The 59,939-nt window shown below is 46.8% G+C and overlaps 1 protein-coding gene across 1 annotated transcript; it reads left to right on the top strand.

Annotated features, from left to right (window-relative positions):
• Positions 1-8,820: 8,820 nt before the first annotated feature.
• On the top strand, positions 8,821-33,532 carry LOC140425764 (uncharacterized). Its single transcript, XM_072510203.1, has 4 exons — positions 8,821-9,503; positions 12,657-12,711; positions 18,990-19,190; positions 32,749-33,532. The coding sequence occupies exons 1-4, from the start codon at positions 9,450-9,452 to the stop codon at positions 33,117-33,119; spliced, it is 681 nt and encodes a 226-aa protein (XP_072366304.1). The 5' UTR covers positions 8,821-9,449; the 3' UTR covers positions 33,120-33,532.
• Positions 33,533-59,939: the final 26,407 nt, after the last annotated feature.

The following is a 59,939-nucleotide window of genomic DNA, read 5'->3' as shown; positions in this document are numbered from 1 at the left end:
TGCCACCTCCACTGCCCCCAAATTTTGAGGGCCGCCACCACCACCGGTCCTGTGGTATACCTCCTTGGAGGGAGCGGCAGCGGCGCCGTTGCCAGCGCCCCCAGATTCGTACCCACACAGGACGCCGTCTCCACCCTCTTCCATGCAGCCCCCTCCCCCTCCATCACCCACTTGCGCACCATCGTCGCATTGGCGGCCCAGTAGTACCCACAGAGGTTGGGCAGCGCCAGCCCCTCCCTATCTCTACTCCACTCCAGAAACACCCTTCTCACCCTCGGAGTCCCTCGCGCCCACACGAACCCCATTATACTCCTCTTAACTCGCCTGAAAAAAGCCTTCGGGATAAACACGGGGAGGCACTGGAACAGGAACAAAAACCTTGGGAGCACCGTCATTTTGATTGACTGCACCCTACCCAAGGACAGCGGCAACGCGTCCCACCTCTTGAACTCCTCCTCCATTTGCTCCATCAGCCTTGTAAAGTTAAGCCTATGAAGGGCCCCCCAGCTCCTGGCCACCTGGACCCCCAAATATCTGAAGTTCATCTCCGCCCTTTTTAGTGGGAGCTCGCCAATCCCCCTCTCCTGGTCCCCTAGTTGAACTACGAACAGCTCGCTCTTCCCCATATTGAGCTTGTACCCCGAAAAGTCCCCGAATTCCCTAAGGATCCTCATTACCTCTGGCATTCCTCCCACCGGGTCCGCCACATACAGCAGCAGGTCGTCCGCATAAAGCGACACCCTATGCTCCTCCCCACCCCTCACTAACCCCCTCCAGTTCCTCAACTCTCTCAGTGCCATAGCCAGGGGTTCAATCGCCAGTGCGAAGAGCAGGGGGGACAGGGGAGACCCCTGTCTCGTCCCTCGGTGCAACCGAAAGTACTCGGACCTCCTCCTATTTGTGGCCACACTCGCCATCGGGACCTCATACAACAACCTAACCCACCTGACAAACCCCTCCCCAAACCTGAATCTCTTCAGCATCTCCCACAGGTACCCCCGCTCTACCCTATCGAAGACTTTCTCAGCGTCCATTGCCACCACTATCTCCGCCTCCCCCTCCCTCGCCGGCATCATGATAACGTTCAAAAGCCTCCGCACATTCGCGTTCAACTGTCTCCCCTTCACAAACCCCGTCTGGTCTTCATGGATGATCTGTGGCACACAATCCTCAAGGCTAAGACCTTTGCCAGCACCTTGGCATCTACATTTAGCAAGGAAATCGGTCTGTAAGACCCACATTGCAGGGGATCCTTGTCCCGCTTCAGGATCAAGGAGATCAGTGCCCAGGACATCGTCGGGGGTAAAGCCCCCCCCTCCCTTGCCTCATTAAAGGTCCTAACTAACAGCGGGCCCAACAGGTCCATATATTTTTTATAGAACTCGACCGAGAAACCGTCCAGCCCCGGTGCCTTCCCTGCCTGCATACTTCCTATCCCTTTGATCAGCTCCTCCAGCCCAACCGGGGCCCCCAGTCCCGCCACCAGTCCCTCTTCCACCTTTAGAAACCTCAATTGGTCCAGGAAGCGGCCCATCCTTCCCTCCTCCCGCGGGGGCTCGGATCGGTACAATTCCTCGTAGAAGTCCCTGAAGACCCCATTGATGCCAACCCCACTCCGTACCACGCTCCCTCCCCTGTCCTTAACTCCCCCGATCTCCCTAGCTGCGTCCCCCTTCCGAAGCTGATGCACCAGCATCCGGCTTGCCTTTTTGGTTGGGGTCCTGTTTGTGGACGGGAAGTTCACGAGCTTGGGTGAGCTGGAGGAGAAGTACGGGCTCCCCCCCGGGGAACACCTTCAAGTACTTACAGGTAAGGGCGATTGCCAGACGGTAGGTGGTGGAATTCCCGCGGCTACTGCCACACACAGTACAGGACAGGGTGCTCTCGGGGGGGTGGGTGGGAGTGGGGAAGATCTCGGAAACTTACCAGGTGATGCAGGAGGAGGAGGCCTTGGTGGTGGAGTTGAAAGGTAAGTGGGCGGAGGAGTTGGGAGAGGAGATCGAAGAGGGGACGTGGGCAGATGCCCTAGGGAGGGTGAATTCTTCCTCTTCGTGCGCGAGGCTCAGCCTCATACAGTTTAATGTGCTGCACAGGGCACACATGACCGGGACAAGGATGAGCCGGTTCTTTTGGGGTGAGGACAGGTGTGTTAGGTGCTCAGGGAGCCCAGCAAATCACACCCATATGTTCTGGGCATGCCCAGCGCTGGAGGAATTTTGGAAGGGCGTAGCGAGGACGGTGTCGAGGGTGGTAGGATCCAGGGTCAGACCGGGCTGGGGGCTCGCTAGATTTGGGGTGGCAGAGGAGCCGGGAGTACAGGAGGCGAAAGAGGCCGGAATTCTGGCCTTTGCGTCCCTGGTAGCCCGGCGAAGGATTCTCCTTCAGTGGAAAGATACGAGGCCCCCAAGCGTGGAATCCTGGATCAGCGATATGGCACGGTTCATTAAATTGGAGAGGGTGAAATTCACCTTGAGAGGGTCGGTACAAGGGTTCTTTAGGCGGTGGCAACCGTTCTTAGACTTTCTGGCAGAACGATAGACATTGGTCAATGGCAGCAGCAGCTCGCGGGTGGGGCGGGGGGGGGGGGGGGGGTTACTTTATTTTTGTTTCTGTTATTAACACTGGAGGGTCTGAGGGGGTGTATACACCTGTTGTGTTAAGTCGGGGTGTTAATGTTAATTTATTATTTAGGTACGGGGGGGAGGGGTTTGGGGGGTTGCTTTTTTAGATTGTGTTTTGTACTTAACCCTGTTGGGTTCTTTTTTCTTTCTCATTTTGTTATTGATATTTTATGAAAACCTTTAATAAAAAAATTTTTTTTTTTTTAAAAAGTAATGGAGAATTGGCTTTGGGTGACTCACCAAACACCAGGGGCTGGATTCTCCATTTGAGAAACTAAGTGTTGACGCTGGGTGAGTGACTTCCACGAAAACTAAATTGGCACCGGTTCCGGAGTAATTCATGATCTGTTAATGGACTAGCACTGGTGCCATGTGGAACTCGATTGATTCCGTTGAAAAATGGTATCTGATTCGTTGGGATTGGGATTGCCACTCCGCTCTCCACACACACTCATCCCAGCCAACAAGATGGCAACACGGCGAGCGGCACCCCGGTTCATGGACACAGAGCTTGAGACTCTGCTGGATGCCATGGCGAAGAGGCAGGCCACCCTGTTCCTTGGGGTGGAAAGGAGGCTGCCACCCACTGCCATACACTGGGCCTCGACTCAGATGGCAGAGGCTATGAGCGCTGTGGGCTCCACTGCCAGGATCGTACTGCAATGCTGGAAAAAGCTGCACGACCTCCCCAGAGTGACCAGCGTGAGTTACCAGCACAGTACCCCTGGCACCAACACCTGTCCCACACACCCGTAACTTCCCCCCTTCTTGAGGATGACTGAACCCCACCCGCCGGCAGTGTGCGAGATCCTCACCATGCACCACATGGAAAAACCCACACCTCCCGTCATGGTCGGGTGCCCTGTTCACAAAGGCCACCAGCTGCCCACCCTCTGTGCTGCACGCGTTTGACTGCCTAACACTGTGCACTTTCTGTCTTCCCCTCCTTCACCCCAGGCGAAGGCAGCACATAACCGCAGAGCAGGAGAAGAGATGGGAGGAGGAGGGCATGGACCTGCAGCCCTTTATCGTTGCGGACCTGGTCGGTGGGCCTGGAGAGAGGGCAGTCGCCAAGGCGGAGGTTGACATCGAGCAAGCAAGTGAGCCTCTGCTGAGTTATGGTGTCCCCATAGTGATTGTGCTACCTTGCCAGCCTTGGTCAAGCCAATCAACGTATGTTGACGTTGATGGAAGCAAGGGAGTTGGCAGTCAATGCTCAGTCCCACATTTCTCTAGTCAGGACAGTTAACATTGGCTGGCTTGGTGGATTGGTGGTCTAGGCTTTAGTCTCCTCCAGGCAGGCATACAGGTTAGCATCAGAGAATGTAGATGGTATGGAACGTAATGTCTAAAATTCCCCAACTTTTGCGCTGACTTAACCAATTGCACCCAAATTACTAATGTAAATGAGTGGAAACTCTATCTCAATACTTTTTATATAGGTGCAGCCGTGGTGCTTTTCAGATTAAGAAACTTCTGACTAATGTGCCAAGCTAACAACTTCCAGTGTCAGTGGACTGATAACCATCAGGAAGTGTTGCTAATGTACAAACTCCAATGACTTTTAATTGAAATGATGTGGAGATGCCGGCGTTGGACTGGGGTGGGCACAGTAAGAAGTCTTACAACACCAGGTTAAAGTCTACAGGTTTATTTGGAATCACTAGCTTTCGGAGCGTAGCTCCTTCATCAGGTGAGTGATGCTTCAGGTGAGTGACGCATCAGGTGAGTGACGTTTCCAGAGCGTAGCTCCTTCATCAGGTGAGTGACGCATCAGGTGAGTGATGCTTTCGGAGCGTAGCTCCTTCATCAGGAGAGTGACCTCAGTCACCTGATGAAGGAACTCCGCTCTGAAAGCTAGTGGTTCCAAATAAACCTGTTGGACTTTAACCTGGAGTTTTAGTTGAAAAGTATTGATACAATAAGACCATTGAGGATTCATTCCGTTGTCGATATATCAGCTGTGAAATGTAATTTACAGCAATTCATAAAGAGCTAGTCACTAAACAGCATTAATGAGCATGAATGTTAGATGACTCCTGTTCTTCCCTGAGACACAAATGTTAATTTCACCTCTGCCCTGGCTGAGATCTGCTAACTCAGTAAAAATCAGGGATAAATCTGAAACCTTTCTGCTCTGTAATATTTAGTACCATACAAAACATACAGGTACACACGAAGCATGAATTTTCTGTATAAACATTAGTTGAATTAAGGCATTTTGTGGAAATCCAGTTTGCTCATAATTCCAAATCTATTTGGTCATCTTAACTTTCATATTTTAAAAACCAGCAAAAGTGTCACCATTTACTTTAGAAGTAAGTTCAAATATTACAGGAGTAGGTGAGATGCAGGGGTATTGTTCAAAATAATATTTTGAATGTTGTTTTTTAAGTTGACACATTAACTCACCAATACAACACCAGGTTAAAGTCCAACAGGTTTATTTGGAATCTCTAGCTTTGGAGGGTAGCTTCTTCATCAGGCGAGTGACCTCACGAACCCGAGGAAAGAGCTACGCTCCAAAAGCTAGAGATTCCAAATAGACATGTTGGACTTTAACCTGGTGTTTTAATTGAAGATGAGGTTCAATGCTAAGGGCACCTATTCAGAAAATTCACACTACTGTTCATCCTTTCTCCTTGTTTTTTTATTAGGCAGGCCAATAAAGAGTGGTGCGGTGGCACAGTGATTAGCACTGCTTCCTCATAGTGCCAGGGACCGGGTGACTGTCTGTGTGGAGTTTGCGCATTCTCCTCGTGCCTACATGGGTTTCCCCCAGTTGCCCCAGTCTTCTCCCACAGTCCAAAGATGTGCAGGTTAGGTGGATTGGCCATGATAAATTGCCCCTTAGTGTTCAACACTTAGATGGGGTTACAGGGATAGGGTGGGGGAGTGAGCCTAGGAAGGGTGCTCTTTCAGAGAGTTGGTGCAGAGTCAATGGGCTGTATGAACTCCTTCTGCACTGTAGGGATTCAATGATTTGTATATTTTCTCTATTTTTGGTCTTTAGTTGTATCTATTGCAAGGATCTTCAAAAATCTAATCATAAAAGCTATAATACATCACAATACTACAATTGTCCAATTATTCTTGTCAGACAATTTTGATGACTCATTCAGCAAAAGTTCAAATTTCATATTTTGCTTTCACATTCTGCCAACAGTTTCTGGTAAAATTGCTAAAGTACACTGCAGTGCTAAAAATACATAGTTAAAATTGCTACGCAGGGCAGATATTCAGAAATTGGGTCCAGAAATGGGATCAAAGTTGTGGCTGGCAATTTAGGGGTTAAATTTAGGGGGGAAAAACTACTCGTATGGAGTCAGAGAGATACACCCTCAACTGGTCTGAGTTACATTGTCTCAGTCAGACTTAAACTCATTAGTGGGAATAAACAGGATGTCCATTTAAGGGTGAGTCACTTGAGTTAGGTGGGTTAGGTGGATTGGCTATGATAAATTGCCCTCAGTGACCAAAATGATTAGGAGGGGTTATTGGGTTACGGGGTTAGGGTGGAAGTGAGGGCTTAAGTGGGTCGGTACAGACTCGATGGGCCGAATGGCCTCCTTCTGCACTGTACGTTCTATGTTCATTGTCCTTTTGGGACACTTCTGTCTGACCAGCCATTAGCCCATTACAGAGTCTGTTGACCTCTTTGTCTGTCAATGGGAGGTTAGTTGCATATCAATAGCATGGCTCTGTTCTTTTGTATAAACAGGAGTGGGAAATCAAACAGCCAAAATAACGCTGATGGGTTCAAGTCTGGGCACCCCAGGAGAGAACCTTTGTTTGAGCGGCTGGGTGGAGCTTAGAGAGAGAGAGAGAGAGAGAGAGAGAGAGAATCCTGTTTTGAACTGTTCACGGAGAAGGATTTGAAAAGCCACCAAGAGAGGTCACGAAAAAAAATGTTTTCAAATGACAGGCTTTCGAAAAGAATTCTAAAGGAACTTGGCTAACAGCAAAAAATTGCTTCTTGATTACTAGTATCATCTTTGCCTGCCTATATAAGTGGAATGAGAGCTGTATGTTCATTTGAAGTGATGTTTAATGGGAACTCGTATGTTAAGGTTAAGAAAAACCTACCTGTAATCTGTTATCGTTAGGGTTGACGTTTAAAAGTTTAAATGTTGTTTATCTTTTGTTTTAATAAAGTGTGTTTATAAAATAACCAAGCCCTATTTCTTATGATATAATTCCTGGAATTAATCAATTTTTCTGCACAGCCGTAAAAACTTTAAAACATTATGGTCCTGGTCTAGTCTCTTAACCACTGTTGAGAGCTGACCAGGCGTCCATAACAAATTCAAATATTTGCAAGTATAACAATGGCTACTGAAGATCAAAGTAATTCATTATATGTGAAGTGCTATGAAATGTTTGAGAAGCATGATTCAGGCCTATATAAATGTAAGAGTTGAAATGAATTATTTTGGAATGCCTTGCTTTTCACTTGAATGTTTCTTCTTCTCGCCCATACTAGGCCTCTAAGTTGGAACAGAACCAGCACAGTAAGCTGCAGCAAATGTTTCTCTATCTCTCCCTCCCTTCACACAGATCTGTTTTCTTCAATAACTCATTGGACACATACAATACATCTGTCTCAACTTTCAAAACAAGAGGTATGGATTATGAAAACATGCTGTACATTAAACACATTTATTATAATTATTTAAAAACTGGTAACCTTTTTATTTTTAATAGATGAGGTATAGATCATTTAATACCCTTGATAAATGTCTTCACTAACTTGGGATTCTGGCTCCATCCATTTCAGTAACTGTTCCAACTACCACCAGGGTGAACTTATATATATATTTTTCAGAAAGTTTGCAATTAAAGTCAAATTTAATACTTTTAAGGACCAGAAATAAAGACCAGCTGGGTAAATTCACCCACTATTTCCCAAATACGAAACAGTAAAAAATATGTTTTGTGCTCATCAAGATGGAAACATATCTATTTGGAGGGGTCATCAAGTATACTAACGCATTGGCCTGGATTTTACAGTTTAAATAACATTGAGACTAACTGTGCTCATATTTAATAAACAGTAAATATGAATGCAACTTTCAGCATCAAGAAGTGATCGGCTTGTTCCACCAGAAGGGTTATACTGGTGTCCCACTCAGAAACTTTACATTCAATTAGCTGAAGGGCATTAAGTAATATACATACTACCAGATACTCACTAAACATGCCGGTGAAGGTTAGTAAGTAAAAACAGATTATTGCGGATGCAGGAATCTGAAACAAAAACATAAAATACTGGACAATTTCAGCAGGTCTGACAGCATCTGTGCAGAGAGATGGGAGCTAATGTTCCGAATCTGAATGACTCTTTGTCAAAGCTGATAAAGGTTTTATAACAGTTAGGGTTGCCCATTCAAGTGTAAGTGGGTTTTTCCTGTCTTAAGATTTATCAAACATCCTTTTTTGGCACTGAAAATTTATCTTTTAAAGTATGGAATCACGTTTCTTCAGATTTTAATTATTGTTGCAGTTTTAAAAATGTTTTTGTTTGCTTTCTGCCTCCTGTATCACATTCACTTCCATCATTCCATCATTCTTTTCTGATCTTCATTTTGCTTTTGACATTGAATTAAATATAATTGCCTGGACTTTGTGTTTTAAATAATGTAGCTATGAGAGCGAATTGTTATGAAGTTAATTTTACAGCAACTTCTGGCATTTACACATGCACAGGTAAACATAGAATCAGGAAACTGCTGGCTGAGTTGCCATGCTACAAGTTTCCCTAATATCTTGTCAAGGAACTCAGTATTCACAGAATCACAGAATTGTTACGGTGCAGAAGGAAGTCATTTGGCCCATCATGTCTGCACCCGCTCTCCAAACCAGCATCATGACTCATTGCCATTCCCCAGCGTTTTCCCAGCCCCCCTGCACATTGTTTCCATTCAAATAATCTAATGCCCTCTTGAATGCCTGAATTGAAGCTGCCTCCACTACACTTCCAGGCAGTGCATTCCAGACCCAAACCACTGGCTGTGTGAAAAAGTGTTTTTCTCATATCTCACACAATTGCATTAAAACGTGTTTTCTTTAATTTACTTTTTCTTTCAGCCTATTATTTTTCTCAACCTTACCTCTCCCCACCCACCCCTTTATTTTGTTTTTCTGTACACTATTTTACATTGAACTACCTCAATCTAACTTTTACTTTTGCGTGACTCTGCGTGACTCGGTATGCATTTTTCTACCTGGAGACGAGCCGTTGTTTGCCCAGTTCGGACAGGTCCTATAATCCGTGCAAAGTGCTGTTTCGACCCTTTAATTGTCTCAAATGGAAGCGTAAATGTCCAGAGAGTCTGTGAGATGTTCGCCACTGACCGCAAAATTTGGGCATCATTGTACAAATTGTCTAATCAGCTGACGGGCAGACAATTCTTAATACTGGCAAACTCCCCCGCTCCCACCATCCCCCATTTATTTATTTTTGGTGCCCTCCTACAGCTAATGTTTTTAACCGCCCACCCCTGTTTTTGCTAACTCCAGGCTATTGTTATTCTGCACACTCCCATCTAAAGTGCAGCTGATACAACAAAGAGGGGGGATTGTCCCTGCTCAATGCTCGGGGCTGACCGACCTGCTCCCCTTCACCGCTTGTCTCAGGAAGTAACTCGACAGATTTGACAAGTCAGACCGCTGGGGCCGGAGAGAAATCTAGACAAACCGGTGCTTATCGGTTGGATATGATTACTGTCCAGATTGGTCCCAGTACTTTGAGGCGGTGTTCCCTGTTTCCCGCATCTTTAAGGGACACTTGAGTGGCGCGCGCGCGCCGAGAGTTTCCAGTCTTCAGCAATGTCTCTCTGCTCCTGCTGCTGCCCTGCGGACGCCGATGTCATCCAAGGCGAGGTCAGTGTACACATTTGGGGAAACAAAAATTTCCATTCCAGTTTAATGGACAGCCGGGGGGACAGGACAATTAATAGTGAGGAGTCAGGGTTGCCTTTACCTTCATTGTACACAGACTGGCAGTCAGTCCTCACTCTCCACATCGCATTGAGGGAACTTTTAACTTCACATTTCACTTGTGTGCCAACATTTGACCTTAGAATTGATGCAAATCGCAGATTTTGGTGGAAGAATTTCCCTTCACTGGAGTATAACATTTGGTTCCCCCTCTATTTCTATTTGAAGGTTGTGTATACAGTTAAATTTAGCTTAAACATTGTTTATTAATACAGATTTAACTATTTACTATCTTAGATTGTCTCCAATTACAGGCTCTTTTTGGATGTCAGGCGAAATGTCAAACTTTGATTTGGTAGCTCCATCGACTGTACTCCACCTCGGCGACCTTCCTTTCCTCCCGGCCGCCAATCGTGTACAGATCCCTCTGCTTAGCTACAGTGAGGGGCTGGGTGGTGGTGGTGGAGGTGCGCGGGCGGGTGAAAGAAAACAACAGCGTTAGACAGTCCGGCTCATGCACCCCCGGGGGTGGGTAGCTGACGACCTCAGTGGCCCGGGCACCTGGCCATGGTGGCCGGTATGGGTACCGGTGCATGTGGTGCAGAGTGGTGGTTTACCCACCCTCTGGGTGGGGGGGATGTCGGGTTACGGGTGTGTGGGATGGGGGGTCGGTGCCAGGGGCACAGTGTTGCCTACTCACTGAGGAGGTTGTGCAGTTTTGTTTGGCACTGCTGGCCGGTCGGACGACGTTGCCCACGGCGCTCACAGTCTCTGCAACCTGCACCCAGGCACGGTGAATGGCGGCGGCTGACAGCCTCTTCCCGGGCCAGGGTACAGGGTCATCCTCTTCTCCCCCACCACATGAAGGAGGGTCTCCAGTTTGGTATCCGTTAAACTTGGGGCTGCTCTCCTTGTTGCCATCTTGTTGGCTGGGATGGTGTGTGTGGGGAGTGAAGTGTGTATACGCGGCTGCAGCTTGTCAGCCTCCTTAGTGTCAATCGCGAAACCGGCAAATCTGGCACCATTTCTCTTTAGAATCGATCGTGTTCCACATGGCTCGGTTGTTAGCCCCTTAACAGTCGTGGAATCGGTCCAGGTCTGGCGCCACTCTTTTGCTGTTGAGAAAGTCCACCACTTCGGCATTGGTGTCAATGCTTGGGGTGCGATTCTCTTGCCGCGTTGCGCTCAAGTGAGAGCACAACATGGCCAGAGAATCCCGGGAGAGGCTTCCAGCTGATCTCCCGACAGGCTCTGCACCTCGCTAGACTCACCGAAGTCCTGCGAGATGTTGGAGTTGGAACTCCGCCCAAAATGGGTGGGACAGAATGACGCTCACGGACGTAGGTTGTAAACCTATTTGCGACCTACCTGCCTGGGATCCACCAGCCTCCGTCAATTCTCCGGCCTCCACAGAGAGGCTGCAGATGGGTGCCGATTGGTGCTGGCCCACACAAACATGGACCAGGCGGAATGGCACCCGGGGGGAGAGTCCTGGGCCATTGGAGACCCTGTGGTGGTCAGGGTAAGTGCAGGGTGGCCTGGTCCTCCCCCTGGAACGTGGGCATCTTGGCAATGCCCAGCTGGCACCTTGGCACTGCCACCCTGGCACTGCCAAGGAGCCCAGGTGACACTGCCAAGCTGGCAGGAGAACTGCCTGGGTGCCAGAGTGGCAGTGCGAGGGTGTCTGAGTGCTAAGGGCTAGAGGCTAAGGGTGGTACATGCCCATGAATGAGGGTGGAGGGGGGGTTAAGGGTGGGAGAGTGCAGGGCAGGTAAGTAGGGGCCTCTGGGAGGGTGGGGGTCTTGGAACGGAGGGTCTGCTGTCAGGTGGCTTGGGGAGGGCGAGCTTGAAAAGGAAGGCTTCCAGGGACTCCATAACAGGGTGTCCTCACTTTGGGGGTTTAGGGTAGTGTCCTTGTGTGTGTGTGTGTGTGTGGGGGGGGGGGGGTCAAGCTCACTTCGAGATTGGGGCACCCTTTCAAAATGGCTGCCCGATTTCTGATCTCAGCTCCCCTTTGCTAAAATAATTTTAAGTGTGGGCTAAACCAGTGAGAAACTCCCCAAGGCCCACAAAAGTGACTAAGTGTCATTGAATAGCGGTGGGGAACTCACTGGCAGAGCCAGCGGGAAACTCCCTGAAAAACCCACCACAAATTAACTTAGAAATGTTTGGGGAGAATCGAGCTCTTAGTCTCAGAAACAGAGAAACCCGCCCCTGATTTAGTGGCCAAGAGTGGAGATTTGCACCTTTGTCAAAAAAAAACAGGGAGGCGTGTTTATCAGCATCACTCAGGTGGGGCCACATGTAGCCGGCAAACCTGGCTTCAGAGAGATATCAATCTCAAAGCGCAGTTACAGCCCACCCCCCAACCCCCGGGACCCCGGGCAGACAAGGGGAAGAGCCACAACCTTTGAAATCAGCCAGCCACCCTCCTCCCACCAACACTCAATGGTTGTGTCACCTCTCCCAAATCATGCAGAGGACAGGGTGATCCGTCCTCACCCCCGCTCCCATTCCCAACATTGGGGCAGCTCCCATTCTCAGAGTCTGCCTCCCCACCCCCGCCATGCAAGCACAGACACATTCTACCATCACCCTTGCCATTTAATGGGAACTTGCCCTATGGGGTTCCCAGGATGCCCTGTCCTTTACCTTGCCCTGCCAACCTGGCAGTGCTCCCTGCCAGTGCCAACCTGCCGATGCCAAGGCCATGTCCCTCACCACCCAGGGCTATATTCACCTCTGTGCCCTCGGTGTGGTCATCATGACTGATTTCCATTTTTAGAAACAAGCAGTGATTCCCGATGGTATTATCTCTCGCCAGTGGGGAAGATCTAGTGACACTGGAAGCAACAGCGTTAAGCCATTTGCTGATATATAAATCCGTTCAAATTCATGGTAATTAAGTGCATGCACAATTGTGTTGCTGTGGGGGCGGGGGGGAGATCTCAATGGTGATCTCACCACCCCAAATCTCGTTGTGGCCTCTCTGGAGAGCTAGTGGCCATACTGGAATTTGCGGCCATGGTGAACGGGCCCTGTAAATTGCAGTCAGTAAGTATAAATATGGTAAATATTTGCCTTTATTCTTTGCAGCGAGAGCCCATGATGATTCCACAGTCTGCACGACAATTGCGACGACCAACAGAAGGTTTGTTTTGTTAATGACACCTTATTTGTGTTGCTCGGCTTTCTTCTTTTCTCTTACCCTCCCCTCAGTTACTAAATAATGGGAGAGATTTTCACAGCCCCAGCGGCGTGTTTCTCGGTGCCGGGAGGCACCCACCACTGGACTCCGGCCGAATCTTCCGGTCCTGCCACTATCAATGGGATTTCCCATTAAATCCACCCTCTGCCGCTGAGAAATCTGTGGCGGGGATTCGCTGTCAGTGGGACTGGAAGATCCCGCTGGCAAGTATGGCTGGAAAATCCCCTTTCAATGTGTATTACTATTTAGTAAACCAGTCAACAGGCAGGTGTCACATTCTCATTCCTCACTTCTCAATATTATTCTTTTTTTCTTTCCTCCTAAATCCAAATAAATAATAATTAACTCGCTGAACATCCATGTTAGGCTTGCAGAATCTTTATTATTTTGGGTTTCTCAGCAATTTAGCTTAGAACCTTTAAATACAATGGCACGGATTTTGTGCTGAAGTAACGTTGATGCCATCAGTACGCACCATTATTCTGGAGTAATTTGCACAGCCACTTCCAGTGTCTGCACTCATACAATTAAACACACAATTGCAGAAGTTACTGCCTTAATTGCTCTGCACCATCACAAGGTTTTTACACAAGCACCTGGGGACTGATTTAGCTCAGTTGGTTGAACAGCTGGTTCATGACGCAGAGCAACACAAACAGCATGGGTTCAATTCCTGTACCTGCTGAGGTTATTCATGAACGCCTGCCTTCTCAACCTTGCTCCTCGCCTGAGGTGTGGTGATCACCACCAATCAGCTTTCAGGTTAAATCACCACCAGTCAGCTCTCCCCCTCAAAGGGGAGAGTGTCATCTGGGGCTACGGTGACTTTACACTGGTACCTTGACAAGAGACCTGGCATTGAAATAGATAAAGGTGTGAAGTTGCACTACTTGCCCACTGTTCCTAGGCCCTCGTGTGTGGGCCTGCAACTTGTGGCTCTGGAACCACAAGTGGCTCATGAACAGATCATTTGCATCTTTCAACCTTTTTCAGTTGAACCCTATTAACACAAAGAACAAGAAAATCAAGAATCATGTTCTTGTGATGGGGATAGAAAGTTGATAATTATGTTGCACTTATTTTGAGTAATTATTTTGATGAGAAACATCATTGTGCTCTAAATAAACCTGTTCAAGTGTTGTAGCTATACCATGGTTCTAGATAATGCCTTTGATTCGAGGAACAGAGGTTATGGTTGTGACCGTTATTGGGCAGGATTTTATGGCCCTTCCCACCAGCAGGATACATAGATACATAGAAGACAGGAGCAGGAGGAGGCCTTTTGGCCCTTCGACCCTGCTCCGCCATTCATCACGATCATGGCTGATCATCCAACTCAATAGCCTAATCCTGCTTTCTCCCCATAGCCTTTGATCCCATTCTCCCCAAGTGCTATATCCAGCCACCTCTTGAATATATTCAAAGTTTTAGCATCAACTACTTCCTGTGGTAATGAATTCCACATGCTCACCACTCTGTGTGAAGAAATGTCTCCTTATCTCTGTCCGAAATGGTTTACTCTGAATCCTCAGGTTGTGACCCCTGGTTCTGGACACACCCATCATTGGTAACATCTTCCCTGCATCTACCCTGTCTAGTCCTGTTAGAATTTTATAAGTCTCTATGAGATCCCCCCTCATTCTTCTGAACTCCAGCTAGAACAATCGCAACCTAGTCAATCTCTCCTCATATGACAGTCCCGTCATCCCTAGAATCAGTCTGGTAAACCTTCCCTGCACTCCCTCGAGAGCCAGAACATCCTTCCTCAGAGAAGGAGACCAAAACTGCACACAATACTCCAAGTGCGGCCTCACCAAGGCCCTGTACAATTGCAGCAACACATCCCTGCTTCTATACTCGAAACCTCTTGCAATGAAGGCCAACATACCATTAGCCTTCTTTATCGCCTGCTGCACCTGCATGCTTACCTTCAGCGAATGGTGCACAAGGACACCCAGGTCCCGCTGCACACTCCACTCTCCCAATCTACAACCATTCAGGTAGCAATCTGCCTTCCCGTTTTTACTTCCAAAATGAATAACCTCACACTTATCCAAATTATACTGCATCTGCCATTGGTTTGCCCACTCGCCCAACCTGTCCAGATCTTGTTGTAGGATCCCTGCATCCTTTCCACAATTCACCCTCCCACCTAATTTGGTATCATCTGCAAACATTGAGATGTTACATTTTGTTCCCTGATCCAAATCATTAATATATATTGTGAATAGCTGGGGTCCCAGCACCGATCCCTGTGGTACCCCACTGGTTACTGCCTGCCAATTTGAAAAGGACCCATTAATCCCTACTCTTTATTTCCTCTCTGCCAACCAGTTTTCTATCCACCGCAATACATTTTCCCCAATCCCATGCGCTTTAATTTTGCACAATAATCTCTTATGCGGGACTTTGTCAAACGCCTTCTGAAAGTCCAAATATACCACATCGACTGGCTCCCCCTTGTCGACTCTACTGGTTACCTCTTCAAAGAATTCCAACAGATTTGTCAAGCATGATTTTCCCTTCATAAATCCATGCTGACTCTGACTGATCCTGCCACTGCTTTCTAAATGTTCCGCTGTGAAGTCCTTGATAATGGATTCAAGCATATTCCCCACTACCGATGTTAGGCTTACTGGTCTATAATTCCCTGCTTTCTCTCTACCTCCCTTTTTGAATATCGGAGTGAAGTGAGCTACCCTCCAATCTGCAGGGACAGTTCCAGAGTCTATAGAATCCCGGAAGATGACCACCAATGCATCCACAATTTCCAGAGCCACCTCCTTAAGCATTCTGGGATGCAGATTCTCAGGCCCTGGGGATTTATCCTCCTTCAATCCCATCAGTTTTCCCAGCACCATTTCTCTACTACTTCCAGTCCCACTGAAGGTGACCCCCCATCCCTGTGGTGACATTCCTGGCAGCAGAGGGTACGAGCCATGCAAAATGACGTAGACATCGGTGGGACTGGAAGATCCACCAGCAGCCAATGGTGAGCCGCCTCGAGTAAACACACTGCAGGGGACTGGAAAATCCCATAATTTATTTCTCATATGGTTGAGATGATAAATTATTCTGAATGTGCTATTCAATTTTTTTTTCATGATGAGAATTGTAATTCTACGAATTTTAAATTAAAGTTGGTTCTGATGATGAATTTGCTGACAACATTACAGTAAAGAAAATCTTCCCCAAAAAAGGACAATTCAGAGTAAGGCCAATTTTAATTTTAGTTTTGTTTCTATGATACATAAATTCAATACATGTATTTGTTATATGTACAAATTATGCATTTTACCAGAGAGACTTGGCAGTTTGCCAAATATTTGGTTTAGTACTGCTGAATTTCTGTCTTGCACATTCCTCTCGTTTTAATTTTAGGTAATTTTATTTTTAAATGGCTTTTAAGAAAGTTTGCTGACCCCTACCCTAATTCCTGGAATCCCCAGTTACATCTTGACCACTGACATGACTACCCGCCGACTCAACCCTCCCTGATGCCACCCGGTCTGACCCCCTCCCCCTTTGCTATAACCCCCCCCACATGCTCCAAATCCTCCAGTTCGACCCCCTTCAGCTCGGACCGCATACCCCTGCCTTCCTCAATGTTACTGCATTTGCTTTTAAAACCTTCAAACAATTTTTAATATAACGTTGTTGCACCATATTAAAAAAATACAAATAGAATCTGAATCAACACAAAATTAAAAGTATAATACTGCTCAACAATTCTCGCCGGGGCAGCACGGTGGCACAGTGGTTAGCACTGCTGCCTCACAGCGCCACCGACCCAGGTTCGACTCCGGCCTTGGGTGACTGTCTGTGTGGAATTTGCACTTTCTCCCCGTGTCTGCGTGGGTTTCCTCCAGATGCTCCAGTTTCCTCCCACAGTCCAAAGATGTTCAGGTTAGGTGAATTGGTCATACTAAAATTGTCCCTTAGTGTCCAAAGATGTGCAGGTTAGGTGGGGTCACAGGAATAGGGCCGAGATAGCTAGGGCGTTCTTTCAGAGGGTCGGTACAGACTCGATGGGCCAAATGGCCTCTTTCTGCACTGTAGGAATTCTATGGGAGTCTGTGGTTTATCTAATGTTAAGGTATGTTTGTCACAGCCTGTTTTAATTTTAAGGGTAAGCCTTAAATTATGGTGCAAAGTGCTAGTCATTCTTGCTGAAGGTTTAATTTTCTACACAAGTGGCAAACGGTTCATAATATACAACACTATGCAACAGCCCGAGCACCTTTCAAATGACAGGCCTCTTCCAGAATGCTCCTACTGAGGGTTAGACTGCAAGTTGCCTCATTATATTTTTATTTGATTGGCAATTTGTTTTGAAGCAGGAAACTAACTTTGAAGTTATTAAAAACACCTTGGGTTGCTTTTTGTGCTCAAGATAGATGCAAGTAGTCTAAGTTGGTATTTCACTTGTCCCTGCTGTGACGTTATGTATAGTGTCTAGCGCATTAAGGGTTAATGTAATAATCTAGCCGACTGCTAGATGGAGCTGGGGAGCAGACCTATAAAAAGGCATGCCCCTCAGACTTCTGGGAGAATGTAGAGAAGGTGGGAGAAGGCTAGAGAGAATAGGAGCAAAGCAGAGAACAATTTAAGACCGTGTGCATGAGATAGGTGCTAGTATAGTGTAGATTGTAGTTTTGTTATAATATTGCGTTTTTAGGAATAGTGATCGAACTGTATAAAAAGCAATGTAATAAATTTTAGCTTTGGTTATTTGACTTAGCTCTTTGTGGTCTTTGTGTACACTACAAATCCATCCTGACTTCAGCAACACAAAGAACAGCACATGGTATCAGCGAGTGATTCTTAAAAGCATAGCAAATAGTTTAGCTAGTGAGATTAGTTTAAAAGACAAAAAGAAGAACCATCACACTACTAACCAGATCTCGTAGTCAGCACCGAGCTCCAGCTTGTAAGATGGAAGGTCTGCAAAAGTTCAGGCACTTCAAGACAACTAGTAAACTCGATCTAAATTGGTAAACTTTCAAACAACAGTTTGAATTATATTTATCTGCCTCCGCGCTAGAATCAGCTCCTGACCAGCGTAAAATTGCGCTTCTCCTTACTTTAGCTGGACCGCTAGCAATCAAATTGTATAATTCTTTCCAATTTGAAGACAGTGATGATAAAAACAAATTTGAGCTGGTAATTAAAATATTCGACATCTATTGTAAACCCAAGTAAATGAAACTTATGAGCGCTACATATTTAAGAAAAGGATGCAGCTACATGGCTAATAAGTAATGGACTAAATTTTGGCTTTGTTTACTTGACTTAGCTCTCTGTGGTCTTTGTGTACACTACGAATCCATCCTGAGTATTAGCAACACAAAGAACACCACACCTGCTAACTCAGTCTGCTCAACAATAACATAAAACAATTGCTACTTTGTGCTCTTGTGACAGAGATAGCACAACTCGAGTAATATCTCTCGTTCTGGACATTTGGATGCAAAGGCTTTAGAGAAGTCGCAAAAAAGATTTACAAAAATGGATTCAGGGACAAGGTACTTTGGTGCCTCAGTAGATTGGAGAGGTTCGGGTGGTTCCCCTTAGAGAAGAGACGATTGAGAGAAGATTTGTTAGAGAGTTTCAAAATCATAAGGTGTCCAGGCAGAAAGATAGAGAGAAACTGTTCTCATTGGCTGAAGGGTCAATGTCTGGAGGCTCACGATGATTGGCAAAAAAAACAATGGTGACACAGCAAACATTAGGATCCGAAATGCACTATCTGAGATTGTGGTGAAGGCAGATTCAATCATGGCTTTCAAAAGTCAGTGAGATAATTATCTAAATGGAAAGAAATTGCAGGGCTAGGAGGAAAAGGGGAGGGAGTGGGACTAGCTTAGATGCATTTACAGAGAGCTGCCATGAGCATGATGGGTTAAAAGGCCTCCTGCTGTGCTATAATCATTCTACGAGCCATTCCACGTGGAATATGGAAATACCATTAAATGTAACAGTGTTAAATGGGTTAAGCAGTTCTAATGATGCTAACTATGATTATGCTTGTAATAGAATAGGAGCGTTGTACTCTTACTTAACTTCTGTATTGTGGTGAATATTGGAGAGGATATCACAGGACCGTAAGATATTTCTGCAGTTCTGATATTTTTGTTTGTTGTGGAAAATTGAAAACAAGAGATCTTGATTTTGTATAAATATATACATTTTTATATTAACTAACAAAAATTATTTTACAGTTATGTCAATGAAGGATGGGGGAATTGCTGCAAAGATTGTAAATGTGGCTAATCTTGACCAGTGTTTTGCCAATATTGTGGACACATTCAATCATCAACATAGGAATTACATAACTCTGTGTGAGTCCGCAAGACTGTTAAAAGAATGTTGTCAGTGCAACACGCTCACAGATTGTTTTCGGAGACTTCAACATGAACCTAGTAAGTATTTGGACAGAGGGAGAAGTGGGCATGGGGTTTCTGTCCACCACCAGCAACATGCCTGGATTTCTTAGATTGGCTATAAGCATAAAGATTTCTTAATGTCTGCTTCTGTGAAGGATTCCAAATATTAAGCTTGTAACTAAAATACTTTAAAAACTTTAGGCTACAATTGTATAGCATATGTTTTGTCTCTTTGCAGATGCTGAAAGATTTGTTCCTTGAATTTAGCATTTTTTGTGTTTGGTTCGAGCCCCAGCAGGCCCTGCATCATTTGGCCCTGCCATCCCTGGTGGTTGCCCAGGGTCTGCATCACAGTGCCGACGGCCTCAGCGATGCTCCTTAGTGATTGGGCTATGCTCTGCAGTGCCTCAGCCATGCCCAATTGAGAGCGGGACATGTCCCGCAGGACTTCATCAAGGTTGGCCTGGTACTGGGTGGCATCCCCCAGCAAGTTGGACATTCTGCTGAGGCTCTCGGCTATGGCTGTCACTGACTGCACACCTTCACTCATAGTGCCAATGTCTTGCAACAGGCTCTCCACTGCGGTTGCCACCCTAGCAGTGTTGGCCTCAGTGCCACGCATTGCTGGCACCATCTCCTGCATCCCGAGCCTCTGCGACTCCTCTAAGCGGATATGGGTCTGCTGGAGTGATGCTTACATCTCCCTCTGAATGCCCAGGTTGGTCCCTATTATCTCCATCTGCTCCGGGTAACTCTGTACCACAGGCTCAGCATCAGGCTGGGACCCAGTTGGGTCCTGGGATCCTGAAGACCTCCAACAGCTGTCTTGTCTGGGGGGTTTCCTGCCTCCACCTGTGATGCTGACCAGATTGTCCCCCAGAAGCCTGTCTACTAACATTCCTCACTGAAATGTGTCTAATTGTGCTGGTAGGGGGTGGGGGTGATAGCTGTTTTGCGACCACGGTTGCATCCTCGGAGCTCTCCTCCAAGGTGTTCTCCGTGAATCAGGAGAGGGTGCCGCCTGGGATGGGTCGGGCTGTTGGCTGGAGGACTTGCGGGAGAATGGACATGTGGTCAGTGGGAGGGATGGGTCAGTCAGTAAGGCAATTACAACTCACGTTTGACAGGTCCTCCTGATGGAGCCCGGTGGTTTCTCACCTCTGTGGCATCCGCCAGCCTTCGCTTGGCTACCGATCTTCCCTCGGCCACCCCAGTCACCTCCAGGGTCCATTTCTCGTAGGAGGGGAGCATTCTTATGTCTGGCGCCCCACCACCAGCCTGGGCCCTCTCCCGACAATTATGGAAGAGCTTTTCCTGAGGAGACACAGAGGGGGCAGCTTTAGCCACACGCATGATTCACAGTGGTGGGAGATAGAGGTGTGAGGGAGGGTAGTTGTGGGGTGCATGCTCCCATTGTGGGGCGGGAGGGGTGGGCATCGGTGTCCATCACTGGAGGCCAATCCTCCTGGTCATACTTCCCGAGCTGGCAACTGCTGCCACCTCATCCCAGGCAGCACTCCTGGCCCCACTGCATCTAGCAGCCTCCCCAGGTCAGTGTCCCTGAATCATGGGGCCGGTCTCCTAGGCGCCATTGTTGCGAGCTGACTGGGGTTGGCAGAGCAAGTGAAGTTTAATTACTGCTCGACCTTGCTGGCGGGGGGTCTGGCGAGCGCGGTCCCGATGAATCGGCTGGCAAGCCTTCATTTGCGGCGAGAAGCCCGTGAGTCTTCGTTAAGTGTGCCAATTAACCTTGAATTGCGTTGCTGGCCTTGCCTGACCGAGCGCAGGGAAGCTCGCGGCAATTCCCGCTCGCTACCACACTGAGACATCTTTCCGGAGAATTGCGTCCAAAGTTTCCAATTCCAAATTAGTTTTCAATCAGAAGAGCTCAAAATCTTTCTGATGTGCTGTAGTTTTGACCACTTTTAAATTTTACCTGACTGACTTTGTACCTCTTTTGGATTTTGATCCTGTGATTGGGCTTGAGGTGTTCTCCACTTCTTACTTGGTCATGCCCATACAGAATATTAATCTCGCATCTAAAAGTCAATGCAACTGGTCGAGCAGTTAGTGGCGAGAAGCCCGTCAGGCCTCGTTAATATGGGTTCGTACAATAAAGGGGCAAATTTCCTCAAGGTGTTCTCCTGTTTATCTGCTGGTTATGCCCTTTTTTCCTAGTAGTTTCTATGGCACGTCTGATGAAGTTGTGGATAAGTGGAAGAAACCTCAAAGGAATTTGCACAGTAAGCTGCTGAACTCCCCTCTGATATCAGGAAGTGTCACGCATGCAGTACTTAATAAAGACAGGTTTATGAGTAATCTGGAGATTGTGACTCCACACTGTGCTCTCATGCATTTTGTAGTAGCTTGCAAAGAGTTGCATGATGTGACACCAAACCTAAAAATGGAACAATATAAATGATTGTAAAAGGGCTGTGGGGGTGAGCTCGGCCCAATTTCCCAAGTGATGACTGCAAAACTCGCATTATAACACTGTTCAGCTCACTTTAATAGCCTTGTTATTCCGTAGCGTTCTTTTCAGTTCTCTGACCGAAGGTAGGTCTTGCCGATTATTCACTGATCACAGCAATGTGCCAAGAGATTTTACTATGGGTATAGTGCTGAGGCAGGCCCTGAGTCTTTCCTTAGATTTAATTATTTTTTCCTGATGAAAAGTCACAACCTGAAACATTAACTCTGTTTCTCTCTCCAGAGATGCTACGAAATCTCCTTAAATTTCCAGAATTTTAATTTTTATCGAAGATTTAATTGCAGTTGTGAATTTTAAGAAAAAACATTAATGTTGGAAATCTACAATAAAAACAGAATTCTGCAAATGTCCGGGTTAGTCAGCAACTAAAAAAGAAAAAGGATCAAATTTTGCTGTGATCCTTTTGATCAAGGTAGTACTTCCTTCCAAGGAGAATACAATTGACCTCAAAGCTTTTCAGGACACAATCACAGTGTATCGAAGCTTGAGGGTTCGATCTGACCCAAAAAACCATATAGTTTGTTCTGGGTGGGATTAGAGGGTCATTCCTAGCACTTGTAGCACCAGGAACAACCCTGCTATCTAACAGCACTCTGGGGTTTTTGTGAGCCTCAACGGGGATTTCTCCGTCGAGGCCGCACTCAGCTACATTTCCTGCACTATGGAGCTCCAACGAGCGGAGCTCCTCACGGTAGGAAGAGATTGAGAAATAGCACCCCAATCTCTTGACCCCCCCTCCCTCCGACGTGACCCTTGAACCCCCCAGCACCCCAGCCCATCTGTTGGGGGTCCTCGAGTCCCCATGTAACCCACCTCACACAGACAGGGCACCACCAGGCTCGATCCCAGGCATGGGCAAAATGCCATGTGGCACTGCCAGGGTGTCCAGATGGCACCAGCATGCCAGCATACCAGCCTGCCCAGATACCAGCCACCCAGGGGCCTCTGATCGCCTGGGAGACTCTCCCAAGTGTTGTTCCACCTGGTCCCTGTTTGTGGGGGCCAGTGCTAAATGGCGTCTTGTTGGGGTCTCCTCGGCGAGGCTGGTAGATCCCGAGAGCTAGTTCAATCTGGCATTGGCAGAGGTAAGTGAAAACTCACTTACCTCTGCAGGTCTGGGTCCTTCCCATTGTGGGTGGGATCCAGATCGCAATATCTCACAAGATCTCATTAGATCTCGGAAGGTGTAACGACTGTCGGGAATCCCAGGGGAGTCCTCTTCCGGGATCTACCGGCCGGGTCCTGTCTCGATTCCAACGGGACATGGCCGATAAATCCTGAGTTTGCAAAGTCAATGGAGGTCTGTCAATTTGTATGGGATATGTTGATGCCTTCCCTCCATCCCTATGCATCTCAAATAATATATGAAGCCACACCACAAACTTTGTTGGTGTTATGCGGTTTCAGCTTAACCAATATTAAATTTGTGTACTGCAAATTAGGTGCTAATGCCTAAACTGGCAGTTCTAGAGGATCCCAAACTCCCACTCCACTTAGCTAAAGTATTTGGGTTACACTCATGCTGTTACTGTAGCATCAGTTCAAAGTGAAACCACTTTGTATTAATGCTATTGTACAAGCAGAAAATTAAGAAGAAATACTTGCATTTGTAGATGCACCTTTCATGACCACAGGAGATCCTATAGTATTTTACAGCCAATGAAGTACTTTTGAAATGTTGCCATTGTTCTAATGTAGGAAATGTTGCATCCTTATTTCCTTCTGAACATTGGTGTAATCAAGACCAGAAATTCAATTATCATGTATGTAATAACCCTCACGAGACCCACGGTGATACCCCAATTGATCTCCCCGTGGGACTCATTGAATACGAGCTCCCCCGCTAGTGGGCAGAGGGCCATCAGCTGGGGCTCATAAAAATTACCTGATAAAAGCCGGCCTGGACTGGGACCGGCTGTTCAGTATTCCTGGATTGTAAGCCGAGTTGCGGTCTTTGCTTTTGTTGCCAAATTACAGTGCTTTTGGATTTACCTTCTTGGGATTCTTGAGTTTTTATAATGTAGGTTCAAATATGGCATGTGATATGTCGTCTGAATCTGCATTGGATGTGGATTATCACTGTATTTATCAGCCTGGCCTGTAGTTATCCCATCTATAACTGACATTAGGTCCACTATTTGTGTAAATCAGGTGCCTTATGCTTGTGTGAGACCCTTTGCCAGACTGGTTCACAATTGAGTGCAAGCTGCAGTCGGATTTCATGGGTGTACAGAAGTCGAAACAGAGGTCCTCAAACGGACACCTGGAGGCTGCCAGCAACAAAACAGAAGTACAAAATGTTGTTTTTGTTTGAATGTAGAACCAAGAAAAGCAGGAGTGTTCCTCTTGTTCCACATTAGAACTGGAGGCGCTGATGACATGCATGCGCTTCCTTTAGGTCCTTGCCCAGCATCTTGGCTGGACAATCTTTTTTCTCGCTCTGCGCCAACACACTGCCTCTGAGGTGACAACTGGCACCTGCAGCTCCTCGGTAACATACAAATAAGGCCGGCAAACCACTTTGCCCTAGCGCTTCCTCTTGTCTCTTTTGGTAGCTTGTTCTGCACCTGGATTGCATCCTGTTCTGGACAAAAATGCAGTTTCTAGATCAAATATCTAATAATCGGCTTCACATATTGCTGGATTCACGTTGATAAAATCGTCTACGGATTAAATTTCTGTGAGGGATCTTTTGTCCGTCTACTCCAACTTGTCTACTCTGCGTGTTTCCAAACCAGAAACCCTGGATGAACAGGGATATCCATGCTTGCTGAAGTCTAGGTCTGAGACGTTCAAGTCAGGTGACCCTGACCTATACAAGAAAGCCAGATATGATCGAAGGAGATCCATCAAAAATGCCAAAAGACAGTACCGGACCAAGCTCAAGTCCCAGGCTAGCCACACGGACCCCCGCCGACTGTGGCAAGGTCTGCAAGACATAACGGGCTACAAGATGAAGGCATGTAAAATCACCAGCTCCAATGCTCCCCTCCCTGATGAGCTCAATGCATTCTATGCACTCTTTGAACAAGAGGTCAGCAAGAGCATGCCCTCCACCCTAGAAGCCTCGGATGAACTTGTAACTGAGTTCACCATTGCAGATGTCAGAGCAGCCTTCTCGAAGGTCAACCCACGGAAAGCCACTGGCCTGGATGGGGTACCCGGACAAACATTTAGGTCTTGCGCAGATCAGCTGGCATGTGTATTTGCAGACATCTTCAATCTCTCTTTACAACAATCTGAGGTCCCTATCTGCTTCAAGAAGATGACCATCATCCCTGTCCCAAAGAAAAGCCAAGCAGCGTGCCTTAATGACTATCGTCCAGAGGCTCTGACATCCATCATTATGAAGTGCTTTGAAAAGTTAGTCACGGCATGTATCAACTTCAGCCTCTCGGATTCATAGAATTATAGAATCATAAAATTTACAGTGAGAAGGAGGCCATTTGGCCCACTGAGTCTGCAACGGTCCTTGGAAAGAGCACACCATATAATCCCACACTTCCATCCTATCCCCGTAACCCCACCTAACCTTTTTGGACACTAAGGGCAATTTAGCATGGCCAATCCACCTAGTCTGCAGATCTTTGGACTGTGGTAGGAAACCGGAGCACCCGGAGGAAACCCATGCAGACACGGGAGGAAAGTGCAACTTCTCGACTTGGAAATCCTCCTTGATTAGAGATCAAATTGTTTCTGGATTGCATGATACTAAGGTGTGAGTGTGTCTTATACGAGAAAATGAGCTCCAATTAGAAGATGCCATAAAAATTTGCCATGCTAGTGAACTAGCAGCACAACATGTTAGTACGTTATTGCAAGAACTTTTGGCGCAAATAATGCAAGTGATGCATTGGTGTTGTGAAGCACTTAAAAAATAAATGTGGTCTCAACAGCCATTCTAAAGGTCTGAATATACAGCCATTGCATGTAAATGATGTGGTTACAAGCACCTACCAAGGCAATGTCCAGCGTTTGGCAAAATATGCACAAAGTGCAAAGGGAAGAATCTCTTCGCGAAACACTGTCTCTCAACTAAGAAAATTAATGCAGGGCAGTCGATTAACGTGATCAATTTGGTGTCGGATGAAGATATGGCAAATGAAGCCTTACCGAATAAAATGCCGCCCACAAGTATAAGGAGTGCTGAAAGTAATATTGCAGAAGTAACAAGGGACAAATGGACTGTACCTTTGATTATCAATCAATCGCTAATTACTGTTAAATTAGATACTGGTGCAAAGGCAAACCTAATCAGTATAAGTGATTTTAAGACCATGCAGCTAAAGCTGAGAATTCAAAATAAGCCGGTCTTACTTAAAGTATACATTGGTAAGAAGATTGACACCTTGGATATGTGCGAATTAGACGTGCAAGTAAAAAACAAAGTGTACAAGCTGAAGTTCTCAATTGTTGCTGAAGGTCGAGATCATATTGGGTGATGAAGCGTGTGAGGCACTGGGATTGGGGTGAAGAGTCTATAGCACTGACTGTCCACTGAGTACACATAGTGGCTCAGTGGAGTCCACTGTACAGGTCTTTCCGGAAATATTCAAGAGCTTTGGTGTCCTGCCTTTCATATATAAAATACAATTAAGAGAGGATGCTCAAACAGTTGTACATGCTCCTCAAAGAGTTCCAGCACCATTATGTGACCATCTCAAAGCAGAGTTAGATGGGATGACACAACTTAAAGTCATAAGGAAAATAGAAGAGCCTACAGATTGGGTCAACTCAATGGTCTGTGTGAAAAAGAAGAATAACGATCTCTGGATTTTTGTGGATCCCAAGGATTTGGACTCATGCAATGAAAGGGAACATTATCAAATTCCCAAAAGGGAAGAGATCACAAGTGAGATGTCTGGTGTGAAATTTTTTACCAACCTAGATGCATTGCAGGGATTCTGGCAGTTCAAACTTGATGAAGAAAGTACCAGGTTCTGCACATTCAATACTCCTTTTGGCAGATGTTGCTTTCTTCGCATGGCCTTTGGCATTATATCTGCAACCGAGATATTCCATAGAGCTATGGAACATGTCATTGAGGGCATTGAGAGGGTCCAGGTCTATGTCGTGACATTATTGTATGGGGTTCCACCTTAGAGGAACACAATGACAGACTGATCAAGGTCTTACAAAGCATCAGGCGGAATGGGCTAAGGCTCAATAAGTAGTAAATGGGCTACTATTAAGGCAAGAAAGAATTGTGATTCCACAGTCTCTACACAACGATATGCTAAAACTAATTCATGAAGGTCACCTCGGGATTGAGTAGTGCAAACAAAGAGCCAGAGATACTGTGTAGTGGCCTGATATGAACAAGGATATAGAAGACATGATAGAGAAATGTGAAACGTGTCAAAAGTATCAGTCCTGGCAAGCAAAATAATCAATAAACATAGCTGAAATACCATCAATTCCTTGCCAAAAAGTTGGAATTAATTTATTCTACTTCAGTGGCAAGGAATATCTGATAGTCATTGACTATTATTCAAATTTTCCAGAAATAGCCCTTCTGTTAAGCTCCTCGGCAAGTTGCATGATAATGCATACAAAATCAATGTTTGCAAGACATGACATACCTAAAACTGTGATGATTGATAATGGTCCATTTTTCTATTGCAAAGAATGGCAAGAGTTTGCGATACAATATGATTTTGAACACATTACTTTGTGTCCATTATACCCACAATCGAAAGTTAAAGCGGCGAAGGGAGTTCAAATAATAAAGCAGCTATTAAAAAAGGCTTTGGACAGAAAAACTGTATCTAGCTCTACTGAGTTATAGAACTTCACCTTTAAGCTGTGGTTTGTCACCTGCAGAGTTACTGATGAATCGCAAGCTACGTACCACATTGCCATTCCACACAAAGACAAGGCAAAACAAAAAGTTAAGATGTAAGCTGGAATCTCAGAGGCGAAAACAGAAGGCATCTACTGTACTCCCTATACACACGACGGTGCGCAAGTTTTAACTCCAACTCATTCTATAAGTTTGCGGATGATACGACTGTGGTGGGTCGTATCTCAAACAACAAAGAATCAGACTACAGAAGGGAGATAAGTCACTTGGTTGCATGGTGTACCGAAAACAACCTCTCTCTAAATTTCGGAAAGACCAAGGAACAGATCATCAACTTCAGGAAGCTTAGCAAGTCCAAGATCATACTCGGTAGTGACAGAACAAGGACAGATTTTGACAAGAAATTGTCGGGCACCATTGAAAACAAAAGAACCTGCTCAAGAACAGCAAGACGATGGTGTTGTGAAGACTTCTATCAGCCTGAACCAACACAAACATTGGAAGAGTCAGACTTGAATATACAGAATGACATATAAAACAGTGACACAACCTTATCAGATACACCAACTGATATTTAAAATAGTAACACAGGTTCACCAAGCATACCAAGGTTGAGAAGATCAACAAGGAAGATAAAGAAACCAGAGCGGCTGAATTTGTGATTGGACAATAAAATTTGTGAATTGTGTAAGAATATAAGAACTAGGCGCAGGAGTAGTCCATCTGGCCCCTCGAGCCTGCTCCGCCATTCAATGAGATCATGGCTGATCTTTTGTGGGCTCAGCTCCACTTTCCCGCCTGAACACCATAACCCTTAATCCCTTTATTCTTCAAAAAACTATCTATCTTTATCTTGAAAACATTTAATGAAGGAGCCTCAACTGCTTCACTGGGCAGGGAATTCCATAGATTCACAACCCTTTGGATGACAAAGTTCTTCCTAAACTCAGTCCTAAATCTACTTCCCCTTACTTTGAGGCTATGCCCCCTAGTTCTGCTTTCACCCGCCAGTGGAAACAACCTGCCCGCATGTATCTATCTATTCCCTTCAGAATTTTATATGTTTCTATAAGATCCGCCCGCATCCTTCTAAATTCCAACGCGTACAGTCCCAGTCTACTCAACCTCTATACATAATCCAACCCCCTCAACTCTGGGATAAACCTAGTGAATCTCCTCTGCACACCCTCCAGCGTCAGTACGTACTTTCTCAGGTAAGGAGACCAAAACTGAACACAATACTCCAGATGTGGCCTCAGTAATGCCTTATACAGTTGCAGCATAACCTCCCTAGTCTTAAACTCCATCCCTCTAGCAATGAAGAACAAAACTCCATTCACCTTCTTAATCACCTGTTGCACCTGTAAAACAACTTTTTGCCACTCATGCACTAGGACACCCAGGTTCCTCTGCACAGCAGAATGTTTTAATATTTTATCATTTAAATAATAATCCCTTTTGCTGTTATTCCTACCAAAATGGACAACCTCACATTTGTCAACATTGTATTCCATCTGCCAGACCCGAGCCCATTCACTTAAACTATCCAAATCCCTCTGAAGACTTCCAGTATCCTCTGCACTTTTTGATTTACCACTCATCTTAGTGTCGTCTGCAAACTTGGACACATTGCACTTGGTCAAAGTGCAGTAAAGTACAGTGTTACTCATTTTATGTGTATTGTTTACAGGAATGATGTGTAGTATGTTTTTAATTCTCAAGGAAAGGGGATGTAATGATATGCCGTAACAGTGGAGAGAACAGTGTATATAACAAAGGTATACGGCCTCCGACCACTAGGTGTTATGCAAGAGGAACAGGACATTGGAACCGGACAAAACCATTCTTGATCAGAGTTACAGGAGCTGTTAGTAGCATGGTTAGAAGCTCCACAGTTTGGTTAGCAATAGTTTAGTCTACCCACAGTTTATTCAACATTAAATAACTGGGGCTGGTTTCTCCACCGTCGGGATGCTCCATTTTGCCGGCAGCCCGGGGGTTTCCCGACGGTGTGGGGTGTGACGGATTTAGGTTATTCCGGACCTGATAATACTTTATTAATAACCTATGCTCTAGGTTAACCCACCAAAAGAGGGAAATCTGTTTTCCTGCCAAGACTCATAATAGATCTCACGAAGGGAGAATGCTTTTCCGGGTCTCAGACAGTTAAACAGGATCTCAGTTATTTTCTGTGGGGAAAGTTCAGATCCGTCACTCATAAATAAATCGTTACCTCTAACGTCGTGGGTCCTTAGTCATTTAGATTTCCTAAATGAGTGTTGTGGATTTTGGACTTTGAGCGTGATTCCACACAGTATAATTTTTTTTTAAAAATGTTTTTATTCTCCATTTTCACATTTTCCTTCAGAATTTACACCCCACCCACAAACAGTAAACGGTAACAAATACAAAATCAATCCCCTTAACAATACCAACAATCCCATCCTCCCACCACCCCAAACAACGGCCCACCTGTCAATATATGCATCCAATAAAACAAACCCTCCCATGGTGGCAACAAATTCCCCCCCAACTTTCCACCCCGGCTAGACCACTCGGACCATGTTCTGCCTGGCTCCGATGGCCGCAGCCCCTCCCCCCATCTCCCGTTCACTGGCCGGCTTAAACCGGCCGGCGTGGAGGCCCCCGCCCGGGTCCCTTTCCCCCTTGCCCGGCCCTAGGAAAGCCCAGAAATACCCTTTGAACACACAAAACCTGCATATCCACCTACACCCCAAAGAATCCTCATTTCGAGTGAAAGTCCCATCACTTACCTTGTCCAAATATATACAACATTGGCTCCTTTAGCCCATACACCCGCACACAGTGAAACAAAAAAATAAGAAAATACAGTCAGTCATGAGGTCACATCGGCACATGGCCATTTCTCAATTTCTCAGTTCTGCCAGTCCTTCTGCCTTCGCAAACTCCTCTGCTGCTTCCGCCGTTCCAAAATAAAAGTCCCTGAACTTGTAAGTCACCCTCAGCTTCGCTGGATATACAATGCCGCATTGCACCTTGCTAATGTACAGTGCCCTCTTCACCCGGTTGAAGGCAGCCCGCCTCCTCGCCAGCTCCACCGTAAAGTCCTGGTATACACGTATACCAGCTCCAGCCCACTGCACCGCCCGCTTCTGCTTGGCCCAGCTCAGGACCTTCTCCTTCACACTGTACCTACGGAAGCACAGAGTCACTACCCTTGGCGGCTCACTTGCCATTGGTACAGGCCTCCACGACCGATGAGCCCGATCCAGTTCCTATCGGGAGGGATCCTCCCCCTCCCCCAATAGTTTCGCCAGCATCACGGCAAAATACTCAATCGGCTTCGGTCCTTCAACTCCTTCGGGCAGCCCCACAATCCTCAAATTCTGTCGCCTGGATCTGTTTTCCAGGTCTTCCATTTTTCCTCGCAGATGGTTGTTAATGTCCATCACCTTCCGCATCTCCTTCCCCATCGAGGCATGTTGTTAACCGTGCTGCAATAATGTCTCCTCCACTTCTTTCAGCACCTCCCCTTGCTCTCGCACCTCCGCCACTGCGTTCGCCACCGCCGTCATCACTGGGGAAATCGCCTCCTCCACCAGCACACTCAAAACCTCTCTCATCTCCTTCCTCATTGTGTCCATGTATCTTGTAAACTGCCTTTCGAATTCCACAGCCATCACCTTAGTTATTTCTTCAGCCGTAAGCAATACAGCCTCCCCTGGTGCTCCAGCGTCCATTTTCCTTGGTGACCCCGCGGTGACCTTTCCACTCCCCGATGGACCTTCAGCTGTTTTCTTTATGGACGATTTTTTGCTTACCCTCGACATTTTTCTTCACTGTACCTTCACTGTTTCATCCTGCTTTTGCTGCCTCCGTGGACCCTGGGACCGGGCTTAAAGCCCCGAAAATGCCGTTCCCGAACGGGAGCCCTCCATTGTGCAGCCGCCTCCCGCCCGCCGTCACCGGATGTCCACACAGTATAATTTTAACCAAAGTATTTTTATGATAAAAAAATACGCCCAATAGATACAGAATTGCAGAGTTAAAAATATAAATCGAATAACAGTCTTCAATAACAGTCTGTTAATACACTAACTATCTCAATGGAATGAGATATCTGAGACATGGAAAATCCTAAAATATCTCCTATCAATTTCTTAATACTTTTCTGAGAAGTTAAACAAAACCATACTTACAACACCCGTGGTTTTGTCTGACAAGACAAGCTTTTAAAAACAGAACTAACTCGCACCCCGAAGGCGGGTCAGCAGGAAAATGTGTTGGTGTAACTTTCTGCTAAGCTGCCTTCTCGTTATATACATGAAATTCCCTTATCGGTCAAGGACGGCGTCTGTCATTTTGTCATTTATAGTTGGTTAATTGCCTATAGCCAAATGGCTAATTGGATGTATTATCATTAATAGATCTTTTAATGGTCGTAGGGTCTGTGTAAATGTCAGGTGTCCTAGGATATATTGGCAAAGGGGGCCCGTATCGAGGCCTGTCTTTTTTCAGTGTTGTCATGTTCTTTAGATACCAAAACAGACACTTTTGTGAGGGTGTTATTCTAAGTGTCAAGAAGTATAGTTAGGGAAAGATTTGTCTATCTGTTTACCTGAAGGATTCCCTGTCCTTATGTTTTGACTATCTATAGGTTCAGGGAGTAATCCCAAAGAATTTTATGGTTTATCAAAAGAACAACCTTTCTTTGTTTGTATTAATGAGTCTTTGGTACCAGCTTCGAGTTTCTCCTATCAGGTGGTAACCTCTACCTGACCTTTAGCTGAAGTGGTTTTATTCCACATTGAATTCGAAAGCTGTTTGTATTAATGCCTTATTTTAAACCGAATTCTGCGGCGAACGTGATATTCATCACAGGGGCTGCTCCACAATGGGAAACCCCATTGACCAGCCGGCGAAATGGTGTATCCCGCCGGCATGCTGAATCAGAAATCTAGCGCGGAGGGACGGAGAATCCAGCCCTTGGTCTTGAACTAGATGTTCTGCCGTACACTGGTTCATTTATTATCATAGTACACAAACATAACAAGGTATATGGGCCAAATGCTGCCAATCGGGACTAGCTTAGTGGTTAAAAACTGGGCGGATGGTCAAGTTGGGCCGAAGGGCTTGTTTCCAAGCTGTAAATATGACTCTATAACTCACTCTGTTTCTGGAACATGTTGGTAGGGCAGTGAAGTGGGTGCAGTGAAATGTGTTGATGCTTACTGTCCATTTTACATTTTTGAAGTTAAAAACATTAAAGGCCTTAATTATGAAAGGATTCAGTGCTTTTTATTCTTCATTTTGTTCAGGTGATTTTACAATCAAGCTAGACATGCAGGGCTACAATTTCTCTCTTTCTGTGCAGCCCAACCAATCAATCCCAAGGCAACTCCTGCTTGCACAGCAGTATACAAAGAAACTGTGTGTTTCCACAAAATCAATTATAGCAGCTGACACTAAACTCCAGGAGATGATCAACTCAATGCTACAGGCCGAAGATAAGCATCTTGAAATGGTGAAGCATGTGAATGATTCCTATCAAGAGCAGACACGATGTTTATCAAATGCTAAAGATAATTTCATGGAAGTAAAGCGAGCAAAAAATCTGTCAAATGTACACAAGGGATTAGCCGATAGAGTACTTAAAGACATAGCAGAACTAGCAGGCATAAAAGTCTGAAAGTTCAGAATTGATACACAATCAGGTCATCTAATACGTTGTGGTTTCATGGCTACAAAAATTGCCGTGGAATTTGGTTATCCATTTGGACTTTGCCTTCTGTTACTATTTTCCATTGTTTTCCTGCCTCCGTAATTTCCTTCATTGAAATGAATACCTGGGTCATCAACATCGATACAAACTGATTGCAAATGATATTGGATTTCTATCTATCCACACATTCCCCCACCCCCGCCTCACTAAAAACAATTCTTTAATTTCCAGCTACAGTATTTCATACCTTGAACACACCGCCGGTGGGAAGTAAATTTTCTTTGGTGAGGTACTGTAAAAGAATGTAAATTTATATCCTTTATCTACAGCTCAAGTGTGCAATGGGTGAAATGCATGAGGATTAAATAACCTCAAGTCAATTGGTTTCACAGATCTCTGTTGTCAGTTTAACAGCCAAGTGTACAAAGTCAGGAATGTTTGGGAATTACAAAAATGTAATTCACTTGGCGTTGGACAAACTTCTGACACCTTTCTAAGAGAACATGATGTAGCATTGACCAGAGCTTCAGGGTACTGCCCGGGCTTGACCCTTACTGCCCCCTGGAGGCTGTAATTACCTGTGTGTCCACGGCGGGTTACCTTGGTCAGATTCCCGTTTGTCAAAAGCTGTTGTAAGCCCCACTGATGTGACCTGGGGGGATTATTTAATGTGGGGTGGGGGTCCCTAATGATATTACAATATATAGTAAGGGGTTCCTAACTGTTATAACCTGCCTGCTTACCATTGGCTGGGGACTAATGACAATCCCACAATCCTGTGGGAGTATGAGCTTCCCCAATGAGGGGGGGCGGAGAAACCATTAGTAAACTCCATGTATAAATAAAGCTGGCCAGTTTGGAACCAGCAGGAAGGAGTGTGCAGCAAGGGAAGTTGCTGCTGCTGTTATATATATATATATATGTTATTGTAAATAAATATTATTACTTTGTATCCTTAAAACTCGTGCTGGATTCTTCGTGGCCCTCACAAAACTGGCGACGAGGGTTGAAGTGAATAGCTGTCTACACGGCTGAAGCCACCTCCCTGGATTTTTGTTGGATACAGGTTGGAAGTTGTTTTCTATTATACCATGCCTCTGTACGGACGTTTGGATGTTTTTGATGCTGCGCTGTAAAGCTGGAACCAGTATGCACAACGGATGTGTTACTCTTTCCGGGCAAACAATATCACCGAAAACGAGCGCCAGGTGGTCATATAGCTCACCGCCTGCGGCCCCCATACGTTTGGGGTGATTAGGAGCCTTACGTACCCAGCTGCGCCGGACACCAAAACGTTTGATGAACTTGTGAATTTAGTGGGGCAACATTTGAACCCAACCCCGTCCACGATAGTCCAGCGTTACCAGTTTAATACTGCTGAGAGGGCCCCAGGAGAATCCCTTGCCGATTTTCTATCCAGGCTACGCAGGATTGCGGAGTACTGTGACTATGGTGAGACCTTGTCAGAAATGTTACGCGACCGTTTGGTTTGCGGTAGTAACATTGCGGCCACCCAGAGAAAGTTGTTAGCTGAGCCAACATTGACTTTTCAACAGGCCATTCAAATAGTATTGTCCCGAGAGAGCGCAGAATGAGGAGTGCAGGAGCTACAGGGAATGGAGGTGCATGCCTTGGGGCGCAACCCCTTCCGTCTGAAAGCGTCCCCCCGCACTCCTGCGGTACCTTGGGCGAGGCAACGTCCGGATCGACGCCAGTGGCCATCGGACACTCCTCCCCGAAGGGAGCCTTCTCCAGAACCAATGGATGAGGAGCCGTGTCCGTGTCAGACTTGTAGGCTCCGACCCCGTCGCGGACGCCAGTCCTGGGGGCGCCAGAGGCGCCGTTGTTCTGACCGAAACTGGGACCAGCCCAGGGGCTGTACCTTCCATGTGGATGAACCTGCGGCAACTACTCCTGAGGACATGGAGACGGAGGACAACTGCCTGCAGCTGCATTGTGTGGCAGCTCCCCGTGTGGCCCCCATTAAGGTGACAGTACGGACCAATGGTCACCTGCTTGAGATGGAGTTGGACACTGGCGCAGCGGTCTCCGTGATCGCCCAGAGGATATTCGACCGCATCAAGCAGGGTATACAGACCCTTACATTAACCGACTCACAGGCCAGGTTGGCCACCTACACGGGGGAACCACTGGACATCGCAGGAACTACAATGACCCCTGTTGTTTATGGACGCCAGGAGGGGCGTTTCCCACTTATCGTGGTGCGCGGCCATGGGCCCAGCCTGTTGGGTCAGGACTGGTTGCGCCATTTGCGGTTGCAATGGCAGCACATCCTCCAAACAGTTTCTGGAGGGTTGACTGAGGTACTAGGACGATACCCAGATGTATTCCAGCCCGGTTTGGGGAAAATAAAAGGGGCTGTAGCCCGTATCCAAGTCGAACCAGGAGCCACGCCGTGCTATTTCCGGGCATGCCCGGTGCCTTACGCCTTGCTCGTGGAGCTCAGGTAGAAGTGGAGCTCACTCGTTTGGAGAGTTTGGGTATTATCAGGCCCGTCCGTTTCGCTGACTGGGCAGCACCAATTGTACCTGTAATGAAGCCAGATGCCACAGTTCACTTGTGTGGCGACTATAAACTTACAGTGAATAAGGCTTCCCGACTCGACCGATATCCAATGCCTCGCATAGAGGATCTCTACGCGAAGCTTGCAGGTGGACTCTCGTTCAGAAAATTAGATATGATTCACGCCTACCTACAGTTGGAGCTGGACCCTGCCTCCCGACCATATGTAACGATTAATACACACCGGGGCCTGTATGAATATACACGATTGCCCTTTGGAGTATCCTCTGCCTGCGCTATTTTTCAACGTGTTCTGGAGGGCATTTTGAGAGGTTTACCGCGTGTCGCTGTCTAATAGATGACGTTTTGATTACAGGGACGTCGGAGCAGGAACATTTGGAAAATCTGGAGGCTGTCCTTTGACGCTTTTCGGAGGCTGGAGTCCATTTACGTCGCACAAAGTGCGTATTTCAGGCAAAGGAAGTAGTCTACCTAGGTTATCGGGTGGACCGCGAAGGTTTGCACCCCGTCGCAGAGAAGGTGCGCGCGATTCAACAGGCCCCCGCCCCGATTGACACTTTGCATCTTTGTTCTTTTCTCGGTCTCATAAACTATTACGGGAAGTTCCTCCCCAATCTGGCAACTACGCTGGCCCCGTTGCACCTTCTGCTAAAGAAAAATCACACCTGGGTTTGGGGTCAGCCGCAAGAAACCGCTTTCCGGCGGGTAAAGCAACAATTGTCGTCATCTCGGTTACTAACCCACGATGATCCTGGAAAGCCTTTGCTCATCACATGTAATGCATCCCCGGATGGAATTGGGGCCGTCCTGTCCCACAAGATGGAGAACAGGGCCGAGCGGCCGATAGCTTTCGCCTCCCGCACATTGACTGCAGCGGAGAAAAAGTATGCGTAGATCGAAAAGGAGGGCCTGGCAGTGGTTTTTGCGGTGAAACGCTTCCACCAGTACGTGTATGGCCGCCATTTCACTATCGTGACTGATCATAAGCCTCTGCTGGGACTTTTCAGAGAGGATAAGCCAATACCGCCCATTGCTTCCGCACGGATCCAGCGCTGGGCTTTGTTGCTTGCTACATACGAGTAGTCTCTGGAGCACAAACCAGGAACGCAGATAGTGAATGCCGACGCACTGAGCCGATTGCCTTTATCGACCAGCCCCATGTCGACCCCCACGACTGGTGAGGTGGTTGCAACCCTAAATTTTATGGACACCTTGCCTGTCACGGCATCACAGATCCGTGAGTGGACCCAGACGGAGCCAGTCCTGTCAAAGGTTCGGCACATAGTCCTGTATGGTGGGCAGCATAGACAGCTCCCAGGCGAGTTGCGGGCATTTTCCCCCAAGCTTTCAGAATTCAGCGTGGAAGACAGCATTCTCTTGTGGGGGACGCGTGTGATTGTCCCGGAAAAAGGACAGGAGCAGATACTAAGCGACTTGCACAATGGGCATCCAGGTGTGACCAAAATGAAAATGTTGGCCCGGAGTTATGTCTGGTGGCCAGGCCTCGACACCGACATTGAGAAGGTGGCCCAAAACTGTTCCATTTGCCAGGAGCATCAGAAGCTTCTGCCGGCCTCGCCCCTACATCACTGGGAATGGCCAGGGCGGCCTTGGGCGCGCTTGCATGCGGATTTCGCCGGCCCTTTTCAAGGATCCATGTTCCTTCTATTAATCGACGCCCAGTCTAAATGGCTAGAGGTGCATAAGATGCTAGGCACATGAACCTGCGCAACAATTGAGAAGATGCGTTTGTCCTTTAGTACGCATGGCCTCCCCGAGGTGCTGGTCACGGATAACGGCACTCCATTCACGAGTGAGGAGTTTGCGAGGTTCATGAAGATGAACGGCATATGCCATATCCGCACTGCCCCTTACCACCCGGCTTCAAATGGGTTGGCAGAGCACGCAGTGTAGACATTCAAACGAGGCCTAAAGGAGCAGTCTTCCGGATCAATGGACACGAGACTGGCTCGCTTTTTGTTTTCGTATAGGACCATCCCCCATGCGGTGACTGGGGTAGCTCCCGCAGAACTCCTAATGGTCCGGAGACTTCGCACCCGCCTTAGTATGGTTTTCCCGGACATTGGCGCAAAAGTACGCCGCACACAAGAACGGCAGGGACAGGGTTTTTCTCAGCATCGGCCGATTCGGCAGTTTGTGCCCAATGACCCAATGTTCGTTAGGAATTTTGCTGGTGGTGCCCAGTGGGTTCCTGGCGTAATCGTTCGCCAAACGGGCCCTATATCTTACCAGGTGCAAGCCCAGGGTCGTCTCCAGCGCAAACATGTAGACCACGTTCGGTCCAGAAGACTATCCTTTCCAAAGATTCCCCGCCCCCGGAGCTCATTGCTACAGCCACAGAGACCAGAGACAATGGAAGGTAGTCCTCACAATCTTCCTCTGGTCCCTCACTCAAAGCCTGCGCAGGTCGTTACAGAACCGCGCGGAGATAGAAACGCCGAGGTGACAGAGGCAGCAGACTCTGACTCCGAGATGGAGACACAGGACGCATCAGAGGGGGAATCCTCGGGCCCATGGGCCGTGGATGTACAACCGTTACGCCGTTCATCACGGAAACGCCAGTCTCGTTACACGCCGCCTGATCCAGCGCCGCGTGCAAATGGTGTCCGGCCTGCGGCAAAATGAGTCCGACGCCCTCCTTCGCCAGGGTCTTCGGTGGATTCCTTGGACTTTGGGGGTGAGGGATGTTATAACCTGCCTGCTTACCATTGGCTGGGGACTAATGACAATCCCACAATCCTGTGGGAGTATGAGCTTCCCCAATGAGGGGGGCGGAGAAACCATTAGTAAACTCCATGTATAAATAAAGCTGGCCAGTTTGGAACCAGCAGGAAGGAGTGTGCAGCAAGGGAAGTTGCTGCTGCTGTTATATATATATATATGTTATTGTCAATAAATGTTATTACTTTGCATCCTTAAAACTCGTGCTGGATTCTTCGTGGCCCTCACAAAACTGACCTTTCATGGAACGAACCCCATTACATCATTGGTGGGGGCTGGGACAATCGGAACAGGAAATCCCGACAGTGCAAAAGCTGCTTGGAACTCCCGTTGGATTCTCCACGGGATGCCCTCGCCATCATTCCCGCCCGCCAAAATCAGGGGTGGAAAATCCCCCTAAGTGATTGTTCCCATACACTTTATGGTAAAGTCAACCTTTCTTAAGTATCTTCTTTTGAGATCTGCCTTTGTTATTACTTAAATTACCTGTTGACAGAGGGTAATTTATTCATTCATTAATATTGAGAGGAATTCGCCAACATTCATTAAATTCTCAGGTTAAAGGAAAAATTAATTAATTTTATCCACAATAAAATAGCTGGGAGAGTTTTCCATCCCCAGCATAGCTTTTTGTAGCTGGGGAGGTGGCCTGCCATTGGCCTGCAGCAGAATCTTCCAGTCCCGCCATTGTCAACAGGCTTTCCTGGTGGGCCAGCTGGAAAATATCGGCTCTTGTTAATAAATCAGGCTGAGTAATTGATCAGATTTATTTGTGATATGATTATTGTTGTGTTTCCAGGTTCACATATACTCCAGGGGAAATATTTCCTCTGTCCACCATTTGTAGCCATTCAAACACAATTAATTCTCACAGCTGTCAGAAGAGGGAAAATGTGTTTGTGTAGTGGCTTTCCAAGCAGCATTGACTGCCTCCAGGGAATGCAAGATTGCAATGGAAAGACACTTTTCCCCCTTTCTTGGGCATAAATTGTCTATAAACAGATGAGACAGTCTTCCCAAATTCTCTTGAACTTGATAATGATGAATTGGATGTCATCCATCCTGGGTGAATCACACCATTTTAAGAAATATGTTTGTGAAGCAATATCACTTTTAGTAACACTGCGATTTTTTTCTTATGTACATACAATAAATACTTAATAGCCAACTATGAAGAACATTATCCTGTATTTGTACAAACAGTGTTGCTGAAAATTACACAATCACGTTTGGGATATTGTAAAAAGGTTACATGCTCCAGATTTTATTTTTACTACTAACTTAACATCTGTTGCATAAAATAAACCTCATTATGTTTGAAATAAAATGACAATTAGTCATTTCTTCTGTATTTCTGTACATTCCTTGACTAGACTATAATTTCTTTTACGTTATTGCAACAAGATGTAGCTGTGGAATGTAAATCACAATATATGACCTGAATTTCACGTAAAGCGGTTAGCAGGTTCAATCTGTTCAGGCAATAGTGTCTTTCCCCACAGTCCTGCCATTCTGTCTCATTTCTTTCCTCCAACTGTACTGATACAGAAACAGGAATAAATATTATAACAATTATATAAATTACGCTCAAAAATGATCTTCATGCAGTGCATGAAACATTATTGAGTGGAAATTGGCATGTATTGTGCCTATTTTCTGGGTGTCAGTTTAGCAGCGTGGCATCCTCTGCCCAACCTGCACCAACATTGGCCCCACTGGCAAATTCCATTGTTGTTCCACTGTTACTTACAGTGCTGTATATATTCTCTGTTACTATTTGTTCCATTGTTACTCACTGTGTTATATATTGTTGTTCTTCTGTGGCTCCGCCCCACTGGGTGTTGTGTATAGTTGACTGATCTGTAGCCCTGTCTCCAATCTGGGTTCAGCAGCAGACAGGCTACATCTTAGAGAATTAAAACCATTGCTTTGTTTTCTACAACTTGCCTCGTGTGTAATTCATGGTGCATCAGTTAGTCAGTGTGAGTGGGTGAATTTGTGTGGTGAGTGAGTCAGTGTGAGTGAGTGAATTTGTGTAGGTGAGTTAGTCAGTATGAATGAGTGAATTTGTGTAGGTGAGTGAGTCAGTGTGAGTGAGTGAATTTGTGTAGGTGAGTGAGTCAGTATGAATGAGTGAATTTGTGTAGATGAGTGAGTCAGTGTGAGTGAGTGAATTTGTGGAGGTGAGTTAGTCAGTGTGAGTGAGTGAATTTGTGTAGGTGAGTGAGTCAGTGTGAGTGAGTGAGTATGTGTAGGTGAGTGAGTCAGTGTGAGTGAGTGAATTTGTGTAGGTGAGTTAGTCAGTGTGAGTGAGTGAATTTGTGTAGGTGAGTGAGTCAGTGTGAGTGAGTGAATATGTGTAGGTGAGTTAGTCAGTGTGAGTGAGTGAATATGTGTAGGTGAGTTAGTCAGTGTGAGTGAGTGAGTATGTGTAGGTGAGTTAGTCAGCGTGAGTGAGTGAATTTGTGTAGATGAGTGAGTCAGTGTGAGTGAGTGAATTTGTGTAGATGAGTGAGTCAGTGTGAGTGAGTGAATATGTGTAGGTGAGTTAGTCAGTGTGAGTGAGTGAATATGTGTAGGTGAGTGAGTCAGTGTGAGTGAGTGAATTTGTGTAGGTGAGTTAGTCAGTGTGAGTGAGTGAATATGTGTAGGTGAGTTAGTCAGTGTGAGTGAGTGAATTTGTGTAGGTGAGTTAGTCAGTGTGAGTGAGTGAATTTGTGTAGGCGAGTTAGTCAGTGTGAGTGAGTTAATTTGTGTAGGTGAGTTAGTGTGTGTGAGTGAGTGAATTTGTGTAGGTGAGTTAGTCAGTGTGAGTGAGTCAGTGTGAGTGAGTGAATTTGTGTAGATGAGTGAGTCAGTGTGAGTGAGTGAATTTGTGTAGGTGAGTTAGTCAGTGTGAGTGAGTTAATTTGTGTAGATGAGTGAGTCAGTGTTGTAGCCATGTAAAATGGCCACCTGCAAAGGATCATGGGAATTGTGGTCAATTTGGGACACAGACAGGTACACAGCCTCTGTGTATTGTGCAAAGAAACCAGACTTGGCTGAAACTTGCATCCATTGAGAATCAATTACCATTTTCCTCAAGACAATAGCATTTGCATTAAGGACCATCAACGATAGCAGACTAACCGGCGCCAATCCCCTTATTTGGAAAGGCCTACGTGCCTGGGACAATGATAGCTAGGACCCGCCCAGCCATCGAGCTATCCGTCCCCTAATTGGCTAAGATCGATGAAGGTGATCGAAAACCCTATCGGTCCATTGGACCTGGAGTAAGGACCGCCCAAAAGGGCGCGAAAGAGACGAAGGATAAAAAGCCCTGCGCACGAGAGATCAATCTCATTTGGGACCGGCCTGTGTGCGACCAACTGTAGCAGAACAACCAAGTTCAAGGACCCATGACCATCCTGAAGGACGAGTCCAGCTGAGACGAACTCAACAACTCCCGACCGACCACGTGGACCCGGATAAAGGCCTCATCTCGCACAGTGCCGGTCACTCGAAGTTAAGTGAAGGTCATCTTAGTTGTTAGGTGTAGTTTAGTATGGAGCTACGTGTATTATTGCACAGAGATACAAGTCTTATGTTATTAATAAACTGTGTTTTGAGCTAACATATTGGTTGTGTGGTCATTTGGTCAACATAAGAAACAACTTGTGGTTCACATAAAGGATAAAAGGCAATAGTGTGAGTGAGTGAATTTATGTAGGTGAGTGAGTCAGTATGGATGAGTGAATTTGTGTAGGCGAGTGAGTCAGTGTGAGTGAGCAAGTCAGTGTGAGTGAGTGAATTTGTGTAGGTGAGTGAGTCTGTGTTGATGAATGTGTCTGTTTAGGTGAGTGATGTGATGATATGCACAAGCAATCTTATATATAACAATGTACACAACCTCCGACCAGCAGGTGGCAGTGTAAACCTACCATGTGACTGTGCCTGGGGGGAGTTGGGAGTAAGTCGTGTTGGTGGATAAACGTATTTTGCAGTAGCTGTAGAACAATTAATTAGTGTTAGTAGTTTGGAATATATTTATTACAGTGATCTTTACCACACAGTTGTTTCATAATAAATTATTTGAACTAGTCAAGAACTAGATGTTCTGAAGTTCATCATTCCTATTGGCCAGTGCACAAGAACATTGTAATGATTTAGACCACGCCTTTGAGATTGGCCAATTGGAATTTGAGTTCAATGATTAGTGGGCCAATCAGGGAACTTCTTTTTTATATAGAACAGGGAGTATCAGAACCTCTGCACACCCAGTGTAGACAGCAAGCTGAATGCACCTGGTTGTTCTGCTGTTGGTTTTGTTAATAAAAGAGATTCTGGTGAAGGGACATCTGCCTCTGAACTTATTACAAACATGACAAGTGAGTCTGTGTGAGTGGGTGTGTCTGTGTGAGTGGGCGTGTCTGTGTGAGTGGGCGTGTCTGTGTGAGTGGGCGTGTCTGTGTGAGCGGGTGGCAGAGTCCCGTGGGAGTGGGCGGGGGAATCCCGTAGGAATCGGAGTAGGCGGCGCAGTCACGTGGAAATGGGCTGGACACACACACACACCCGTCCTCCCTAATCCTCCACAAAAGCGAGGAGCTCCTCAGGGTAATGTGCTAGGCCCAATCATCTTCAGCTGCTTCATCGGTGACTTCCCTTCCATCATAAGGTCAGAAGTGGGGATGTTTGTGAATGACTGCACAACATTCAGCACCATTTGTGACTCCTCATTATGAAGCAGTCCATGTCCAAATGCAGCAAGACCCCGAAAATATCCAGGCTTGGGCGGACAAGTGGGAAGTTAAATTTGTGCCACACAAGTGCCAGGCAATGACCATCTCCTAGAAGAGAGGATCTAACCACCGCCCCTTGACATTCAATGGCATTACCCCACAATCAACATCCTGGGGGTTACCATTAATCAGAAACTGAACTAACCTAGCCATATTAATACTGTGGCTACCAGGGCAGATCAAAGGCTAGGAATCCTATGATGAGTAGCTCACTTCCTGTCCACCATCTATAAGTCAGGAATGTAATGGAATACTCTCCACTTGCCTCCAACAACACAAGAAACTTGATACCATCCAGGGCGAAGCAGCCCGCTTGATTGCTCTTCCTTCCACAAACATTCAATCCCTCCACCAACGATGAAGAGTGGCAGCTGTATGTTCCATCAACAAGATACACTGTAATAACTCACCAAGACAGCACCTCCCAAACCCATAACTACTACCATCTAGAAGGACAAGAGCAGCAGATATCTGGGAACGCCACCACCTGGAAGTTCCCCTCCAAGTCACTCACCACCCTGACTTGGAAGTATATCGCCGTTCCTTCACTGCTGCTGGGGCAACAGCCTGGAATTCCCTCCCTAACAGCACAGTGGGTGTACCTGCACCTCAAGGACTGCAGCGTTTCAAGAAGGCAACGCACCACCACCTTCTGAAGGGCACCTGGGGATGGGCAATAAATGCTGGCCTAACCAGCAATGCGCACATCCCATAAATTAATTTTTTAAAACCTCGCCAAAAAACAGGCCAGGAGAAGAGGAAAACCTCACTTTCATATGAATTCTGCCGAGGCCAACCTGGAGTCAGTGCCACCAAATGTAAAAGCAAGATCAGTATGAGTTAAACCCAACTCCTTAGCTCTGACCTTCCCTTGTGACCAAGACTTGGAGCCTGGTCTGTCTCTAGCTTTTCTCCTTAAGCAAAAAGACAATAATGATTTTATTAGTTAGCTCTGCTGCTTGGAACTTTTTAATGGCCATTTTTATTAAGCACTTAAAAAAAATATATCAATTTATTGCTTTGACTTTGCTTTTGTTTTTGAAATTCATATGCCAAACTTTATCTCGCTGGAATTTGCTTATTAGCCCCTTGTCTGAGAAAACAATTGAACTATGGTCCCTGATGCAAAAAAGATGCAACAAGCCTATCCCAAACACACTCAGTATTGGACATTGGGCTTCATTTAAATTAGATTGGCAAACTACGATTGCAAGCTAAACATCCCCAGGCACTTACACCAGCCAATGGGGATCACATTTCAGGCTACTGCGTGGCTGGTAGTGGCTCTCGGGTAGGTCTCGTGGTGTAATGGGAGTGGGGGTGAATTGGGGGAGCAATGGTCTTCAGTACTTTAGTGGAGGGGTTGTTGGGCTGCAGAAGGCTGCAGAGTGAGGGAGGAGCAAGGTTATGAAGGGAATTAAATAAGAATGTAAGAATATTAACTTTGGGTAATGTAAAATTGATTTAATTTATCTTATCCTAAGTTGTAATTAAGATTTTTTTCATTTCAGGCACTGCAAAAAAACTTTTAATTGCTAACAAACTTCAATCAACTTGCTGTAGATTTTTAAATGAATATTACAAATATAGTAACAATAAAACAAAGCAAATATAAGGAGCTAGCTCATTTTTGTTGATTTTGTATTTAATGAGTGAACCAGAAATGGATAATGTGGGTATATGATATGCCATTCAAATTCTGGTGTTCATGGTTTCAAACTAAATTCTGACTTACAGTCAAATTCTTCAGCCCCCATGGATCTGTCAGACCTCAATCAGGCCAGTTATTGCATTCTCGATGGAGAAGAATATCTCACCCTGGGGGAATAAAGAATCAATAAAAGTGGCTGAAAAATTTGTGAAGATGCTTTACCAGATGTCGCAGAATCACAGAATTTGGCCCATTGCGTCTACACCAGCTCTCCAAATGAAAATCATGGTTTACTACATTCCCCTACCTTTTCCCCATACCCCAGTGCATTGTTTCTATTCAAGTAACCATCTTGTAATGATATGTATATAGTCAGGTTAGTGAAGGGTTAATAATTATATCTATGTGTAAATCAAACACGAGAGGGTGTTACTAATTCTCTGTATTTCAGACAGCCTCTTAGGGAATTCTGGGAGACGCTGAGAAGAACATGGAGAGAGCAGATTGAATGTTAATTATAAATAGATAGCACAGGGTCAAGTCATAGTGTAGTTAGTAATTAGATAGAATATTGAATACTGTAATACAGATTCAATATCATTTATTATCATCTATAGCTCAGTAGACGATGCGAACTTCATTTAATTAGTAGTGTAATAATAAATTAGTTTTGTTTCAATCTTTTGATTGGTATATTCTTTGTCAACACTACATCATGTCATTTAGGGAGAAAAGACAAAGAATACAACATATTACCAGTTGTGGTAATATAACACATCTCACGCCCTCTTGAATGCCTCGATTGAACCTGCCTCCACTACACTTCCAGGCAGTGCATTCCAGACCCAAACCACTCACTGTGCAAAAATGCTTTTTCTTAGATAACATTTGCTTCTTCTGCGTATCACTTTAAATCAGTGCCCTCTCATTCTTGATCATTTTATGAGTGGGAACAGTTTCTCCCTACCTACTTTGTCCAGCCTCCTCATGATTTGATCTCTATCAAATCTCCTTGTAGCCTCAGAATCCATAGAATTCCTACAGTGCAAAAGGAGCCCATTTGGCCTATTGAGTCTACACTGATCCTCCAAAAGAGCACGCTACCTAGTCCATTCCCCGCCCTATCTCTGTAACCCGACCTAACCTGCACCTACTTGGACACCAAGGGGAATTTAGCATGGCCAATCCCCCTAACCTGCACATCTTTGGACTGTGGGAGAGAACCTGAGCACCGGAGGAAACCCATGCAGACACGGGGAGAACATGCAAAATCCACACAGTCAGCCAAGTCTTGAATCAAACCCGGGACCCTGGCACTGTGAGGCAGCTGTGCTAACTACTGTACCACTGTGACTTCTTAACTCCAAGAAGAAGAGTCCCAAACTCTCCAATCTATCCTCGTAAGTGAAGTTTCTTATCCCTGGAACCATTCTTGTAAACCTCTTCTGCACTCTCTCCAATGTATTCACATCCTTCCTATGACGTAGCACTCAAAACTGTACACAATATTCCAGCTGAGATCTAACCAGTTTCTTATATAAGTTCAGCATAACCTTCTTGTTCTTGTCCTCTATGTCCCTATTATGTGAAATCTGTTTTTCAGTTATTGGAGTGAAGATAACTTTGGATGATGCAGCAAACAGTTCCTTGATTGGTGCTGAAACAAATGGTCCCAAAAATGTCTGGATTTTAAAAATAGGCATTGTTAATAATAGGCACAGGACAATATAAAACTGTTATTACCCACATTAACCATCAGCAAATACATTGAGAAGTCTTGTAAATTAAATAAAAATGGATTAATTTGCTTTCCTAAATAAAATAGAAATACATAAGAACCATGTGACAAAGGAAGAGTTGAGGAGTGGAAGGGAAAGGGACAAGGAATAAAAAATGGAAGCCAGAGAAAAATTAATTGAAACAGCTATATTTTAAGTGCACAGGTAGAAGAAGTAATTAAAACAGCTAATAAAATGTTAGCCTTTATCTCAAGGGGGCTGGAATACAAAGAGGAGGAAGCTTTTTCCTTGACTGAAATCTCGGTGTAACAAAACAGATTTTACTTGTATTATTCTAAAGCAGGGATCTGCTATCAATATATTTCCAGTTCAACAATGAAGGAAGCAGTGTTGGATCTGGTTCTGGGAAATGAAATAGGGCGAGTGTTACACAAAGTAGGAGACCACATAATGAACAGTGACCATAATTCAGTTTAAAATAATGATGGAAAGACAAGAAGTATCAACTGTATTATGGACATGAGAAGGAGGCAAACTAAACTCCTTTATTTTTCTTTATCATCTGTTAGTTAACAAAAGTTTTTTTAATTTTTGAAATTGACGGTGGTGTGTTTCCCTAAACCCATTGGTTGAGAGGTCAATTTTTAAAGGGACTCACCAAAACTCATTTTAGGGTTCAATCAGAATTCAAACTCGGGGAATATTGGCAACTTCATACACACACACATACATACACACAAGCATGCAATAAAAAGATAGAAATTAGGATCTTTTACAAATATGAATAACTTAAAGAAAAAGCCCCACAGGTGTGGATATCAGTTCACATGTTCGCCAAAATCCAGAAAGCCAGAGTTCAGTGATGTTCTTTCTCAGAGGAGTTGAAGTTCGGCGAGAAATAAGATTTTGTGGAATTCCTTTAAAGTTGATGGTGCTCGGCAGGCAATGGCGAGAACCTTCCAGAGAAAGAGGGTTTGACGATGCTTAAGACTTGGTGCAGACGGTTGGTCAGCCTGGGGACCTGCTTTGATGTTTACAGGTTGAAGTTTAAAAAAATGGCTAAGTTATGAGACTAGAAATGTAATACAGGTCGAGCATCACTGATCGGGAATTCCAAAAACCGAACAATTCTGAAATCTGCACATTTTTCCGAGTGCATGCACATGCGCAGTTCCCAACATTCCGCACATGCGCAGTTCCCAATGTGTGCTGCATCTGTGCAGTATATTCGAAATCCGAAAAAATCCGATACACACTCGGCCCCAAGCAATTTGGCGAAGGGATTTTTAACCTATGTTAAAACTTTCCAAAGGCCAGAGGCTGAGATCATGTGATCTTTAAAAATGGAATTCATATGATGTGGGCATTCACCATCAGAGATAAATGGAGGATTTCAGGTATAATAATATAATAATAATCTTTATTGTCACAAGTAGGCTTACATTGCAATGAAGTTAATGTGAAAAGCCCTTAGTCACCACATTCCAGTGCCTATTCAGGTACACAGAGGGAGAATTCAGAATGTCCAAATTACCTAACAGCACGACTTTCGGAGCTAGTGGGAGGAAACTGGAGCACCCGGAGGAAACACACACAGACACGCGGAGAACGTGCAGACTCCGCACAGACAGTGACCCAGCTGGAAATCGAACCTGGGACCCTGCTGCTGTGAAGCCACAGTGCTAACCACTGTGCTATCTGCTTGTGATGGTATGTATTAGGGGTAATGTTGTACCTGTGAAACCGAGAGGCTATTGGCTGACAGGTCCCGGGTCCTGGTTGGATCTGCCGACTTCTGGCTCCACCCTGAAGGCGGAGTATAAGAGCTCGAGCTTCTCCCCGCAGCCTCATTCTGTTGCTGAGCTGCTGGGGACAAGTCTCGCTTAATAAAGCCTAGATCGACTTCATCGCTTCTTGTCTCATGTAAGTCATTGTGCACTACACTGCTGCCCACGAGTTTCAACAGCTTCCCCTTTGTTATAGTCCAGGCTGGAGAGATTGATCATCTGCTGGCCCCTGGTTTCACTGACTATATTGTGTGTGGTACAGAAACTGCCACATAAGGCCCCAACTGAATTGATACTGGCCATCTGCAAGAGCACTCAATTCAACATATAAATTCATTATTGCTATAGGGACTTTATGATTACCCACTCGCATTTACACAAAAGAACAAGACCATGCTATGAATACGTAATGAATTTCCAGACACAGGTGATCAGTTTTGCAGCAGGACGAAGGACAACAAAATAAGCCATCAGACTCCATAATGGGCTATTAGCTAGACAGGTGAGGGTGTTTCAGAGAACAATGGATCTTGATTGAATCACCCTGGATAAACAGGAATATCCTATTTTTCCCATTAACAAGTTGGGGTCTGGATGGGACAATGAACCTCCGGCCTTTGTTCATCTCGCAAATAAGGGCACCCTGGTGAAGTGTTTTGATTAACACGCTAGTCGAAGTATCTGAGATTTCACAGATACAACATGTGTCTTCACAATAAGTGGTGTGAGATTCCACAAGGATGAGGTTGAACTTTTGTGATGTAACTGTTGTTGGAAATTTCCAGGACCTGTAGCGAACTTGTCAATCATGTGACCTGTAGCAGCTAGATTGTTTGGTCAACAAAGTGGTCACAACAGTGGTTTATAACCCTGATTTACGTATGGACACATGAAACTTTTAAATAAAACATGTGTTTTAAAAAGGGCCCTACAAACCAAAGATGGCAGAGAATAAAAGTATGAGAATGTAACCCAGTGACTGCCTGAAGTGTTCCTGTGCGGATTATGCACAGTCCTGAGAGAGAGACAGATGAATGCCGCACCCTTTTTCAGACAGAGACACTTCAAAGGACGAGGCAATGCAGAATCTCCTGTGTAAATAAAGGAAGTTGACTGCCATCTCAGCAGAAACTACTACCATCCTCTGAGTTATATTCCTGACATATTTGTGGGTTTCCCCTTCCAGGAATCGGCAGGGAGCTGGGTTCAAAAGCCAGCTGCAAACTGATCAGGGTATCTGGTGCTGGGGTGTCAAGAGTGTGGGCCACAGAAACAAGAAAAAACAGCAGCCAGTCACCCCTGCAAAGGCAGTTTGCAGGAAAAAGAGATTTTGCTCTATCTCTCTGGTTGCTGGGAAGGAAGTCAAACTCAGCAAAAGCCACAAGCTAAAGGAGATTGGACAGCTTTCCAGCTACCCTGCAGAATCTAGTGTCTCAAAACCAACTGCAACTCCGGTCTCTATGTGCCAGTTTGGTGTTATAGTTCCTCTGTGCTAGTGTTTGCTGTGAGGATCAAAGCTGAAGAACATTGACTGCTATCCCTGCCGCTTGCAGGTAAAGTCGCTTTCTGATTGCTGGAAGCAAGTCAAGACAGCAAAGCCAAATTGAAAGAGAAGCAAGGCAATTCCCCACTGCTACACTGCAGAACTAAGAATCTCCGAAACAGTTACTCAACTGCTGAAGTCACCACTGTTGTGTTATGTAATTTGGAATAACACAAGCTGACACTTGATGCATTTTTGAGTAAAAGATGCTCCTGACTTTGAAGTGAGTTCAATGTGTTTTATTGAACTATTAGCACAGTTCTCAATGAATTTGACTCTCTGCTAATCTAAATGTAGTAACTCAGTCTAACTGAACCAGCCTTGCTCTAAGCCATGTGCTGGGGTGTGACCCTGTCTCACTCTGCAGATGTTGGTCTGTGGAAAGAGGTGGGGTGTGAGTGCCTCATCCCTTTTATAGTGAGATACCACCCCTGAGTGTCCTGACTGCTCATTGGTCGTGTCCTATTCTATGTGTTCATTAGCTGCATGTTTGCATATCATGACATCTCCCCTTTTTTTATGCTTTGTTGGCGTATGTGAATGTATTTACATGTGAATGAGTCTGCCTAACGTGACTGACGGAGGACAACAGAACAGAGCAAACAAAACAAACGTTCACAAGTCCAGTCTCTGAGGCTTGCGTCTGATCCTGGTCGTCCGCCGGAGAGGTGGCAGAGGGGACGACGGCGCCTTTACAGGCGGGATGGAAGCCTGACTGGTGGCTTCATGGTGCGAGGTATCAGGAGGTGGCAATTCAACATAGGGAAATGGAGGAGAAAGTGGTTGCGGGCAGGCAACTTTGCGCAGTGCCCGTCGATTCCTTCGCACGATGGAGCCATCAGCCATACGTACAACATAAAAGCGGGGCGCGGCCTGTCGAACAACGACAGCCGGGGCAGACCACACACCATCCGGTATCTTGATCCTGATAGTGTCTGCCGGGGATAGCACGGCCAGATTGGTGGCGTGGGCATCATAGCCCTGCTTTTGACGGTCTCTGAGCTGCTGCATCTTCTGCAGGACCGGGAGGTGATCCAGGTTGAGCAGGTGTATGGCTGGAAGCGTCATCCGCAGGTCCCTGTTCATCAGGACTTGAGCTGGCGACATGCCAGTGAACGATGGAGTCGCCCTGTACGCGAGCAGTGCAAGGTGTATGTCGGAATCAGCCTTGCAGATGAGCTGTTTCACAATGTGCACCCCTTTCTCGACTTTTCCATTGGACTGCGGATAGTGCAGACTGGAGGTGACATGCTGAAAATTGTATGACCTGCCAAACGTGGACTATTCTCGACTGTTAAAGCACGGGCCATGTCGCTCATGATGGTGATTGGGATGCCATGTCTTGAGAACGTCTCCTTACAGGCTTTGATGACGGTCCGAGAGGTGAGGTCCGGGAGCTTCAGCACCTCAGGGTAATTCGAGAAATAGTCGATGATCAATACGTAGTCGCGACCATTCGCATGAAAGAGGTCGATGCCAACCTTGGACCACGGAGAGATCACTATGTCATGCTGTTGAAGCATCTCCTTGCTCTGCGCTGGCTGGAACTGCTGACAGGTAGCACAGTTCAGGACGATGTTCATGATGTCCTGGCTGATGCCGGGCCAGTAGACAGCTTGCCGGGCTCTGCGTCTGCACTTCTCAACACCCAGGTGTCCCTCATGAATCTGGCGCAGCACCAACCTCTGGAGACTGAGCAGAATGACAATCCTGTCCAGCTTGAGGAGGATACCATCAATCACCGTCAGGTCATCCTTCACATTGTAAAATTGTGGGCACTGCCCTTTCTGCCAGCCATTGGTGAGGTTGTGGATGACTCGCTGCAATAGGGGTCCTTGGCTGTCTCATCACGGATGAGAACTACCTTCTCATCTGTTGCCGGGAGAGTGCTAGCACACAGCTGCACCTGCGATTCAATGTGCTGGATAATCTCCAGCGGATCACTGCGCGAGGTGACGGAGCGGGACAATGCATCAGCGATGATGAGCTCCTTGCCAGGTGTGTACACCAAGTTGAAGTCATACCTCCGAAGTTCAAGCAGGATTCTCTGCAACCGAGGCATCATGTCGTTCAGGTCCTTGTGGATGATGCGGACCAGAGGCCTATGATCCGTCTCGACAGTGAATGTCGGCAGGCCGTAGACATAATGGTGAAATTTGAGGATGCTGGTGAGAAGACCCAAGCACTCCTTCTCAAACTGTGCATATCTGGTTTCAGTGGGCGTCATCACCCTTGATGCGTAGGCTACTGGTGCCCAGGATGATGTGTCATCTCGTTGAAGCAACACCGCACCGATGCCATCCTGACTCGCACCTGTGGATGACTTTGTCTCCCAGTCCGGATCGAAGAATGCCAGGACTGGTGCAGTGGTGAGCTGGGCTTTCAGCTCCAGCCACTCTGTCTGGTGTGCCGCCTTCCACTCAAAGGCAGTTGACTTTTTCACCAGGCTGCGTAGGGCCGTTGTGTGTGTGGCCATGTTTGGAATGAACTTGCCCCAAAAATTGACTATACCCAAGAAGCGCAGCACTGCTTTTTTGTCCCCGGTGATGTTCATCGCCTCGATGGCCTTGATTTTGTCTGTGTCCGGGCACACATCATGCTGTGAGATCTGGTCGCCTAGGAACTTGAGCGTCGATGTTCCAAAACAACATTTGGACCTGTTTAACTTTAGGCCGTTGGTATGTACACGGCGGAATACCTTCTGGAGACGGGACACATGTTCTTCAGGGGTCGTGAACCATATGATGATGTTGTCCACATACATACGAACCCCTTCAATGCCTTCCATCATCTGCTCCATGATGCAATGGAATATCTCCAATGCCGAGGTGATGCCAAATGGTATGCGATTGTAGCAGTATCTGCCAAAAGGCGTGTTGAAGGTGCAGAGCCTTCTGCTGGACTCTTCCAGTTGGATTTGCCAAAATCCCTGTGATGCATCCAATTTGGTGAAGAAGCGCACGTGTGCCATCTCACTCGTGAGTTCCTCCCGCTTCGGGATGGGGTAGTGTTCCAGCATGATATTCTTATTGAAATCCTTGGGATCAATGCAGATGTGCAGTTCCCAGAAGGCTTCTTTACGGACACCATCGAGCTGACCCAGTCAGTCGGTTCGGTGACCTTGGATATGATGCCTTTTTGCTGAAGATCCTTGAGCTGTGCCTTCAGGCGCTCTCTCAGTGGGGCAGGGACACGTCGTGGTGCGTGGACCACTGGCTTGGCATCAGGCCGTAGCAGAATCTTGTATCGATACGGCAGCGTGCCCATCCCGTCAAACACATCAGGATACTGGGCAAGGATGTTGTCGATGCTGGCCTGAAGATCCACATGGGATGATGTTGTGGTGTAAACCCTTTGAATGAGGTTAAGCTGCTTGCAGGCGTGTGCACCTAGTAGGGATTCCCTGTCCGGCTTAACAATTTCAAAGTGTAACCGTGCTTGTGTGTGTCAGATAGATACGTGCAGATGGCAGGATCCCAGTGCCGTGATGGAATTCCCGTTGTAATCCAAGAGCTTGCAGGCAGCTGGAAGGACTGTGGGGGGCTTCTTAATGTGTCTGAAGTCTGCCTGTGAGAGAAGGTTGGCAGAGACCCTGTGTCCAGCTTGAACTGGATGGGGCAGTGGTTGACCTTCATCACTGCTCGCCATTCGTCCTCGGCATCCACAGCTAGGATCGATTGGACTTGCGATGTGTCTGATGTGGCATATTCGCACTTTGTAATAATGCCCACATGGTTGTCCATGCATTCAGCATCTGGATCCGTTGCACTGCCAGGATCAGAATCCTGTAGGCGTTGTTGCACACTCTGGATGCGCCGTCGTCGGAATTGGGAGCGCTGGCTCCTGACTGGTGGTGCAGATCTGCACAGGGCTGCATCATGGCCTGGCTTCCCACAGTTTAAGCAGCGTCTGCCTCTCGCAGGGCAGTGTTTCTTTAAATGTGCGGTGCCACAGTTCGAACACGTCATGACGTCGGCATCCTGACGCTCCGTGCGTCGTTGCACATGCGCAGTGCGGTTCTCAGACGTCTGCACCTGCGCCGTGCAAGTTTCGGCCGCTTCGTTATCCCGTTCACATCGCGCATGCGTCGGGCCCCGGGAAGAGCGTGCAAAATGGCCACTTTCGGCAATGTTGAGGTGCTGCATCCGGGAGATGGCCTGCACACTCTCCGCCTCGTGGGAGGCTAGTTTATCATTTTCTGCCGTTTTGTACTGGGAATAGCGATTTTTAGCGTGCTCATGCACTGTGCATGTTTCAATCGCGACTGGCAGGGTCATATGCTTGATCTTCAGTAGCTGCTCTCCCAGAGGATCAGAGTGATCTCCAAAAATGATTTGGTCTCTGATCATGGAGTCAGTGATATCACCGAAGTTGCAGGATTGCGCTCGCAGTCTAAGGTGTGGTGTTGGGTGTTCTGACACACAGATGAGCCAACACAGTTGCATATGGTACAACGCTTCTTTATTTAAACTTACTATTTACAGTTTGGTCTTTGCACTCTGCACGTGGGGGGTTCCCTGCTTGTGGTGTTTTAACAGCTCTTTCTTGTTCCCTTCTCCCCAGACCTACTGACCACCAGGTGTCGTGCTCGTGCTTTTTATATGGTTGGTGTTCTTGTCTGTGATTGGTTGTGGTGTTGTGTACTCTGATTTGCCTGTGAGTGTGTCCATCATGATGTGTGTGTTTGAATATCATGACATCCCCCCTTTTTACAAAGATATGTGCCTACGTGGTGATAAATATGATCGTGTCGTGAGTGCATCTAGGAGTGTGTGTGTGTCGTGTGCAGCATGTGCATATGACGGAACTATGTACATGGGGCGATGTCGGGTGCGTCACATGAGCCAAGTTGTACCATAACATAACATAAATGCGAACGAGAGAAGAAGAAAAAAAAAACTTGAACAGTTGTCCAGTCAGACGACCTCTGGAACGATAAACAACAACAGGTTATCATGTAAAATTGTGCAACTTGTTAAACATATGAACGGTATTATAAGTCCAGTCTAATGTGCTTGCGACGAGTTTGGGTTGACCGCCTCAAGGGTGGATCAAGAACCACCGGCTGCTGTGCAGGCATGGCCATGGGTGGCGATGGAAAGGGCGTGATGTGCGGCAGCTCCACAAAGTCATCCTCGGAAGCCTGTTGAGGATCTGGCGTGTGTGTGCTGTGTGGCTGTGAGCGTGGAAGTCGGCGAAGGGCGCGCCGATTGCGGCGACGCACGGAACCATCCGGCATGCGAACCAGGAACGAGCGGGGAGCCACTTGTCGGAGGACTTCGGCCGGTGCTGACCAGCCACCATACGGTTGATGGACGCGTACTTTGTCTCCGGAGGACAGGGGGGGCAGGTCCGTCGCTCGTGTGTCGTACCGACTTTTCTGGCGATCACGCTGCAGTTGCATGTTCCGAAGAACCGCCTCATGGTCTGTCGTTGGTGCCAGGATGGACGGTACCGTCGTCCTGAGGGAGCGACCCATTAGTAGCTGCGCTGGCGAGAGACCCGTGGATAACGGGGCCGATCGATAGGCCAGCAAGGCAAGGTTAAAGTCCGATCCGGCAGCAGCCGCCTTGCACAGGAGCCGCTTGGCGATGTGGACACCCTTTTCAGCCTTCCCGTTCGATTGTGGATGCAGAGGGCTGGATGTCACATGAGTGAAACCATATGCTGCGGCAAAGGACGACCATTCACGGCTGGCAAAACAAGGTCCATTGTCTGACATGACAGTCCTTGGAATGCCATAGCGAGCAAATGTTTCCTTGCAGGCCCCAATGACTGCGGACGACGTCAGATCATGGAGAGGCATGACTTCCGGGTAGTTTGAGAAGTAGTCTATAATAACAATGTAATCTCTGCCGAGCGCGTGAAATAGGTCAACACCCACCTTCGCCCAGGGGGACGTCACCATCTCGTGTGGTAGAAGTGTTTCCGGAGGTTGCGCCGGCTGAAACCTCTGACAGGTTGTGCAGTTGAGCACCATGTTGGCTATGTCTTCATTAATACCCGGCCAATATACCGCCTCCCGGGCCCTTCGTCTGCATTTTTCGACGCCCAAGTGGCCTTCGTGTAGTTGATGAAGAATCATCTGGCGCACGCTGTGCGGAATAACGATCCTGTGTGATTTCATAAGGACCCCGTCTATGTTGGTGAGATCATCTCGCACATTATAAAACTGGGGGCACTGCCCTTTTAGCCACCCTTCCGTCATGTGGCGCATCACTCGCTGCAGAAGGGGGTCAGTCGCCGTCTCTGCGCGTATGTGGGCCAGACTAGGATCATCAGCTGGCAGATTTGCTGCTGTCAGAGTTGCGTGTGCCTCAATTTGACGCACGAACCCCTCCGCATCTGGTGGTGTGCTCACTGCTCGGGAAAGAGTGTCCACCACGATGAGTTCTTTCCCCGGAGTGTAGATCAGTTCAAAATCGTACCTCCTGAGTTTAAGTAAGATGCGCTGGAGGCGAGGAGTCATGTCGTTCAGGTCTTTGTTAATGATGTTGACCAGGGGGCGGTGGTCAGTTTCGACCGTAAATCGTGGCAGGCCATACACATAGTCATGGAACTTGTCCAGTCCAGTTAACAAGCCCAGGCATTCTTTTTCGATTTGCGCGTAGCGCTGTTCGGTAGGGGTCATGGCTCGTGAGGCATACGCAACCGGGGCCCATGATGACGTGCTGTCTTTTTGCAGGAGTACCGCTCCAATACCAGATTGGCTGGCGTCTGTTGAGATCTTTGTAGGGCGAGTCGTGTCAAAGAAGGCCAGCACTGGTGCCGTGACCAGTTTGTGCTTGAGCTCCTCCCATTCCCGCTGATGCGATTGGTGCCAGTTGAATTCTGTCGATTTTTTTACGAGATGGCGCATATTTGTTGTATGAGAAGCCAGGTTGGGAATGAACTTCCCAAGGAAGTTGACCATGCCCAGGAATCTTAAGACAGCCTTCTTGTCAGCCGGTCGTGGCATGGCTGTGATGGCGCTAACCTTGTCTGCATCGGGACGGACCCCTGACCTTGAGATGTGGTCCCCGAGGAATTTCAGCTCCGTCTGGCCGAAGGCACACTTCGCACGGTTGAGACGCAGGCCATTTTGTCGTATGCGGGTAAAGACACGTCGTAGACGATGCATGTGTTCCTGCGGAGTGGTGGACCAAATGATGATATCGTCCACATATACACGTACCCCTTCGATGCCTTCCATCATCTGCTCCATAATGCGGTGGAATACTTCAGATGCCGAAATGATGCCGAATGGCATCCGGTTGTAGCAGAATCTGCCAAAAGGGGTGTTGAATGTGCATAGTCTTCGGCTGGCCGGGTCCAGTTGGATCTGCCAGAATCCTTTGGACGCATCCAATTTAGTGAATATTTTGGCTCGCGCCATCTCGCTGGTGAGGTCTTCTCGTTTCGGGATGGGATAGTGTTCCCGCATGATGTTGTTATTCAGATCTTTTGGATCTATACATATACGGAGCTCGCCAGAGGGCTTCTTTACACAGACCATGGAGCTGACCCATGGCGTGGGCTCCGTGACCCTGGATAGGACCCCTTGGTCCTGAAGAATCTGCAGTTGTGCCTTGAGGCGGTCTTTGAGTGGCGCAGGAACCCTGCGAGGTGCGTGAACGACAGGGATGGCGTCCGGTCTGAGTCGAATCTTGTACGTGTATGGCAATGTCCCCATGCCTTCAAAAACCTCCTGGTTGTGAGCAAGGAGGGAATGGAGATTTGCGTGGAACTCAGCATCCGGGAAGTCGGATGTCTCATCTGGAGAGAGAGACATAATGCGCTGTACCAGGTGAAGGACCTTACACGCCTGTGCGCCCAGTAACGAGTCCTTTGATGAGCCGACAACTTCGAAGGGGAGTGTGGCCGTGTACCTCTTGTGAGTCACCTGTAGCTGGCAAGATCCTATGGACGGGATGACGTTCCTGTTATAGTCAACCATCTTGAGCCGGGATGGCGTGATGGGTGGTTTGACCTTCATGGCCTGGACTGCAGAGTAAGCAATCAGGTTGGCGGATGCGCCGGTGTCCAGACGGAAGGCGACGCGAGATCGGTTGACCGTCAGGGTGGCACACCACTCATCGGCTGGATTGATGGCATTGACCTTGTTGACATCTATGACGGAAACTCGGAAGGCATCCTGGTCATCTGCATCACTTAACTGGAAGTCTTGATGCGTGGGCTGGACGGTCCTGACTCGTCTGCGAGGTTGTCGAGGATGCGCCGGATCCATGGGTTGAGCCGAACGACAGTGGGCTGCGTAGTGGCCCATCGTGCCACATCTGTGGCACTGTCGGTTTTTTGCTGGACATTGCCCTTTTAAATGTAGAGCTCCACACTTGCCGCACGTCATGACGTCACGGCGTTCGTTGCGCCACTGCGCATGCGCAGTGCGATCTTGCGGTGGGCGCGCCTGCGCAGTGCGTCCCTCGTTGTGGCCGTTATTTTTGGCGCGCACCTGCGCGGGAGACCGCGAAAAGCGCGGGAAGCGGCCGCTGTCGTCCGGGCCGTGGGTCAGGAAGTAATCGACGGCCTGGATACGTTCGACGTCGTGGGCGGCCTGGCTTGCCGATTCGACGGCTGGGGACCCCCTCCGTGCCAACTCGGACGCCTGAAATCGGGCAAAACGGCAGGTAGCATTTTCGTGGAGGACACAGGCTTCCACAGCAGATAAGGTAAGGCTTTTCATTTTTAGAAGCTGCTGGCGTAGGCCACTAGAGGCAACGCCAAAAACAATCTGGTCCCTGATCATGGACTCTGTGGTGGTGCCGTAACCGCAGGACTGCGCTAGAATCCGGAGGTGCGTCAAAAAGGGTTGAAAAAGCTCCTCCTTACCTTGCAGGCGTTGCTGAAAGAGGTATCTTTCAAAACTTTCATTTACTTCAACTTGAAAGTGCTGGTCCAGCTTGAGGATGACCGTGTCATATTTGGCTTGGCTTTCGCCTTCTTCGAACACCAGTGAGTTGAAGACGTTGGTTGCGTGCGGACCTGCGTAGAAGAGGAGCATTGCAATCTTCGAGTCATCCGAGACATTCTGTTTTTCGGTGGCACGGATGTACAGGTCAAATCGCTGCCTGTAGAGCTTCCAGTTGGTACCTAGGTTCCCCGTGACTTGCATCGGCTGCGGTTTGCCGGTGTGGTCCATGTCCAGAATGGCAGGTTAGTAGGCAGGTATCGATCCACTCCTGTACCATGTGGTGTTGGGTGTTCTGACACACAGATGAGCCAACACAGTTGCATATGGTACAACGCTTCTTTATTTAAACTTACTATTTACAGTTTGGTCTTTGCACTCTGCACGTGGGGGGTTCCCTGCTTGTGGTGTTTTAACAGCTCTTTCTTGTTCCCTTCTCCCCAGACCTACTGACCACCAGGTGTCGTGCTCGTGCTTTTTATATGGTTGGTGTTCTTGTCTGTGATTGGTTGTGGTGTTGTGTACTCTGATTTGCCTGTGAGTGTGTCCATCATGATGTGTGTGTTTGAATATCATGACATAAGGTTAGTTAAATATGAGGTGAAGGATTCGTCTTTACCTTGCAATCGCTGCTTGAATATGTAGCGATTTTGTTGGTGTCCAGCTCACAGTGGCTGTCAAACTTGTCCAGGATGGTCTGAAACTTTGGCTTGTCCTGGTCTACGGTGAAGTGAAAGGAGTTGAATATTTCCAAGGCGTGATCACCCGCTGTGGTGTGGAAACGAGCGATCTTCCGTGCATCAGACGCACCATTGAGGTCTGATGCTTCGACGTAAAGCTGAAATTTCTGCTTGAATGTCCGCCAGTTGGCACTGAGATTGCCGGAGCTCCTGAGCTGGTGAGGAGCCGGAATCGTTTCCATTGTGCCGGAATCCATTTGCAGGTCGTCACGGATCTTGCTGCGTTGAACTAACTGGATTGAACAGACTCCTGGAGTTACATGTTGTGTTATGTAATTTGGAATAACACAAGCTGCCACTTGATGCAGTTTTGAGTAAAAGATGTTCCAGCCTTTGAAGTGAGTTCAATGTGTTT

Source organism: Scyliorhinus torazame, chromosome 6, assembly GCF_047496885.1.
Source record: "Scyliorhinus torazame isolate Kashiwa2021f chromosome 6, sScyTor2.1, whole genome shotgun sequence".
Lineage (NCBI taxonomy): Eukaryota > Metazoa > Chordata > Chondrichthyes > Carcharhiniformes > Scyliorhinidae > Scyliorhinus > Scyliorhinus torazame.
Note: the sequence above shows the minus strand (reverse complement) of the source record. Positions and strands in the feature narration are given on the sequence as shown.

Bases quoted from the DNA above. Each gene is read 5' to 3' on its own strand.
- LOC140425764 (XM_072510203.1), top strand. From the start codon at position 9,450: ATGTCTCTCTGCTCCTGCTGCTGCCCTGCGGACGCCGATGTCATCCAA. The intron at 9,504-12,656 runs GTCAGTGTACAC...TATTCTTTGCAG, and splicing joins CCGATGTCATCCAAGGCGAG to CGAGAGCCCATGATGATTCC. The intron at 12,712-18,989 runs GTTTGTTTTGTT...ATTATTTTACAG, and splicing joins ATTGCGACGACCAACAGAAG to TTATGTCAATGAAGGATGGG.